This window comes from Erpetoichthys calabaricus, chromosome 3, assembly GCF_900747795.2.
Source record: "Erpetoichthys calabaricus chromosome 3, fErpCal1.3, whole genome shotgun sequence".
Taxonomy (NCBI): Eukaryota; Metazoa; Chordata; class Cladistia; order Polypteriformes; family Polypteridae; genus Erpetoichthys; species Erpetoichthys calabaricus.
The window spans coordinates 88,481,035-88,553,123 of NC_041396.2; the positions used below are offsets into that span (position 1 = coordinate 88,481,035).

At 38.7% G+C, this 72,089-nt stretch overlaps 2 protein-coding genes across 2 annotated transcripts in view; one reads left to right on the plus strand and one right to left on the minus strand.

Moving 5' to 3' along the window:
• Positions 1–11,759: 11,759 nt before the first annotated feature.
• Positions 11,760–35,368, minus strand: guca1b (guanylate cyclase activator 1B). Its single transcript, XM_028799130.2, has 4 exons — positions 34,633–35,368; positions 31,487–31,636; positions 20,967–21,078; positions 11,760–12,142 (listed from the first exon to the last, which is right to left on the minus strand). The coding sequence occupies exons 1-4, from the start codon at positions 34,831–34,833 to the stop codon at positions 12,015–12,017; spliced, it is 591 nt and encodes a 196-aa protein (XP_028654963.1). The 5' UTR covers positions 34,834–35,368; the 3' UTR covers positions 11,760–12,014.
• Positions 35,369–47,032: 11,664 nt separating this feature from the next.
• irf6 (interferon regulatory factor 6) overlaps positions 47,033–72,089 on the plus strand; it is a 28,964-nt gene continuing 3,907 nt past the window's right edge. The window contains exons 1-6 of the mRNA XM_028797076.2: positions 47,033–47,288; positions 53,425–53,601; positions 57,509–57,704; positions 59,165–59,248; positions 59,333–59,464; positions 70,428–70,820. Of these exons, the coding sequence (XP_028652909.2) occupies positions 53,425–53,601; positions 57,509–57,704; positions 59,165–59,248; positions 59,333–59,464; positions 70,428–70,820 (982 nt within the window). The 5' untranslated portion in view covers positions 47,033–47,288. The remainder of the gene's footprint in view (positions 47,289–53,424; positions 53,602–57,508; positions 57,705–59,164; positions 59,249–59,332; positions 59,465–70,427; positions 70,821–72,089) is intronic.

The following is a 72,089-nucleotide window of genomic DNA, read 5'->3' on the forward strand; positions in this document are numbered from 1 at the left end:
CTTTTTGGTTTCTCCTAGACAACAATGAGATCAGAAACAAATAAACTGGAGACATTGTCTTTTATCACACACTTCTCAAATTTTCCACCTGAGAAAAAAATACTCCGATATTCTCACAAGTGTCTCCTCTTGAGTTTCAGCAGAGATCTCAGCAAAGTCTCACAATGGGCTCAAATTTTCCAATTAGTGACATTTTGTTTGCGATATGTAATTATTTGCATTGTGTGCTCAGTAATATATGGTAATAAAACACTTTACTGTGATTACAAAACTCAAGTCCGTGCTTCTGAATAATACTATTAGTTGCTCTAATTTCTATTACTGTGGTACAATTAGATCATAGTCATTCTGGAAGAAACGGCAGGCAGTGTGTTTTAAAACTTTGAACTTCAAACCCTGAGGTTTTGGGTTTAAATTCCACTACTGACACTAAAGCAAGTCACTTCATCTGCCTCTGCTCCAATTGGAAAAACAAAAGAAATGTAACCAATTGTATCTCAAATGTAGTAAATTACCTTGGATTAAGGCCTCAGTCCAATAATAAATAAAAAATGGGGATTTGCAGTTGTATGTGAATAATTAATTAAAATCAGCCATTTCAAGCAGTTATAGCCATTATAAACACTACCAATGCCTTGGCTATATTAATTTAATTTATAATAAATTAATAATATCATAAATTAATGTAATGGTATCTTGATAATAAAGAGAATAAATTTCTATCAAAAACATAAACTTTTCTGGGTGACCTCAAACTTTTGAATGGTATCGTAAGTAAATGCAAAATAAAAATACAAGATAAAATATTGACATATGGTAGGGCTCAACATACAAAGACACAGCTTCCTTAGACAGTAGAGGCACTGCTGTACATTTTTGCATACAGCTTCTGCTTTTTAAATTAAGAGTCAGTAACAAAGCAAGGAAGCCACTAGAGGTCTAGAATACTGAGGGCAATTCAACAAACTTCACTTCCGATGGGTATGCCTATAACACTGGATGACAAATTTAGCTTCCTGAAAAAATGTTGGTGATTATGATAGACAGTGACATGCTGAACACAAGAATTGATCAGATTGACTGTATCATATAGGATTTCAGAGAAACACAAAAGAAACTTTAATTGAATTTAGTGTGTTTAATCATACGATGATGCTGATACATTCCATTAGCTTAATTCGGCTAAAACTGTTTTACTCCTGATTTTCATTTGTACTCAGTTTTAAGGCGTCTAATTCTTGTGTCTAACAACAGTCCACCAACAGTGATTGATTCCACTTGCCCGGATACTGCTTTTCCAAATTTGCAATGATCTGCTGAAAATTTTTCCCATGTTCCTCAATGACTGCACCAAGATTAGCAGGAAAAAAGTTTAAGAGTGATGTCACAGAAGGCTGGGATTCTTACCCAGCCAGGATGCCTGGAAGGACTGGGAGGTGGCATTTATATCCTCCGGGCCATGAGGGGGCAACTGCCCTGAATCAGGAGTGGACCACCGGAGAGGAGCAAAGAGGTTCCAACCTGTTGGGACCCGTGGCCACCGCCAGGGGACACCTCAAGCCTCATGAAACCCGGGAAAACATTTACTTTCACCACACCCGGGAAGTTGGAGGAAGATCCTTCCAGGGACACCCGGAGTGCTTCCAGTGCAAAGGGCAGCACTTCCGCCACACCAGGAAGTGCTGCCAGAAGAACGTCACAAGGCACCTGGAGCACATCCGGGTAGAAATAAAAGGGGCTGCCTCCCTACAATCTAGGAGCTGGAGTCGGGAGTAGGAGCAGGACAAAGCTCCCATAAGGAGAGGAAAGGCGGCCATAGACATTGCGTTTGAAGCCCGGAAGAGGGGTGATTGGTGCTGGGAGCACTGAGTGCTGTGTGGGACTTGATTTGTGCTTGAATAAACGTGTGCTTTTTATATACAGATGTGGTCTCCGTCTGGTGGTATCCGGGAAAGTCTCACAGTAAATATACAAAATGAATCTTTAGTGACATGTTGCGCTTCATGTTTTGTATGTTCGAACCTTGTCGTTAGCCAGTTGAACATAGTTAGTTGCTTTGAAGTTTCCAAGAAAATGTTCAACAACATTCTTGAATGTCTTCATTGCGATTTCCCCTGGCTGCACTAACAGATCTTCAGACCGCTTGTTGTTGATGACGTATTTGATATGTGGACTAAAAAAATGTCTTCCTTAACCTTGGCATCAGTTATTTGTGGAAACAACTGTCTCATATTTCCAAATCCTTCACCCTCCTTGTTCATTGCTTCATAATATTTTTTATTAGTCCAAACCTTATATGAAGAAGACGCAAAAATATCTTTGCTGGGTCACCATATGGTTTATGTGTGATATTTTTCCATCCTGGAATTAAATGTATACAGAGCAGCCAGTTCTTTTTAATGTAGTGGGACTTTTTAGCTCACTTTCCCATTAGCAAATGAAAAAACAGCATTTGGGAGATCCGAGCAGCTTTCCTGGCAGCAGTGCCAATACTTTAGATCACCATAGATCTTCAATTTTAAGAAGATGTTTATCATATGACAGGAAATCGCAAAAATATAGGCAATTGCAATAAAACAGTATGTGACAGGAAAATTTAGAAGTGATTTTTGTGTTCAGTAAGCCAAAACCCATACGATACACTTGAAAGTTTTCAGGAAGCAAAGTTTTCATTGTCCATTGCTTGTAGACCTGTTGAAAAAATGGATTTTGGGGGCTATACGATAACATTTAGTAAAAATGAATCAATCTACTAGACCAATGTTTCCCATCCTTTTTCCTGTGGTGGCACACTTTTTGTAACCAAACATATCCCAAGGCACACCACTGTTTTACTACACATTATATCTCAAACACATCCTCAACTGTCTGAAGGGGCGAGACTACTGGAGAAGCCAGAAAAAAAGCAGATCCGAGATGAGCGTTGGCAGACACGGCACACAGTGAGCAACTGCTTTGTCCCTTTGCCCTCCCCTCTCTGCCTCCGAGGCAACTTGTATGTCCACTATGCACTAGTCCTATTAGACTTGCTGGCAACCACACACCCAAGAAGATAGACACTAGCAGCCAGGAGACATATCCAAGGCGATCTAAGTGCTGTGAATGCAGCGTAGCGTTCTCCTGGTAGTCATATCGTCTTCAGACACCTCTTGGCCACCTAAGAAGGTTTGTCCCTCACTGGTTCAGACCCAGGTGTGCTACACTATTATTGCCACAGCACACCTGGGTAGCTCTTACAGGCACCACTGTGCCATGGTACACTAGTTGAAAAACATTGTACTAGACTTAGTAGAATATTTTTTATTGAGTTTTGATATCTGGGCTGAACACATTTCTATGTTTTTGGAATTCTGTGAATGTTGTAACCCTTAGGGGGAACATTGTATGACAGCTCATTAAATTAATATGAACCATGACCTTCATTCAACAAAGAACTGTAGTTTATTCCATTTTAGGACCACCACTACAACTCTAATCTGTAGGCCTCTCCAGGAGTAATATGTATGATAAACTAATGAAATATCATCAGTCACAACCATGACCACAGACACTAATTGACTTACCATTGAATGTGCCTAGAAGGAGATTTTGGTGTTCTTTTTAAAGATTGCTATTAAGGGATCATTAATGTCCATCATAACATAACTGACATGAGCTTATAGCGCTAAACAGTGTAACTCAAACTAAACCCTGTGATTGCTCCTCACTCAAAAACCTATCTCTCTATTCTAATATAAAAATCTTGGGAAGAGAGATGAGACGTGACTTTCTCAGAGAGACACTTTTACGTTCTGCGAGACAAGACTTTGTGCCAAGAGATTTAACCACGCCCGGGGCTAGAAATAAAAGACAAAGAGTAGATGACAAAGTAGAACGTTGTAAAGAATTCAATACACATCCAGAGCAGGTTAGAGATAATGGAAGTATGAAAATTTGAAAGTCTCAAAAAAATGATAGTAAAGATCACATTAGCGCAATCAAACAGAAATGATTACTCGGTGAAATAACAGAACAGCGAAAAGAGAGGCCTATCTGCAAGAATTAAAAGTTTTGTTGTTTGGTGAAAGTGAAATCCACATATGCGAGCGGCAGAGATGCGAAGTTGCTGGCGCGTAGTGCAGGCAGGAGGGTTTTGCGAGCAAAACGAGCAGAGGGCAAAGCCCCCTAGTGAGACACAAGAAAATGCCCAATAAATTATTGAATGCTAGGTCTTTATCTTTTGACAGATCTCCACCCTTTTACTGCCTGCAATTGTTTGAGTCACCAGAAAAAATACCAGACTATAATCTGTACATAAATATTTTCTCACATGGTATGTGGTTGTGTTTTTGTTGATTTTATTCTTTTGTAGTAACATCATATTCCTACTGCTTTACTCAGGTTTAATTCATCATTGGAATTGGGTTGACTCAAACACCAGCTGACCCTGTTCCAATCCAGATAGGTATTAGCAAAATCCCCAGCATTTAGTATATTATTTAATTTATCAATTGGTTTTCTACTTTACCTACTTATGCCTTTACCAAATTATTATCTCATTAAGAATGTAGAGAAAAGCCAAGCAAAATGACACCTTTTATTGGCTAACTAGAAAGATTACAATATGCAAGCTTTCGAGGCAACTCAGGCCCCTTCTTCAGGCAAGATGTAATCAATCATTACATCTTGCCTGAAGAAGGGGCCTGAGTTGCCTCGAAAGCTTGCATATTGTAATCTTTCTAGTTAGCCAATAAAAGGTGTCATTTTGCTTGGCTTTTCTCTACATTCATAATGGCTAACACGGTACAACACCCTAGTACTCTCATTAAGAATGTAATCCAAAGCCATTTTTTTATCAGAGTATTTTGGGGAGCCAGAGTCTTTCCTAACAGTCTATCACAGGGTCCAATGTCATAAACTCCCACACTTGACAAGCCAATTTGGTGACACCAAACAACTTAACCTGCTAAACCTTTTGGAATGTTTTATGGTGTGCAAAATATATACATCTTTTATAAAAAATAAATACAAAACAACATGCAGTAAAAAATTATTTTATGTTTGTTGTTAATACCAGCAACATAATGATCATTTTTGTTCTTCTTTTCCTGGCGAGGAGACAAGGCCTTATTATTCCCAGCAATTTCCTGCAGCTGCTCATATGAAAAAAAAACAGAAAAGAGATTTAATTCCCAGAGTGTGTCCTGGGTGTACCCCCCACTCATCTCCAAGTACACAATTCCTTTTATATCTTCAAGAATGACGTCTAGGAAGCATCATAACAACATGCCCAAACTCCCCCAATTGGCTCCACTCAATTCAGAGAAGCAGCAGTTCTGTTGTAAGCCCTTCCTGTGTTGCAAAACTCCTCTTGTAATCGAGTCAACACTCAGAGCTTGTGAGCTCATTGGTGAGGATGGAAATGAAAAATGACCAGCAAATTGACACTTTTTGTCTGTATACTTAGCTCCCACTCCCAGTACAACATTCATAAAACTGCTGCTGCTACACCAGTTCATTGGTCACTCACTACAATCACATCTACAGTCACTCCAAAGTACTTGAACCCCATCATTTGAAGAAGCTCCTTGCCACTCTCCTGATGAAAACAAGCTGCACTTTTCCAGAAGAGGAGCATGACCTTTGATCTGGAGGTGCTGATTCTCATCCCAAGTGAATCACACTGAATGTGAGGGTCTAGTGCAGTGACAGTTAGATGACAGGTGGGAGTGTTTCGGACCTGGGCATACTAGGCCTTAGCAATGGAACTTGTTTGATTTATTGCTTATTAGTATGTAAAATACTTGATACATGTGTTTCAATATTTAAATGTTACACAGTTTACTAATTTATTGTTATTGTTTTCAGGGCTAGTCTTAGGACGATTGAACCTAAAACCACTCACCACTCCAGAGCTGTCACCTCCAGTCTTGGAAAATAACAAAGAAACTACAGAAGGCATTACAAAATATATATTTAAAATATAAAACAATCCTATGTTTATTATAAATCATAAATGTAAAAATAAAAATGAAAAAGTGGATCAATGTTCTACAATCTGCTAACTAGAAGTGTATTAATATCACTTTTCATCCTTTGCTCACAAGAACTCTGATTGTGTGCTGTCTCCTTCTGACTTGTTTGTGTGTCAGCTTCTTTCATTTTATTGTATGGCGTTGAAAAACAGCCATGTTACTTGACACACAATTGTACTTCCCTTCTAGCTCTAAAATCAGATTCTTGTCTTCCTTGCACCAAGAGACACATCAGTCAACATGCTAGCAGATGTCAACTCCTTCAGGAAAAAAAAACTTACCAAGTCTATGAAGTTGGCAGATGGTAATATGCTGGTTGAAGAAAACAGAAGTACCAAAGACAATCCTTCCTTCTACATATTAGAACATTAGAACATTTTTGAAGAGGGCAAGCAGTTTAGCCTAGCAAAGCTTGGCTATTTCATGTTGACCATGCATGTAGATTTCAATTCAGACACAGAAAATGGGGGGTATACATGTTCCTAAGGATCAGTGGTCTTTAGGACTGACTCAGGATGGTGAGGGGGACTAAGTATCAGACCAGCTTGGCAAGAGTGATTGTGTTTGGGCTTAGAGCCTATAAGCCATCCACTACATGAAGGCCATAAACTGGCTAAACACGGCAACTGTGAGTTGAGTTGTACCTGAGTGCTTTCATTGGTAACTGGTCAAGAAGGGACAGGAAACTGAATTATATTGGTCTAAAATATAGCTGTTTATTATGGTTTTGAACCAGAGGCCATTCTGTACTACAATGCCCCATTAGTTTAAGAATGGTATAAAGCTGGTCACCTTGCCTTTATCTCTCTCACACCATCTAGACATGAAGAGGAGACCATGATGAAAACAACTGTATCTTAGCAGCCATATTGAGATAAGGCATATGGCCTGTTTCAATACTCCATTCATAGGCCATTTGGTAGCAAAGCAAAGTAGAATAAAGATAAGCAGAGAGACGCCTATGGGTGCAAGATGCACTGTTATTTAGGCTGTAAGGGTATCAATTGCCAATAGTTAAGTAGTATTCTACTACCTTCATTCGTATTTGGGCATTTTTAGCAATAATACCTAATTAAATGTGTAGCTTACCTCCTGCCTGTTTCTTTACTCTGTTTAATTGCCTGAGGTTACAGATGTAGAAGATAAGATTGGAGGAATTGCTAAAGTAGCTGATTACAGAGTGGTAAGTGTACGGGATTTAACACATTTTATTAAGGTCTACACAATAAAGAGCATAAATGGGGAAATAGAGTCGCCATAAGTTCCTATATGATACAAATACCCTCTAAGTGAGGTTTGCACATTTTCTTTGTGTATGTATGGCCGCACGTTTTGAAATTTGCCATTTTGAGTGCCACTGAGTTTCCAGTGTATCAGTTACCAACATTGTAGGGGAAGAGGGTCTTCTCCAAATTAGAATTGAGTAAATCTTATCTGAGGTAACTCTGTGCTTTGCAATATAATCTATAGAATGTGCTCAAATGAAAAAGTTACATTTAAACAAAATACTTTAAAAAGTTACAGAACAGAGGCAAGACATCATTAGTTTTGTTTTTAAAATTTTTAAATGAATTTAAACCAAAATATAAGGTAATATTTGAAGACATTGTTTTTAATATGAAGTAGTAGTATATACTCCCTATACTAAATTTAAATAGTCTTTAATGCCAGAGGCGCCACCAAAATGGGTGAAATTAGCCCCCACAACTTCTAATGGTGATCCTGACCGTATGCTAGCTGTAAAATAAATACTGTAGTTCATGAACTGAATTCATGAACTGAATGTAGCAGGAGTACCCAAGAAAGCCCACATAGACAGTGATCAGCCCCAGCAGCTAAATTAAGCTCAATACCCATTAAACTGTTTGAAAATAAGCAATAATAAATATTTTTAGTGTTATTGGTTAATTTTGAAGCACGACATGAGCAGAACCTAGTAATACAATGGTAAAAAAATAGGTCTATAACATGTCTTCCATCCTCACTTTAGGAGTACACCACATTTACAGTGTATAACTTTGATAAAAAAAATACACACAAGTAAGTTGAGGGAAACCAAGTCTAAATAAAGCTGAGTTTTTTATTTACAGTCATGAAATGATAGAAAATTCACTTTAGCCCAAACAATAGCAGGTAGTCTTACTTCTGAAGTTTTTTTTTTCTCTTTTGAATCATTAATTCTCCTTGCAATCCACTGTTAAATAGCACAGTAGTTCCAAAAAAATAACACATCCCATAAGTTGTGCTCATAATGTCCTCATCCTGGGGCAGGTCAGCGCCATATCATCCATCCAGGAAGGCTGACTTCAATCACATGACAAGGCTGTTGACCTCAAACTGGTGCTGCAAGCCTCCTGCCTAAAAAAACATTTCTGAGAAAGAAGCTCTCTCAATGGCAGCCTGTTCCCATGAAAACCAGGACGGCTGCTTTTTATGTCCTGTATGAATTAAAATCAACATTGTCTGACAATAATTCAGGGGAAAGTATGATATAATCATTAAAGAAGCAAAGGTAAGCAAAAAATTCAAAAACAAAACTGGCAAAATCTGTTTGCCCTGAAGCTGTCATTGGTGTCACCAGCAAGTCTGGGATAATGCAAGAATAATTACTGAGCCTGTAGAGCAGGAAGGGTTTACTTCAAGACAAGATCTCCAGTCATCTCAAAGCAGATGGCGTGTTGTTAAACTAAACCTGCCGGCTATTGGTAAATGATGGCAGAGGCAGATGCTATGCATGTGTATTTTTTTTTTTTAGTTTAGTTAACAGCTAAGTGAGCACACAGTACAATTAAAGGTTAAGTGACTCATTCAGGGTCACAAAAAAGGTGCAGATAAGACTGAGCCTATAATCTTGTGCTTTGCAGTCCAACACCTAAGGCACTATGCCAAATCATTTTAAAAACTTGAGAGTAGCAGCTGCAAAATTAAGCATTTTTCTTGTATAGATTTGGAAATTTGTCATATAAAACATCTTATATTGCATCTGTCCAACTATTTTTGTCCCACATAATCCATAAATTTTATATTTCATGTGCATAGTATATTGTATATTTAATACCTTATACTGTATTTATGTATATATATATATTGTGACATGTGGCCGGCCTTTCATCCTGGCCAATACCCCCAGGCCGCCAGGTGGAGCCCTTCTTGCAGCATGGAGGTGTTCGAATGCCAGCAGAGAATACTGGACAATGTAGTTTTTGTTCTCAGCCCTGTTGGATTCCTTGGGGCCCGCTACAGGACGCTGCAGGGAGGCACAGAGACTATTTGCCTTACGCCCAGGAAGTATGTCAGAGTCATGTGGACAAAGGGAACGATGTGCTTCCTGGGTGAAGAAAAGAAGGATTTTTTATCTGACCCGAAAGTGTTCCAGGTCACATGGACAGAGAGGGTGAAAAGCTTCCGGGTCAAGGACTATAAAAAGGACAGTGAAACACCAGAGCGTTGAGCTGAGCTGGGTGGAAGGGTGGCAACGTGTCTGGGAGTGGAGGATTGTGATTATTGTATTATTGATTATTGATTTATGAGTATTGTGGAGTGGAGGGTGCTTTGTGCACTGTTTATTGTTCAAATAAATTATATTTGGAGTTTTACCTGTTGTCTGGCGTATTGTCCGAGGGTTCAAGAGGACGACAGTGTCCTCTGTCTGTCACTATATATATATATATATATATATATATATATATATATATATATATATATATATATATATAATATATATATATATTAATCTATTTTGCACCCACATTACCTAGTTTTAGGGTGATCAGAGGGCACACCCCTATCTATACTTACTCAGTCACCAAGTTAGAGATGCCATTAACCTAAAGCACGCATTTTTGGGATTGAGCAAGAACAAAATGGAGTGCAACATGGACATGGGGTGAACGCATAAACTGAATGCAGTCTCCTAGAGCTGTGAGGCAGCAACACTAACCACTGCTCCATCATGCCTCCCACTATAAATTATAAAGCCTCCACAAGACACACTTTCAAAAATTAAGCAAGTGGCTAAAAGGATCAAGATAATCCGGGATGTTTGGCAGAATTCTTAAAATGAGTAATATTTTAATACCATGTTTTAATTATCTGGAAAGTAATGTTTTCTTATGTGCCTATTATTGTTGATTTTTGAAAACTTAAAACTATGTCAGTTCAAACTAAAACGTATTGTAATCTTTGCAGCAAGATTTATAGTGTTGCTCAGCTGCATTATTTTATTTATATGTATTTCAAATTTCAATCTGGCAGAACTTTGCTACATTTACCTGTCAAAACAGAGGAGATATTATTATGTTGCTTTTGATACAGCATCTTAGAAACAACACTGCAAAGATCTGAATTCCCTTAGGTCTGAATATAAGCAACCACCACACTAGCAAACCAACACAAAAGGCTCATAGTGTAAGCGTCTATATTTCAGAAAGAAGATTTACATGGGTAATTCAACGCAATCAGCACTTCTTCTCATTTAAGATATTTTTTGCACAAATCTACAAATGAACATCTTCTTAGCCTTGCAGAAGAATAAGATGGCTGACAGAGGCTGACAGAGTAGGAAATGTACTAGAGAGCAAGGCCACCAATAAAAACAGAAACTTAACAAGTACATTCAACACTTCTGAAGGAGATCCTTGGATCATTCCAGCTTTCTTTGAGAAGACATAAACAAACATGAACAAGCTGAACAAAATCTGGCAAACAATGACAACTTTTCACTATGGACTCTGGGAGAATGAGGATGTCTGTTTTGACAATGCAAATCCCAAGGGGTCTTTAGTGGTGTACAATCTATGGTTTTCAGGCCACACACCTCTAGATTACTGTAGAACTGGCAGCTTTATCTACTTTATGCTATGCAGATGACCACCTGCCTGCAGACCACCTAGACACTAATGAAAGCAATAATATTAGTTTTCATGGCATCTATTGTAGATACTTTCAGGAATTACCATTAAGTAAAGGCCAGGAGGTCATTCCGGTGTCCTGAATACATTTTTACAGAAACAAAAGGGAAGCCAACAATTTAACAATGTGCAAATAACTTTGTGGTCATCGTCAAGGACTCTAGCCATTCCGCCTCTTTTATAAAGCAGGAATCAATATCTTCATGCATTAACAGCATGGCTACTCAGCCACCAAACCTTTACATTTTCATTGTAACCAGTTTGTTAACTCTCGACAGCTAGAATCCCTTATCGTTTTTCTCTTTCTGCATTTTATTTGTGAGTTTAGAATTAACTAGAAGTATGAAGTTCAGCACAGCTCTCTATTAATGTTGTGACAGGTTAGCTTAGATGGATGCCTTTGCTATAGAGCAGATTCTTAAGTATTTTGTGATTCTTCTTCTAAATGGCAGCAGCTTTTATTGAACAGGATCATTTATGAGGGACAATCAATGTGCGGTTTCTCTTCAGGGCTTATTACATCCTTCATATTGGCTTCCTGGAAGTCCCTTATTTTAAAATTATATAGCCAGAGAGTATAGCATAAATTTCCAAGAGGCATAATAGAACGACAGTTCTTGAGGAGAATTCTTGTTTCCCTAAAAGCAAAGCCATTTGAAATGATTTGGAATCATTTGTATAAATTCAAAACTTAATTGATGCACAGTAATTTTGCATTTTTGGTTTCATATAATCAAGGAAAACTTTGCAAACATCCACCCATTCACTTTCAGAACATGCATATTTCATTACTGGATTGTGTGTTTCCTTCACTGTCCCTGCATTAAACAGTGAAAGGTAGGAACCACGCCTGAAAGGGATGCCAGTTGATATCTGTACAATCAAAAAGTGAATATAAAACCCAACCCCCATAAGACTGAGGAAAGAAATATTTCAAAATTGAAATGTACTAATATTGTATGTGCAAAACTAATAAATAACAGGCTAGATATTTTCATAAAGTCTTCAAAAAATATTCCAAAACAATATGTTCAACACGTAGCCTGTAACTTAAAGAAGTCCCTTAAGCATTTCCCCAAGGCAGCCTTTGTTAAAATAAAGCACTCTTCCTCCGTCGCTCTGAGATCCAAAAACCTGGATTAACATCCATCTGGAGCATTTTCATCACCCACTTGTCCCGGCGTGCGCCATCGATGAATTCATCCAGGGATAGTTGGCCTGTGGACAGAAAAGAGAGTGAAAAATTCAAGCCTGTCGTAACTCAGAGGATACTAAAGTGAATGCAGAAACCGTAATATTTAACAATAAGGACACGGATGGGGTTGTAAATTGAATGTTTATTACACATTTATATTATCCACTTATTAAGTTTTCAACCAGCTAAATTCAAAGGGTGTACCACTAAAATGCACAAGAACTGCACGTGCACATTATATGTAAGGAAAAGTCTTTGAAAATTATTATTTTAGTTTGAAGTCAGTCGTGGTTAAGGATCTTTGATCAAAACAAGGTTAGCAGATTATTATAGTCTGTTTATGCCTTTCTATGATATAATCAGCAATAGTATGACTCTGTGCTTGGTGTTGCAAAACAACATAAGTTAGCAATCTGTGCAGGGCTGTTAAAGTACAGGCTTACCAGACTGTATTGTACGAGCTTTTAACCTGCCAGATGAGCCTACCCAGCAATCTAACCCTAAATAGTAATGTAAAATTCACAAAGGAATAGGCTGATGCTGTTGCAAGCCCATTTACAGGTGCATCTCAATTAATTAGAATATCATCGAAAAGTTAATTTATTTCAGTAATTCAATTCAAAAAATGAAACTCATATATTATATAGATTCATTACGCACAGTGATATATTTCAAGCGTTTATTTCTTTTCATTTTGCTGATTATGGCTTATAGCTAATAAAAACCCAAAATTCAGTATCTCAGAAAATTAGAATATTGTGAGAAAGTTCAATATTGTAGACTCATGGTGTCCCACTTCACTCAGCTAATTAACCCAAAACACCCGCAAAGGTGTCCTGAGCCATTAAATGGTCTCTCAGTCCGGTTCAGTAGGCCACACAATCATGGGGAAGACTGCCGACTTGACAGTTGTCCAGAAGACAGTCATTGACACCCTCCACAAGGAGGGGAAGCCACAAAATGGCATTGCTAAAGAAACTGGCTGTTCACAGAGTGCTGTATCCAAGCATATTAATAGAAAGTTGAGTGGAAGGAAAAAATGAGGCAGAAAAAGGTGCACAACCAACAGGGATAACTGCAGCCTTGAGAGGATTGTGAAGCACAGCCCATTCAAGAATTTGGGGGAGATTCCCAAGGAGTGGACTGCTGCTGGAGTCAGTGCTTCAAGAGCCACCACACACCGACGTATCAGGGACATGGGCTACACTGTCGCAGCATTCTTTGTGTCAGGCAACTCCTGAACCAGAGACAACATCAGAAGCATTTTACCTGCTCAGGAGAAAACGGACTGGACTGTAGCTCAGTGGTCCAAAGTTCTCTTTTCAGATGAAAGTCAATTTTGCATTTCATTTGGAAATCAAGGTCCCAGAGTCTGGAGAAAGAGTGGAGAGGCACAGAATCCAAGTTGCTTGTGGTCCAGTGTGAAGTTTCCTCAGTCAGTGATGATTTGGGGAGCCATGTCATCTGCTGGTGTTGGTTCACTCTGTTTTATCACGTCCAAAGTCAGTGCAGCTGTCTAACAGGACATTTTAGAGTGCTTCATGCTTCCCTCTGTTGACAAACTTTATGGATATGCTGATTTCATTTTCCGGCAGTACTTGGCACCTGCTCACTCTTCCAAAAGTACCAATACCTGGTTTAATGACAATGGTATCACTGTGCTTGATTGGCCAGCAAACTCGCCTGACCCAAACCCCATAAAGAATCTATGGGGTATTGTCAAGAGGAAGATGAGAGACACCAGACAAAACAATGCAGACGAGCTGAAGGCAACTATCAAAGCATCCTGGGCCTCCATAACACCTCAGCAGTGCCACAGGCTGATCCCCTCCATGCCACACCACATTGATGCAGTAATTCATGCAAAAGGAGCCCAAACCAAGTATTGAGGGCATACATGGACATACTTTTCAGGAGGCCAACTTTTCTGTATTAAAAGTAATTTTTTTATTGGCCTTATGCAATATTCTAATTTTCTGAGATACTGAATTTTGAGTTTGCATTACCTGTAAGCCATAACCTGTGTAATAAATCTATATAATATAGGAGTTTCACTTTTTGAATCGAATTACTGAAATAAATTAACTTTTTGATGATATTCTAATTTATTGAGATGCACCTGTATACTGGACAATATACTGGCCATATTTGACGGGTGGTCATCAAAAACAGCCATAAAGAGCCTTCTGCTCTTTCAAAGTGCATGTATGCAATTAAGGAGTAAATTAAGGAAGAAGTAAATAGTCATGCACAGAAAATGAAAAAAATTAAAAAGGAGAGCAACAGCATATCCCATAAACAGACATGAAATTCTGCACTGGTGAGTTTCTCCAGATACTTTTTTTTCAGATCTGTGCTCTATACATTTACAGTCTTAACTTTAAATAAAGTGAATTTAATGTTCTGTAGTTTTAAATAATCATCATTCATTCATTCATTCATCATTGTAATACAGTAGGTGGGGTTCATGTTCGCCACATAAAAAGATTGAGATGCTAATATCCCTAATCCTCTAACAATGCAAACGCCCAAAAATATTTTAGCTAGTAATCTGTAGTGTTAATTAATGTTATATTGCTCACTACTAGACAATCTGAACCAACAATGGGGAAGAGACCTCTCTATCAATGTCTCAGGTAAAAAGTGTGTTGAGGACACTAGTACCCTTCTTAGTTTTATGTTTACTGTTCGAGAAAGCAGCCAAAAGTGTTCAACAAGAAAAAAAAGGTTATGGAACAGAAGCATGTAAATATCAAAACACCAACATAATCTCATTAGGAAAGGTATGTCCAGTGTCCACTGCAGTACTGATGCAGATTTAGTAAACATACTTCCTATGACATGTTTTTAAACATTCACCAATGCACATAAGCACTGTTTAAGCAGATGTCGAAAGATTTTTTTGTAATATTTTTTTAAATATTTTCTCTGTTTCTTGCACATGGCAGCTTAGACTGTCAGTGCCTGACCCACATAATAGACACTGCTCATTGTGTTATTGTAGCCTGCCACGGCATAAGTCATAGTGACTTCCACATTAGTGATGGTGGTTTGGTTATAGAGTACCATATGCATCAGTTCTCCTTTGAAGTAAAATCTCAAGCAGTTCAGATGAGATATAAAAAATGTCCATCACTTTAATGCAACCTTGGGTCTGCCAGTGACAGCACAGACTATATAGGGATGCTGTATTGACTGTACTTACCATCCCACTTGGTCCCTTTACCGGTGTTAAGTATTGAGTTTCATATGTATCCAGAACTTGCTTCGCACAGTATATAAAACTTGAAATGTGCCCATTTGGATGCAGTGAACTGTATCCACACAGCCACCCTTTGTAATACATAAGATTTTCTTTATTATTTATATCACAATAGGAACATACACCTTCTGCATATTTTTGACAATCGACTGATACACATCCCACAGTTTAAACCGTTTCAGTGCTGGGCAATTGGCCTCATCATAGTCATTGTTATTTAGTTAAATGCAGGTATTTCAAAAATGAGTGAAAAACAATACCCATTCATAACTTTGCTGGAAATGGGTGTCTGCAACACCCAGTTTGTGGACCAGTTCTATTTTTTGACTGGTTTCCCACAATACTCTGCAGTATCAGGAGACTAAAAAACACCTACATATCATCTATGGTGACAAGCTGCCAGCAACTATAACATGCAAATAGTTTTTATTCTGACTTTTACAACACATTTCATTTCAACAACTGTTTTCTCCACCAGACTATCATTGACAAATTGTAAATAGTCCAGATAATCATGATCAACAGACATCTTTAGACTGGGGTTACCTGTAAATTGGCAATGAGGAGGTTCAGGATTATCAGCAGTAGTATGAAGATAACACCCAACAAGAACATCACTGAAATTTGGCAGGTCAGAATCTACTGAACAGGTGTCAGTTTCACTGTTTGTTACAACGTCTGATGACCAATTCACAACATCATTACTATTGCTTGATTCAAGCAATGATTCAGTTTCAGTTTATTCCATAATTGACTTTATGGCTTTTTGTTTGCTATTATGTTTTTAGATTGAAGTCTTTGTCCCACTCATGAATCTTGATGACTTACCATAGTGTTATCATAAAGTGGTAGAACGCATAGAAGTATTCAGGCTTTTTTGCATTATAATGTTATTTCATCAACTAGATGGCAGCAGAATACTGTCCCAAGAGTTGTTTGGTCTTAATACTGTAAAGTGGATCATTACACCTTCTCTGAGTGTGACTTGGGTTAAATCGTATTAACATAAAAAGATAAGAACAAGTCATGCTTGGGGTTGATTTTAAGGAGGTTAAATGTGCCCAAGGATTTTTGTGGGCATTAGGAAGTAAAAAAACAGGAGATGATTTATGAGTCAAAAACATGGTTAGAAACTAGAATAGGTGAAAGGCAGAAAGATAAATTAACTACCAAAGGGGAAGACAAACTCATATGTTAGAAAAACAGTGATTAAGTCAAAACTGAAAAGAAACCTAATGCTAGGGCCTATTTGAAAAAAAAAAAGCTATTGCTAAGGTTAACCTGTTTGGAATATCAACCAAGTGGTGTTGACCATACTGTGCACTGCTATATTTATACCAGAATTACTGTTGATATCGCCAACGCACATGTTTTGAATACAAAAATGAGAAAATCATAATGCACAGTCAAAGCGGCATCAAGTAAATAAAAAAAAAAGATGCTAACCAAAATCAGCACCCTTAGGACAATAACTAAAGTGAACACTCAGGTCACAAATCAATTCTCCATGTATAACAACCCCAAACCAGACAAAAACAGCTTGACATGGAGCATTCATGTCACCTCCTGATTTCCATGCACGATCCTATGGACCTTACCCTTTCCAATGTACAAGTCAGCCCACTCTGGAACCCCTTTTAATAGAATCAAGAAAGTTTTGAATTTCATATTCATGCTGACCCTCAACCAATACAGACAGAGAAGCCATTGAAGTAATAAACAAATCTGCTCAAATGTACAGGCTTAAGTTATGGTGGATGGAAGGAGGAATGTACCCAAAAAAGAGCTAGCAAAGTCAAACGATGGGTAACAGGACCCACAAGTTTAATGACAGAATAGGGACCGATGTGCAACACACCAAGTTTAAGGGGCGTCACTTTCAAGCAGGAGTCTTAAGTAGTAAGCTCCATCTTCTGCTCAACCTTAGAAGCAGGATAGGGTGTTTCCCTCCCATCTACACAGTACTTGGCAGAAGCTTCAGCTTTTAAGTGCTTCTGAACCCCAAACCAGAATTACAAAAGATTGGCTACCACAGAATAGGTCAAACCACAATTCAAAATAGGGGACATGAAACCATACTTGCTCTCAAATGGGGAGATTTTCAGAAAATAATTATAAAATGTATTCTGAGATAAATCTGTCAGAAGTAACATATGATACTAATTGGACTGAAAGGAGTTGATCGCACACTTAACAAATTTCACTCAGTTTTGATTTGCTCTCTCAGATAACCCATAACCTGTAGTAAGTTTGACCTGAATGCCTATCTTTGAGCAAAAACTTTACTGGAACTTAGAAATAAACTGGGGGTTTGGGCTGGTCACAGTAACATAGGATGGGACTTAGTAGCTAAAACTACTGATGAATAAAACTGTCAAACAGCTTTTTGGTACAGGGAAGAGGCTTGTGGGGAACAAAATGAGAAGTTTTCAAAAAGAAATCTATAACCCCTTAAATAGTTGTGTGACCTTCAGACAGAGGTAAGTTTATAATAAAATCCACTGTAATATCCTCCCATGGCTGGGATGGTGAGGGAATAGGCTGTAAAAATTCTAACCGAATCCCAGAATGTTATTTTTAGATTGGTTGCACATATCAAAGGCTCTCATAGAGTCTCTAAGGCCCCTAATCATATTTGGTCACCAAAAGCATTGTTTGAAAAATTCTAAACATTCAGTGATACTAGGACAACCTGCTTCAGCAGGCATAAATGTGTTTCCTTCAGGAGTAGTAGAGGAGGGGGAAGAAGACAAGGAGACTGAAGGAGTCTTGAAGGAAATTATGAAATCTAAACAGAACTGCCCCTATGATTGTTTTCAGGTTGATTATATTTTCAGGGTCAGAGGTAACATCATAGGTTCAGACATTCTAGATAGGCCATTAGCTTTTAAATTGCCTTCACCAGAACAGTGAGTGATGGGTTAAAAAGCAGTTAAAAGAGAGATTCACCAAGCTTGATGAGCATCTAATCACTTAGCCAGTACACTAACTGTTTTTGACCAGTATTAATGACAAATGCCAACTTGATAGGCATCATCACTGGCCAGCTGGCTAGTTCTGCTGAGATGAGCATAACATTTTAGAAAAAGGAGTGATGTAACTAATTTGTATCAGGAAAATCCTGAGCAAAATGGCCCCAACTCCTAGATTATATGCATCCACTTCTACTTAAAAAGGTAGAGCCATATTGGCGCTGAGTGGGTATTATCTCTCTATTATAACAGGAAATCCTGGGACGAGACTTTCTCAGAAATAATTTCAACTCCCATATAAGATAATTTCAGGTCCCGTGAGACGAGACTTTTTGCCAAGAGATTTTGACAAGTCCCGCACTCCTCTTAAACATTTACAACCACGCCCACGGTCCAATCACTTCTCATTCGTGTGACTGCTATTGTCAGACACAGTCCCTGCACTCTCAGCTCCAAGAGGGGTCGGAAATAAAAGACAAAGAGTAGAAGACAAAGTAGAACATCGTAAAGAGGTTCAAAAACGTTGGCACGATACACGAGCAGAGCAGGTTAGAGATTATGAAAGTACCAAAATTTGAAAGTCTCAAAAAACTGATAGTAAAGATCACATTAGTGCTAACAAACGGAAATTATTACTAGGTCAAATAACGGTGAAAAGAGATTGAATATCTGGACATAGGTGATATGACAGAACTATGTAGAAATTGTTTGGCTTTAAACTTTAAGTCGGAGACTTGTAGATCGTCTAATTCATGTTGGGGAAAAGTAGAGTTTCTTCCAAATGAATAGGCCTATCCGCGAGAATTTAAAGATTTGTTGTTTGGTGAAAGTGAAATCTATATACGCGAGTTCAGAGATGCGAAGTGGCTGGTGCATAGTGCAGGCCGGGGGATTGGCAAGCGAAGTGAGCAGGGGGCAAAGCCCCCTAGTATGTTATTAATAATGACCAGAGATAGTATTAAATGCTGCATTCCACTCAAAACCCTCCTAAATATGGATTAGGTTGTGCACACTTTGAAACATCAAATTTAATAAATACATATGTTACAGCCAGTGATTTGATCAAGAAAAGAAGAAAATAATGGCAGGAAGCAATTCTTTTTAAATGAGATTTTATTTATTTCTTGATTGTAAATTCATGAGCATAAGCTTCTGATTTTTTTAGATACAAAGAAAAAGCCTGCTCCAATTGAAATATGAGATGGGTGTCAGGGTCTGCTATTTTTAATATTTTTGCATCTTGCCTAGGGATTATTTATGTAAACGTTTGCCTCTATTGAGGTTTTTTTACCTCAAGGAATCTATTAGTTTAATATTATCTGAAGTAATATTTCTGGTTTTAATTTTCATTTGGGCCATTTTTCACCACCATTTTAATGATGCTATTGTTGATTCCTGCTGCCAGGACTGTCCAGGAATGGGTGTATCCTCAGCAGTTGTGGCCCTGTCAATCATGACACGATGGGATAACAGATCATCTAAAGCTATACTTCCTTATCCGACTACACAGATTCCAAAACCCTTCAAACCTTTTGAAAACTGCTCTTTATTTTGTTTCTCTGCATTTTAAACTTTCTGCAGTCCTTCTGACTTTGATTTTGTCATGCAATTCTTGATTTTAGTGACTGATAGTTATTTTCCTGGTTCTGACCCTCACTTCATTTTTTTGACTTTGTCTTTTTCTTCTGGTCGCCCACTAAAATTCTGTGCCTGCTGGGCATAAATTGGGTGAATATAATCTTTGGCAAGATTTGTAATGCACATCTGAGGAAATAAATCCAATTCCATTAAAAAATAAGATAAAAGAAGAAAGTACTGGACTTACAGTGTTGTCATGGTTATCACAAAGGGGTGCCTATTAAGCAATTGTTCTCCATCCACTATTGCCCCAAATAGGGATATAAAAAGCAGATGCCTTTTCCTGACATTAAAACTGCAAAATAAGTAAATAATACTGTATGTGTTGATCAGAAAGGTGTAACTAGAGGGAAATACGTAGAAGATGTGGCCAAGGAAGGTTGAATGGTTGAAGAGATTCTTCACATGTATGTTATAATCCCAGTAAATTTTAGAACGACTGAATTGGGAGTGATATATGCAGTGTACTGTGCTGAACAGAATTATACCATGTCTCGAACAGGCTGAGGTAGAAAGTATGATGACTAGATAGATAGATAGATAGATAGATAGATAGATAGATAGATAGATAGATAGATAGATAGATAGATAGATAGATAGATAGATAGATAGATAGATAGATAGATAGATAGATAGATAGATAGATACTTTATTAATCCCAAGGGGAAATTCACATACTCCAGCAGCAGCATACTGATACAAAAAACAATATTAAATTAAAGAGTAATAAAAATGCAGGTAAAAACAGACAATAACTTTGAATAATGTTAACGTCTACCCTAGGGGTAGAATTGAAGAGACTAAGGCTTTCAATTGCCTGAATATCTAATTGTAAATTCCTGATTCCAGTACAATCTCAGATTACCTTCATTTTTTAATTGAATATGACTGCCAACTTTGTAATTGCTGAATCCTATCTTGCATCTGTGTTTTTCATTCATTACAGTATATATGAATACAAGAAATTGAGCTTACCATCACCATTTTCATCCACAAGCTGAAATATCCTGTCGACTACCTGGTCTGGAGTCAAAAGGTGGCAATCATCTGTGTCAGCATGACAAGCCTTCTTCAGACGATATATGGACTAGAACAGAACAGAAAAATCTGGTAGGAATACAATGTGTGCAACACATCACCGGCTTTTCTAAAACTAGATAGAGAAGCTTTTATCTGTGGCACCTCTGCACAAGAACCACCTTTTTCCACCCTCTCAAATATATGCAGTTTTTAATATCTGGAAAACATTTGGGATTAAATCACTTAGAGATCTGTACATAGACAACGTCTTTGCATCCTACGAACAATTAAATTCCAAATGTAACTTTCCGGCAACACATTTCTTTCACTACCTTCAAATTTGAAACGGTGTTAAACAGAACCTGCCCAATTTTCCTCACCTCCCACATGCCTCTATGCTGGAAAAAATACTGATCAGTCTTGAGGACTCAGACAGCTTTTCTGTAATATATAATACCATTTTACAGTCCATCCCTTTCAAAGATCCAAGAGGACAGTGAGAAAAGGATCTCTCACTCGGCATATCAGAAAAGGAGTGGAAGGTAGCAATGCAGAGAATTCACTCGAGCTCCATATGTGCAAAGCATACAATTATTCAATTCAAAATTATATATCAAGCACATCTGTCTCATTTAAAATTGTGTAAAATGTTTCCAGGGCAAGATCCAACCTGCGAATACTGCAATCAAGTTCCAGCCTCACTGGGAAATTGACACGTTTAATTTGTAAAATAGAGTTGTCCTGATTCAAGATAGTACCATTAGTTTGTGTCACACAGTCACTGTTATGGGCTGTGACTGCTTTATACTTCACACATCAGGCAAATTTTAGATGCTTCACAAGAACAAAATGATTATGTGGGAGTGAAAGCAAAGAAGAGTACACATTGTGCACCAAGTTTTTTTTTTTTTGTTCTTGCATACTTAAAGACTACTGTATGTGATCTTTCTGCAAAGAATAGACAAGTGATATTTGACAAAACTTAGTGCCTGCAGTGGGCACTCAAAAGGACTGGTCAATATAGCATTAGAAACAGCCATAATCCCTTCTTTTGGCTAGCAAATACACTTTGCTATGGAAGTCCTAACAGACCAATAGACGGTGTGTGCAGCTAAAACACATCATGATACAGCCAGCCTCTATATTACATAAACTGTGCACTGTAAGGCATGGGTTTAACAAACAGAGCAATAATTTCACTAAATCCTTGCATTGCAATAACCAGTGGCTTGAGCTATGCTGCTCTGCACCATTGATGGAACTGGAGAGTTCACAAATATCCTCCTAACCAGAAATAGGTGAACTATAAGCAAATTGAAAGCAGTGATCAGCTTCGCCCTGACCAGCTCAATCTGGTCTTAGGTATGCAGACTTGTGTCTACTTCTCGTTGATAATACAGCATCATCAAACCCACCTTATCCAGTTCAAAGTCATGCAGGCTGGCAGCATCAGGAGCAAGACAGAAGCCAACCAGTCCATTGCAAGACCAAGGCACAAACACATTCACACTGAGATAGTTTTAGAATCATCAATTACCCAAACACACATCTTTTGAGATATGGGCAGAAATTCAGAATATGCAGAGGGAAACCCACACATAAATGGAGAAAATGAGTGAAGTCCAAACAGACAGCAATTGTGTGCAAGCCATGAATCAAGGATTTAGACTCTGTGAGGTAGTAAAATTAGTTCACTACACCAGTATGATGTACTTGCTTGGAGATATCCTTAACAATTTTGTGATGTGCCAGCCACTGGAGGAGCTTTCTTGTATTTGGTCTCTACAAAAGGATGTTACTGCATAAATAAAAATAGCTGTTTGCAGTGGAATCCCATTCTTGGGAAGTTGGTATTTGGAAGTTGGGCAAATATACAGGAACAGGAACTTTAATAACAAACTTTAGTATAACAATGTCTGGTGATTCACATTGTATTTTTATTGTGTACACTAAAACATTATTAGAATCAAACAGTCATAAAGGAATCAGGACTTCAAGAGATCTATCCCACTCTTGCCTGTTGTCAGGCTGGAATTGCACCCTACCTACTTTCTTCACTTAACTGATGGTATGTTCACATGGCAACTCTGCGTGACTTTTTTGCACTGCACCCAATCAGGCAACATTGGCAGCCACCAGGAAATTACCATCACACACCATTCTCATGCCTAACCTCTGATTTAATAAAAAGTCTGCACCACAGTCCAAATCAATGGTTTCAGTTTCTGGGAAGTGATCTGAAGAATAAGATCACAAGTACAAGTTACTGAATTGAGGTTCCTGCTTGATGCACTCTTCATGAATGGATGAGGTCATCGGCAATACAGGAAAACCCAGAAATAAAACTGCTGCTTCTCTGTATCAAGGGAAGCCAATTGAGGTGGCTTGAATATGTAGTAAAATGCCCCTTGGCGCCTCCATTGGAGATGATCTTCTACAAGATATGTCCAGCTGGGGAAAGGCTAGATAGATGGAAATGAGGGATTATATCTCTCAGATGGAGTATCTAGAAAATCCCCAGAAGGTGTTGGAAGAACATATTTATGAAATGATGGCCTTGGCCATCCAGCACAGTATTTCTACCATGACTTTCTCCAGTATAGGATGAGTAAAAATGATGATTATGATTAATTTCGAGAGGGGTGGCAAGGTAATTAGTGCTGCTGCCTCATAGCAACAGAATCCCAGGACCTTCTAGTTTGAAATTTGCATATTCTTCCAGTGTCTGTGTGGGTTTTCATCCAAAAATTTAAATGGCAGGTTGACTAGTACCCTAAATTGACCCTGTGAATGAGTGTGGCTTTTGTGTGTGCCTTGTGAGTTCAATATCGCCAAATAACCTTGAGTCAGATAACAGCAGCAGACAAATATCATAGATGTATAGAAGGAAATTCAGTGTCCTTTAAATATGTATAAATATGCTTTTCATTTTCCCTACTTACAGTAAAATCCTCTTATTCTGAATCTGATGGGACCTCACTACAATCCAGACTGGTGAAAGTCCAGATTAACCAGAAGCTGTCTTTTACTTTCCAGGTTTTATTGAAAGGTTTTGATTACTTTCCATTTTTTTTCCAATCACAGAAACAGTTTTCTACCCCTAATTCGAGAGTGATCTTCCCCCTTATCAATGCGAAAAACTGTGCTCACTTTTATCCATTGACACTGTAACACTTTTTTTCTTTTGTTGCCACCTTCTGTTAAGCCAAACTGCCAAAAATAAACAAATACAGTAAATGAAAAACACAAGTACAAAAAGCTGAAATGAACTTCCTCTGCTGGGTGGCTGGATTCTTCGTTAGAGATAGGGTGAGGAGCACAGACATCCAGGAGAGGCTCGGAGTAGAGCCACTGACTCTCAACATCAAGAAAACAAAATATAGGTGGTTCAGGCACATCTGATCCAGACGTCTCCAGGATGCCTCCCAATGGAGGTTTCACTGGCAGACGAGCTGGGAGGAGACCTGGGAGAAGAACCAGGGCTTGCTGGGAGGATTATATCTCTTAGATGACCTGGGAATGCCTTGGAATCCCACAGTATGAGTTGGCAAGTGTAGCTGGAGAAAGGAAGGCATAGGCTTCACTGCTAAGACTGTTGTCCCTGTGACCAAGTCTTGTGGTGAAAAATGAATGAATGAATGAATGAAATCGGATTCAGGAGGAACAGTGTAGTTTTCGTCCTGGTCGTGGAACAGTGGACCAGCTCTATACCCTTAGCAGGGTCCTGGAGGGTGCATGGGAGTTTGCCCAACCAGTCTACATGTGTTTTGTGGACTTGGAAAAGGCATTCGACCGTGTCCCTCGGGGAATCCTGTGGGGGGGACTCCGAGAGTATGGCGTACCGGCCCCCCTGATAAGGGCTGTTCGGTCCCTGTACGATCGGTGCCAGAGCTTGGTCCGCATTGCCGGCAGTAAGTCGAACCCATTTCCAGTGAGAGTTGGACTCCGCCAGGGCTGCCCTTTGTCACCGATTCTGTTCATAACTTTTATGGACAGAATTTCTAGGCACAGCAAGGGCATTGAGGGGGTCCGGTTTGGTGGGCTCAGGATTGGGTCACTGCTTTTTGCAGATGATGTTGTCCTGTATGCTTCATCAGGCCGTGATCTTCAGCTCTCTCTGGATCGGTTTCGCAGCCGAGTGTGAAGCGGCTGGGATGAGAATCAGCACCTCCAAATCCGAGACCATGGTCCTCAGCCGGAAAAGGTGGAGTGCCCTCTCAGGGTTGGTAGCGAGATCCTGCCCCAAGTGGAGGAGTTCAAGTATCTCGGGGTCTTGTTCACGAGTGAGGGAAGAATGGAGCGTGAGATCGACAGGCGGATCGGTGCGGCATCCGCAGTAATGCGGGCGTTGCATCGGTCTGTCGTGGTGAAAAAGGAGCTGAGACGCAAGACGAAGCTCTCAATTTACCAGTCGATCTATGTTCCTACCCTCACCTATGGTCATGAACTATGGGTATTGACTGAAAGAACAAGATCGCGAATACAAGCGGCTGAAATGAGTTTCCTCCGCAGGGTGTCTGGGCTTTCCCTTAAAGATAGGGTGAGAAGCTCAGTCATCCGGGAGGGGCTCAGAGTAGAGCCGCTGCTCCTCTGCATCGAGAGGAGTCAGATGAGGTGGCTCGGGCATCTGATCAGGATGCCTCCTGGACGCCTCCCTGGTGAGGTGTTCCGGGCACGTCCAACCGGGAGGAGGCCCCGGGGAAGACCCAGGACACGCTGGAGGGACTATGTCTCCCGGCTGGCCTGGGAACACCTCGGGATTCTCCCGGAAGAGCTAGAAGAAGTGGCTGGGGAGAGGGAAGTCTGGGCATCTCTGCTCAAGCTGCTGCCCCCGCGACCCGATCTCAGATAAGCGGGAGACAATGGATGGATGGATGGATGGATGAATGAAATCAAAACACTACAGTAAAAAAAGAACTGAGGTAAGGTGTACATGTGGACAATGCTAGTGGAAACTGTCAACTGTATACAATAGCTGAGTGACTGATTTGTGTTGTTGAAGAGGAGGAAAGGGCCTAGTGAGGGACTCGTTTCCAAGAATGCATCTTTCATCTCCCTCTGCATCACTGATCATGTACTACAGTGCACCACAACATTCATTTTTATCCAGCGTAAAATTACATATAAAAATATACATGGACTAGTTGTAGTTGTGAATTTCCCCTTGGGATTAATAAAGTATCTATCTATCTATCTATCTATCTATCTATCTATCTATCTATCTATCTATCTATCTATCTATCTATCTATCTATCTATCTATCTATCTATCTATCTATCTATCTATCTATCTATCTATCTATCTATCCCCTTTATTCCTGTTCTTCTTGTTTACAATTAAGTTGTTAATATAAACTTAGTTAGGTGAGCTCATACTTGAAAATATACCATATGATTTGTTGAAAACAGCTCATAAGTCAGTTATTTTTTGAATTCCTTCCATTTATATTTTTTCATTAGAATTCTTCCCATTATGGAAAATCCAATCAGGAGTCTGGATTAACAAGGTTTTGCTGTAGGCCAGAAACACAGCAACAATGACTAAACACTTTTTTAGCACATGTTGTTCTGAAAGATGATCCTGTTATCATCACAGCTTTACATAGGGAAAGTAATGTGCTGGACGCATCATGTTTTATTGAATTGGTTATGTGCGATGCATGATGATTACTGATGTCTTTATATTGTATTTTATATTGTATTCTATTGTTTAATTCTTTATTTACTTACTTCTTGTAGCCTGAGAAGATTTTTTTGTAACTGCACTCCCTGTATATGTTGGATGACTTACAAGTCATCAGGTTCAAATGGCAAATTTACAATGTTTTTGAAGAATTGAATAAAGACATTTCTACATAAAGCTTTCAGTTTCAGAAAACTTGTGTAATCAGACAATTAGACTTGAAAGTGCCGGAAGTGAGCAGTGTCAAAAATGGGTTTTCCAACGCTTTTGGGGCAAGAGGGAGGTAATAGAGTTTCCTGCTAGTATCATGATAGTATTGTACCACAGCTGAAATGTCTAATGGCCAGTCACCACTAAAGAAGGCTTATAACAATGGTTTTGACTTTTGAAAGCACATGGGGAGAAAACTCCATACACCACAGGTCCTGTTCTGATTTAAATATCAGGCAAGCTTGGCTCCACAAGACTTGTAAGAATCCTCAAGGGGTGATGAGATCATTTTCCAGACATCAACAAAAATAAAGCAGAAATACTTGAGGCTAATACCTACTGTATTTCAAACCATTTAGAACCAATACGCTTTTAAATCATTTAAGAACAGTAGAGGATTTTGTGTGTTTTTAAAGGCTGCTGCACAAAAAAAAAGATGTGTTTTTGGTTAAATTGGTGCACTAAACTGACTCAGTGTGAGTATGTGCAATGCCATGCCCTGTGATAGAATGACACCCCATCCTGGATTAATTTTTCTTTGCCATTGTCCTACAACTGGCACCCTGTACCCTGAAGCAGAAAACTATTCACTAAATATACAGTATGTCTAGATTGATAATCATTAAAGAATTCTCAATGAGGCCCAGGAATTGCTCACAGTATAGCACAGAAAGGTACAGTGGTGAACCTGACATCTGAATTTAGCAATTCTTCCAAAGATTGTAGAAAAATGGTATCACCTCCAATATTATGTTGCAAATAAAGATGACCAGAAGAGCACTGATCACTTTTTAAAAAGAATTTTTTACTAGCCAGACTCTATCCAGAATGCCTCCATATCTACTGAATAGCAGCTGTATAGTTACACTATACAGTTACTAGGCAATCTTATGCAGAAAAGAATCTTTTAGTTGAGCTAGACTACTTGAAACCAAATGTATTTGTTTAAAGTTGGGCAGAGACAGAACAAATTTTTGGCCTATGTACAACTATCTTCTCCAATGGATTCTAATTTGCCTTTTCAGCATAAATGCATACATTTTACCATTATGCTGTTGTAAGAACATTAAAACAAATTTGCCCAACAAAGCTCATATCCACCAGATTTCTCCAAAATAATATCAAATCATCAAGCGTCTATGGTTCTGTGTGTGAACAATAACTTTCTAATGTATGTGCAAAATCTAATCTTAATCAGTTTTTAATCTGTGTCGAAGATAAAATTTGAAGTTAGACTAAGCTGATGAACTTAATTTAATGTAATAACTGGAACCCATCATATAAATTCATTTCATAATTAAAAACACTCAAATATGTCTTCACTAAAACAGAAAAGGCTCATCTTCTTTTCTTCAGTCTCTCCTCATAGCTCACACCTCACAGTCCTGGGATCAACCCAGTTGCTCTTCTCTGGGCTTTCTTTAATGCTGCTATGTTATTTATGTAAAATGGAGACCAAAATGCTCTCCAAATGAGGCCTCACTTATGTATTGTAACTTAAGCATAACCTTCCTTGACATGTACTCTAGATATTGTGCTGTATAACCTAATATCCTATTAGACATCCTAAAGTCTCTATGTAGATAGTGACAAGTCTACTATGACTCCTTTTATCTTTTCATAAGTTATACTTTCAAGTTTCAGTGCTCCCATCATGTATTCAGCTCTTATATTTTGATTTGTGTAATACTTTACATTCAATTTAATTTGATACTGTATAGGCATGCTAAAAACAATTAATCTGGACAGTTCATCTTTATGTTGCCTTTCTTTATGGCCAAGGGCAACTTTATGTTGCCTATTCAAGGGTATAATTAAAAGAAAGTATCAAAACTGGACGTTTACTCACAGAAAAACAAAGAGCGGTATCATTCTCTGTGATTGTGTGAAGAATGAATATTCTCCACATATTCATGTAGTTAACTTTAGGTCCATAAGCTTCCCTGCAACATTCTCGCATATGTTTCTAGGTTAATTGTCTAACTATTGGCTTATTATGACTGAGTCGGTATTAAACTATCCATCCATCCAACTATCCAGTAAAAGAAAGAAATCAGCTCTGGATGACAGTCTATTGTGAAGTGGTTAATAATATAATATAATATAATATAATATAATATAATATAATATAATATAATATAATATAATATAATATAATATAATATAGGGTGGCTCAGTGTTGCAGTGGCAGCACCTCTGCCTCGCAGTAAGTAGGTCAGGGTTCGTGTCTGGGGCATCCTTGCGTGGAGTTTGTATGTTTGTATGGTTGTTTGTATGGTTTCTTTCGGGCGCTCCAGTTACCTCTCATTGTCCAAAGACATGCAAGTTAGATGAACTGGTGATGCTAAATTGGCCCTTTTGTGTGTTTGGTGTGTGTGTGTTCACCCTGCAATGGACTGGTGACCTTGCCTTGAAAATTATGGTGACTGAGATAAGCTCCAGTCACCCCACACCAACCATAATCATGGTCTGGATTGAGCAAGTTAGATAATGACGTGACATAAAATAATACAATATAATATTTAAGGCAGTAGCAGATGGTGTGCCAGCCTCACTGTTGCAGCATTGTGGGTTAAAAACCTGTGCCTGGTCTTTGTCTGTGGGAAATTTAAAGGTTCTCCCAGTGCCCACAGAGATTTTTCTCTGGGTATTCTAGTTTTCCTCCCACATCTTCAAATGTGTGTGTGTCAGTTACAAACTGGCATTGTGTGAATGTGTCCTGCAATAAACTAGCACTCTGTTCAGGTGCTAGGGGGTTTCCTTGCCTTATGCTTTGTGCTGAAGGGATAGGCTCAAGCCCTCCATGACCCTGAGCTGTAGTTTGACAATGTTATGATAGATAGATAGATAGATAGATAGATAGATAGATAGATAGATAGATAGATAGATAGATAGATAGATAGATAGATAGATAGATAGATAGATAGATAGATAGATAGATAGATAGATAGATAGATAGATAGATAGATAGATAGATAGATAGATAGATAGATAGATAGATAGATAGATAGATAGATAGATAGATAGATAGATAGAGAGCAATTTTCTAGACACTAAGCTTTAAACAAACAGTACGGTAGCCACCAATGTGCAGCATCCACTTGGATGATGAGACAGCAGCATTTTTTGCACCAGTACTCTCACCACAAATTAGCTATTAGGTGGTGAAGATGTTATGTTATGTTATGTTATTTAATTCATATCCCCTTAATTCAGGATCGTGGAGGTTGGAGGCCATTGCTATGATATTATATTATGTGACTTAACAAGAGATAGCACAACATATTCAACCTGCTTAATCCAATTCTGGGTTTCAGGGAGCTGAGGCCTATTCTAACAGCATTGAATACAAGACATGATCCATTACAGGATGGGCTGCCAGTTCATTGTAGTGTATTATAACATACCCCCAACTCAAATCTGCTTAATCCAATTAAGAGTTGCATGGGGGTCAGAGTCTATCCCAGCATCATCGTTCAGTCAGTCGGCATGATACAGCCCTGAGGTACTATTTTCAAACCTTAGTGGTAAAGATAAAAGATACCTGTCATACGTTAGATCAATAATCATGCAGAGCTAAGAAGCTATATGAGGTAAGTGGTTTCTACCTTGACAACAGATGTTTTAAAGGCAAGATGCACAAAGTGTGGACAGCAGGCAAACATTAGATCCTGTAACCACAGGAACTTTCTTTGCTATGAACTTCATCCATCCATTATCCAACCCGCTATATCCCAACTACAGGGTCACGAGGGTCTGCTGGAGCCAATAACAGCCAACACAGAGAGGAAGGCAGGAAACAAACCCCGGGCAGGGCACCAGCCCACCACAGTGCTATGAACTTCTTCTTGGAAACTGATTACATACCACCATTTCTTTCTGCACACTAATGTTCCTTTGCTAGACCACATTAAAATTAAGGTAAATTGATTTCTGGAGAATAAAAATCTAATGGTGACTGTGTATGCTTCATAAAGCGATGCATATTTATATTGCACACTTATTGATAAGGAATTCCACCACAGTAATCTATGAAGCTTCATGTAGCATTGTTGTTTATTATTGAGATTTTTCAAAGTGTGATGTACTACAGTTGATTTGGAGAATTGGTCACATGGCCATTAAAAAATGGATATGATGTCCTGTAATACTTGTGCTAGTTGTCAGATTTCAGACTCACTTGTCAGGTAGCCTAAAGAATACCTTTTTTATTTCTACATCATCCTCTACATCCACTTATCTTATCTGTCAACTTGTCAACTACATTAATTCCTGGGTCAGGACTTTGCTGGTTTATCAAAGCTTTGATCTCATTCACAGAGATTACTGGCTCCCTGCTTCCATATCTTTTCTGCCTTACTGCATGAGAAGAAGGTCGAGTGGACAATTAGATTAAGTGTCACTTTCTATTCCTGACAATTAGATTACGTTACTTTTCTATTTCTGTTGACTGTGTGGCCTTGGAGCTAATTTACCTTAATGGAAAAGAAGTTAAACACTATATCCTTACTAAGAATTTGTTATCATTTTGTGGTGTGTTCAATAGCCAGAGATATTGGCCAGTTGCAGATCATTATACAAACCTCCACAATCTCCAGCAGTTCTGTCTTGTCGATACAGCCATTGCCATCCTTGTCGTACATCTTAAAAGTCCACCTTAGCTTGTGCTCCAGCTTGCCTCTTAACACAAGGTTGAGAGCTGCTACATATTCCAAGAAGTCTATTGTATTATCCTGGAAAGCCAGAAACAAATAAACAAATAAGATGTAATTAAAGAATAACTGGTTATCTCAACTGCCAGTAAAGGAATTTCATATCATTCAATATCTTAAGTAATTCAAAAAGCTGGGAACACAGCTGTACAGAGTAAACTATGATCTGCAGCCCAGGGTTGCTCTAAATATTTTTACAAATTTGATGGTATGTTGAATTTAGGTGATCAAATCATTTATTTCAAAGTAAATGTTTCCAGTTGTTTCTTCAACACAATTTTTAAAAATATTTTGTTTCAGCAACTTAACCAGGCTCATGCTTCTTAATATAATACAATAAATACAATGTATTTTTGTATAGCCCAAAATCATACAGGAAGTGCCGCAATGGGCTTTAACAGGCCCTACCTCTTGACAGCCCCCCAGCCTTGACTCTCTATGAAGACAAGGAAAAACTCCCCAAAAAAAAACCTTGTAGGGAAAAAATAAAAGAAACCTTGGGAAAGGCAGTTCAAAGAGAGACCCCTTTCCAGGTAGGTTGGGCGTGCAGTGGGTGTCAAAAGAAGGGGGTCAATACAATACAATACAATAAACAGAACAGAACAAATCCTCAATACAGTATAAAAATAAAAATTTTAGAAGTACGGAGCAAAATTTAACAGTAGATGAAATCACATAATAAGATTTGGATCATTTTTAATCATGTCAGCTTCAAGTATGGTGGACTTAAACTTTGGCTAGAGCTATTCTAAGGTTCTAAATGAATATTCTGCTACCAAAAACCTTCAAACACACTTCCAGCCAGGTGATTTTGCTAGAAAATATGAAGTTGTTAATAAATTTTCATATTGAATGTTTTTGAATTGACTGTGACCAAGATTAACAGCATTTATGGAAAATGGATGGAATAGTATTTATTAGGTTCAGATATGGCTCAGGCTTTGCACTGTAAACCAAAACGTTGCTAAATCAATTTCTTCTTCTAGTATAATATAATATAATATAATATAATATAATATAATATAATATAATATAATATAATATAATATAATATCCAGTGGGGGGAATTGTCATGCAGTGGAAGTGCTGCTGCCTTGCAACAAGAAGCCCAGGGTTCATGTCCCTGGTCCTTTGTCTCATGGCGTTTACATGTTCTCCCCATGTCCGCATGGGTTTCTTCTGGATGCTCTGGTTTCCTCCCACAGTCCAAAGACATGCAGGTTAGGTGAAGTGGCTAAGCTAAATTGGCATGTGTGTATATTCGCCCAGTGATAGCCTTGCATCTTATGCTTGCTAGGATAGGCTCCAGCTTCCTTGCAATCCTGTTCAGGATAAAATGGGTTTGGAAGATGGATGAATGAAAAGTACATCAATTGTTAAACAATTGTTAAGTAGGATTCCGGGAGGAGGGGTTGAGTCTATCCTAGCAACATCAGACATAAGATAAACTTAACCCTGGACAAGATACTAATCTAGTTAAGCAATATAATAAAATGTAATATAATATAGTATATTCTGAGGTTTGATTGTATTAATGATTTGATGGAGTACTGTGTGATCAAAGAATTAAAGCAAAGGTTAAATAAGGTTTCTAAAACAGTGGTAAGACCAGCAATGATGTACCTGTATAGAGCTGAGGCATGGGCAGTAAAAAGAATGCAGAAGAAGTAGTTAGATGTGCAGAAATGAGAATGTTGAGATGAATGTGTGGAGTTACAATAAAGGACAGAATAAGAAATGAGGCAATCAGAGGTACAATAATAGTGGGAGAGATATCTAGATATGGACTTGTGATGAGGAGATAATGAATACGTGGGCAAAAGAGTGATGGGAATGGAAGTGCACGGGAAGAGAAAGCAAGGGAAGCCAAGCGGAGGTGGATGGATAAAGTAAAAGAAGATCTGAAGGAAAATAGTTTGACTGGTAAAGACGTGCGGGACTGAGCTGTATGCTGAAGGTTGATCAGGCACATCGACCCCACATAGAAGTGGGCAAAGATAAAGAGGAAGAAGAAGAAGAAGAAGATTGTGGGGTATGATGGTGGAAGATGATAGTTCTTGCTACTGCCTCTCATATCCAGCATCCAAGTTTTAAATGCGATATTTCAATGATCTCCCAGGGCCTGTGTGTTATTTCTCCAGATTCTCCAGTTTTCCTCCAACATCTCAAAGAATGTGTCTAGTCAATTGAAGATCTGAAGTTGGTCTCTTGGGTGCGATATCTGAGTGGGCTCTGCAGTGTACTATCACCTTGTCTAGGAACCTTACCCCCAATACTGGTCAAGGGAGTTTGAAAATGTTACTGCACATTTCAACCCTGTTGCTATGAAAGTGAATCTTACGTAAATTATAACATTGAATATTCTAATGACAGATAATGTGAGAAAGACCATAATAAAAATTTGGATTGGTAGTGATTATCCTACCAATTAACTGACTTTCAGCTGATTCCCTAAAATAAAGGCAATGAGTATTAGCCCCCAACAACATAAACCACATAATTATTAAGCCTAATTGTACAAGTAAAAAAATATCTGAAAGAAAATGTTGATGAAGAACAGAACATAAAGCCACACACCCTAGTGGTCCCCAATACTTGAAAATATAACCAAACAAATTATTTTTACAGTTAACATACTGTGACATACATTAAATAACTTAGAATAATAAATCTCAGTAATCAGAAATAAATGAGTCAAAGGCAGCCAAAGGGCAGTCCAGAGCATAGTCGAAAGCCTTCACCCATCCTACTAATGGCAGCAGTTGTACTCGTAGATCTTTTATACTTCCCCACCTTTTTTTGTTGAGATTCAGTCAGCTCTGTGGCTGAAAACTACACCGGGGAAGGCCTGAAAAAATGTTAAAGCAACTGGGCCATTTGCACATTTTTAGAACTCAGAAATCTAAGTAGACCAAAGGAGAGTTAGTCCGGTTATGTTTAGCTCTTCTACCTCAGTGATCTGATATTTGTGTCTTATTGCCTATCTACTTTAAAAAGCAATGCAATCAAGCTCTTACCCCATTTTTGTCGAAGGCACGGAACATGTTCTCTATATATTCTGATAGCTCCTGGTTCTCTGACACCCCAAAGAAGCCTTTGAATTCATGCATGAAGAGGGTCCCACTGGGACATTCAACCACAAACTTCTTGTACCACTCTTGTAGCTCAGCAACATCAATCTCCACCTTGTTGTTTTCTTCACTCAGGAGCTGACCCATGGTCAGACAACAAAATGCCACTCTCCAGTTTTGGGATTTTTGCTACTTCTCTGCCTGTTTAAGTGCCTACTTTGTTAAAGGTAAGGCTTTTTTTCTCCACACTGCTTGAAAAGGAAAATATTACTCACATTCTTGCTTTCTTTCATAGAAGCACCACATCTATTTTAAAATTATTACTCTTTATCTAGACACAAACTTTACAAGCCTACTCTTATCACTCATCTTCTGCAGACTACCACCTATCTGTTTTTGTTAGACTGATGCCAGGGATTTGATACGTCAGCTGTTATCAGAGTCACTTAGCTGACAATAAGATCATTAGGAGATTCCCTGAGCTGCGTCATGGAGACCTTTACATTCTCCTCGATGTCTCTCTCCCCCGCCACCTGCACCAAGTTCAAGACTCACCTCTTCTGATGCCAATGACCCTCTGGCGAGAATCCAGCTCGCTGACATTGCCTTTCTCAGAACAGAACCTTTAAAACCATTAGCCGTGGCTTTCCTATCACTGCATCCTTAATCTTAGGAAACCAAGTGTGGGGGGCTTCCCCTTGCAAGTTCATGTGCGGCCCTTTGTGATACTGACCTGTTTGATCCATTTCTGTGCTTGTCTCAGAAAGGGTGCATTGCATGTCAGAAACTTTCCACTGTCAACATCAATGTGTCTTACTGTTTCACTTATAACCTATGAGCCACTTTCTGAGGTAGCTTCATTCTTAGAAGTCTATTCTCATCGATTGAATCCCATCTTAATTTTTGACTGCTTCATTGTTAATGTACTGTAGATGATTGTGCCCATTTAATCTTGACCACGATTAGAATATAGTTGTTTCATCTTGCATTTATATAAATGTCCTTGTGTCAGATCTGATCATAATTTTCAGGTAAAGGAAGAAGATAGATAAACATTCTAAATGTGATATCTACTCATCTAATATTAAGACTGCTTAATCCAGTGTTTGGCCTTGGATCTACAGCCTATTCCAGGAACACTAGGTGAAAGATGGTATTGTTAGTTAATATTGTGATGATATTTTACAGGTTAGGGGAGTCAAGATCTACAGAGGTGAAAAGAAGAAAATGCGTACATCTTACAAGTGTGAAAGTGGCATATTTTAATCAGAATGATTTTGAATGGACATCTCCCACTTTTGAAATTTGGATGACAATGTGCAGCCTGGAAGGCCAGGGTGAGACACAGTGGTTATGAAAAAATTGTTCCTATATTCAACACATTGCATTCAACACATTCCAGGAATCAAAATCTAGTATTAGCCTCCCAAGAATGGTACCTTGTGATCCATCCTAACAGAAAAACACATTTATGTGCCAGTACCACTCTCTGGCACCAAGTTAAACAGGAAAACATTAAAATCCTTAAGTACATTTTATTTAATAGTAAACATTACCATCTTACCTTACAAATCCAGGAGTTTTACTCCTAACTCTTTAACCATGTATATTGGCCTATTCTTTTATTTATTTTATTTTTTTTAATGACACTATGGTTTGCTCTCTTATGCTGAAGACATGCCATTTGATTTACTGGCCCAGTTAAGCAATTAAGGGTGTGGGCATAATTGTGCTTGTTTTTGAACTGGTGCTTCCATCCCATCCAGGGTGCCTTGTGATCCCATGCTGCCCAAATGGTCACTTAATCCATTGCATGGCACGGTGGACCAAGTGACTTCAGACAATGGGTGGGCAAATGATTTGTATTTCTGGCTGAGATGTTCTGCCAAAGCCTCGTGGGTAAGTAAAAGGTGAGCAATGCATGACTAATTCAGCTAATAGCTGACCCTGGAAAGGTGCTTACATGTATGTTTATTATTGAACCAACACGTCATCTCCTCAAGCCAGCCCACAATCATGGGACCCCACTTTTCAATTCCCAGACTCTGCACATATGTCTGAGCAATGTTACCAATGGGATACAACAACCCATACCCTAAAATACCAGAATGCCTTGGGTGAAATTTAAGGGGTGGCCAAGGCAGCCTGATGCCCTCAGCTGATGCACTATATTACTAACATAAATCTCCAATAAAGGGTAGGTATGTTTTCCTCAAAAGTTGTTTTAAAGCTTCAGCTACAGTCATGTAAATAGGTTAATAATCAATGAAAATGATAATTAAATTGATCCTACCCCAAGCAACTCTCTCTTGCACATCGCTTATCCTTAAAATAAACAGAGAAACATATCACTTCAATGATGGATTAGTTTACTGTTTAGAATGAGAGAGGTCACTTCAGCAAACATATCCTTAATATTTAGTCTGAGCTATTAAAACAGCAGCACAGTCACGCACATGTGTCCGTCTACCCGCAGCTCATGTCTCAAAGTGCTGCGTGTACAAACAGCAGTATGGCAGTCTGAGCAAACATCGGAAAAAATATTCAATAAACAAAACTGTCTCTTTGGAAAAGTAAATAAAAAATTAAAATTAAATAATGCTCCACTATCAAAAAAGTTAACTCAATTCTAGAATGCACAAGAATGTTACACGATGTGTGCACTTTATAACTTGTTTAAAATATAACAGAAGTTCTGCACTTATTTTGGTACAATTACAATAAGTGGACAAACTACAAAAAAGTTAACAGTTTCTGTTATTTAAATAGAGTTAACAGTACTCAAATACTTTTTCATAATTATAAAGTTTTAAACATGTGAATGTACGTGAGATATACTGTAACGTCAACATTATTAACACCTACCATATTTGACTTGGGATACAATGTAAATATGTAGCAGTATGGCTGTGACTCTAAAAATATTTTTTTTATTTTTGGTCTGACTCCTCCCCCATGATCCCCACCCTCAGGATATGGCCCGTCTTAAACTAGATACACTTCAACTAATTTGGGTAAAATTTGTTAGGCTTGGGCCCTTTAATTGAAATGGTAGGCTTTTTAAAGTTGAAAGAACATCTGGTTTTGGACAGAGTGCTTTTCATAAAACAGATCTACTTGTTAGTTTCTATTAAGGTTAACTTATTTTTATTTAGAGATAATTATATAAGGTTAAACGCTACACAACTATTAATGACAGAGAGACACAAAACAGATAAATCACTGCTGACCCACATGGATGGCCTCTTGCTGAATCCTGGACTTATCTTCCACATTGATCCCCTAATCTTCTCTCATCCACCTAAATATAGACCGATATAACAAGGCAATAAATATCTCAGTAAGCTTTGACACCTAGATAGAGACAAAGTCTGCTAGGAAGCCATTGAGCTAATTGGCCAGACAGAGCTATGAAGGTGATCAAAAGCTGAGATTGGATTTCAAACAAGCTTTTTTTTCCAAGAAGGTTCGATTATTTCTACATAATCTTTTTGTTTAGCCACACCTTCTCTTTCTCTTCTAACCCATTTTATTAGTAAAAAGAAACCACAGCCTACTCTATTGATAAAAAGCTCAAGGCACCAGCAATGAAAAAAACTGAAGCCCACATGAAAGGGAACAAAAATACTTACATATCCACAGTCACAACAGGAGATACAAGCCAACCTGACAATATACTTTTGTTGTTTGTGACAAGGTTGACGTTTTTGGAGAATAAAAATATAGACAAATGGTGCACACGGAAACTCCATGTAGAAGTCAATGCAGTTGGAAACTAAACCAGGATCTTATGTGCTGTTGAGGTAGCAAGTGTAGTCTTTACTACCCAATCTTTATTTTATATTACACCAATATGCAACTCTGTCACAAACTAATATACAATTACAGTCTAAAACCCACTTAAACCAATTCAGGAATGTAGCCTATCAGCTGCACTGGGCAGAAAGCAGGAAACAACTCTGGACGAGCAGAGTTGAGGTCCGCTCATGAATACACTCACACTCCCATGGCACCAATCAACCTAACCTTCTAGTAGGGATGTGCAGAGCGGCCATTTATCTTACTTAAATAATTAATAAAAATATTGACAGTAGATAATTATATTAAAGTTGTGCTTTTGGGGTATCCATATGGTACTGATGCAGTTGATTTTATTCATTATAATGCATGGTTTAAATATATTTTTAGTTACAAACACTGTGTTTTGTATTTAAATGAACTGTACAGTTTTTTTTTATTTAAACAGTAACAATCACTCCACTACAGTAACTTATAGAATATGCTGAAGTATAAGGTACTGTTTTCCATTTAAATGAACAATGTGATTTGTTATTTAAACAGAGCAAATTTACATTTAAACAAATACTTTGCCAAAATCAGTAACCTGTAAATCATATGCAACAAATAAATAAAAGGCTGCAAGTTTTCAATACTTACAAACATAAATCGTGAATATTGTGCCCTGTGTGAGGTTGATGATAGGGTGAATCTGAATTGACTGTATTGTATTGAATTGCTGTGCCAACACACAGCCTCTTTAAGATTTTCTGGCTCTACGTTATCCTTTGATTTGAAATCAACATATGTACAAACTGTACTTGTTAACTTTGGCAGTGTCTTTTTTCCATGACAGTTGTGACCAAAGCACTGAACTATGCCTAAGAACAGAAACTGTGCAATCATCGCTCAGGAGAATGATATCTAAAACTCATTTCTGGAGCTTTGGAGAGCTAGCGGAGTGCATGGTCCTGATTCGAGTAGAGTCAGTGGTACCTCTAGATTGTTTAATAATGTTTTTATACATTTATTCTTTAAATACTTATTAATTTAAGCAGGTTCACAAAACAGAGAAACTTTTTATGTGACTTATGAATTTACTGTTTCAAATTTATCTTGAGGAGGTTATGTCAAGTTGTATAATTTTTATATTTTTTCTTACACTTGTTCGACAGCCACTGCTGATGGTAAAAAAGTGAAATACCTGCAGTCATGCGTACTGAAGCAAGGTAAATGAAATAGGGTGGGGTCAAAGGCAGGCTGGGCTGGATGACAGAGTATTACCATATAAAAAAAGGTATAATGTTAAATGTGTATTTATTTATTCAGCTTGCTAATTATGACATACTGTACTTTATTTGTTTTAATGCAGTAGTAATAATATTATTCATTAATCTCTAAACAAATTAGGTGCCATTCCTTACAGTACCATAATGCAGGAGGGGGTCTTGTTATATGGTGACTGTGACTTCTGCTTCCAACCCATCCCATGCTTGCCTCTGTACCTGCATGGCACCTTCATTCACAGCAGCTCACTTCTCATGCTTCTTCAAGTGGAAAGTGTTATTATGTTTATGTTCGTAAAATTAAAAAATAAGAACAACTTAACTTGTGTAGGAACTAGAGAAACAGTGTGGTAATAATAGGTAATACAAAGAAGAGAAACAGAATAGAGGGACAGGAACAGTTTATAGTTGCTGCCATATATTAGATCCTACCAGGTTTTGAAAAAATTCTGCACAGATCCTCTACGTGAGAATTAGATTTTTTCCAATTTAAAATACTATAAAACATAAGTTACCCACTGACTTAAAAGAGGAGAGTTATGATTCTTCCAGTTGAGCAAGATAAGTCTCCACGTCAATAGTGTAGTAAAGGCAATTACAGTTTGTTTGTCCTTCTCTACTTTAAGCCCATCTGGGAGTACACCAAACACAGCTGTTTATGGATTAGGAGGGATTGTGACACCAAGGCTGTCTGAAAGACATTTAAAAATTTTTGTCCAGAATGATGTTAGTTTGGTGAAGGCCCAAAACATGTGACCCAGTGAGGCTGGAACTTGATTACAGCGTTCGCAGGTTAGATCTTGCCCTGGAAACATTTTGGACAATTTTAAACGAGACAGATGTGCTCAATATATAATTTTATATTTATAATACATAGAGTACTACAGTGTTGCATGCATGGATGAATGAGATCAATATTTGCTTTTTTCAGCAACATTAACTTTGTTAAACCTGTTTTTCTGTCTGTTTTTTTTAGTTTGTCAATACACCACATTTTGAATGAATTATGAACAATTTCATTATTCTTAGACTTAGGGTACAGGGCAGTGAAGAAGAAACTTTTTGAGTATAACGCTAAATATCTTTTGGCAATTTATACTTTGCACCGAGTTTTCTGATCAAAAATCTGAAGGAAGACAGACAGCCCATCAGTCGTTTACTCACTCACTCACTTTCACACTTAATAGGAAGTTTTTCAGTACTTTGTTTAACTTTGAATTTTGAACTCTATTAATAGTTAACTTTGTACTGTGCAATTACTCTATGCATGTACAGTATTATTGTTTGTCTTTGTAAGTCAACTTGGAAAAGCATTTGCAAAATAAAGAAAATAAAAATAATGATGATGAATGTTTGGCATGATGGTGCAGTGGTTAGCTGTGCAGATTTGACCCCTATGTCTGGTCATTGTAAATGTAGAGTTTGCATGTTTTCCCTTATCTTCATGACTTTTTGTTCAGGTATTCCAGTTTTCCTTCCACATTTCCAATGACTTCTGGGTTAGGTTAATTGTCCGTCTCAAATTGGCTCTGCACGAGTGCGGCAGTGCAAGTGTGAGTGGGCATTGTTATGGACTAGTGCTCTGTCCAGAGTTGTTTAATTTTGTGCAGTCAATGCTACTAAGGTAGCCCGCTTCCCAAGAACTGAATGAATTATGTTTGAAAATGTTATGCTATAATAATAATAATAACCCCAACTAAATAGAAAGCTGCAAATTAGTGCTATCCATAAGGCCATTTAAGCATGACATCAAATAATGAAATTATTTGCACATTTTTATTTTGTTCCATGTTTAAAGAGATGTAACATATATAATCGCTAAGATCTCCAGCCTTTACTATGCAAATAGCCTCAGAGGCAACCCATAATATTATATAATTAGTACATATGACTAATTAAATAATCTATAGATAACTATGGATTATATTAATTCTCAGTTTATCAAAGAACATTGAAACTCCTTTGTTAGCCATGAGAATCACTGGTTGGTCAAAGATAAGATTATGTACCTTGAAATGAGAAATTGGAAGCATCTGCATAATAAATGTAAATATTTTTTATTGGTAATGGTCAATGAAGGTTTAAGTATTTATTTTATGGTGTTTTCAACACTTTCATCTTCTTTTTACACATATAACACTGTCATTGATTTATTGCAGTGTGCTATATCAACTTTATTTTCAAATAAACATTAACACACGGGTAAGGCAGTTGACTGGCATCCTGTCTAGGGTTGGTTTCTGCCTTGTGCCTAATGCTGCTAGGATAGGCACTTCTACTATTACAACTCTTAATCAGATTCTTAGCATTCTTCTTCCATTTCTCTGTTAACTTCAGTTTATGTAAAATTTCAAGAAAATATACCCCTAGGTCAGTATGGTGGACCCACAATTAAGGATCAGAAAATGTTTTCATAAAATATACAAGACTACAGTGGTTTTGTGTGAGACTCTAAAACTAGGGTCTGTTACTGGCAATCCTGGAAAGATCAGTTGGGCAAACCTGGAGTTGCATCATAGTGCAAAGGAGACAGAAAAGGGAAAACAGATTTATGAGGAGTAAGCATGTAAAGTTAATGCTAACACAAGGGACTGTGAGGACCCATGTTCAATCAACATCATTGATCACTCTAAACCCCAAGACCATATTGCTTAAGTGGAAAAGTCTGCAAACACTTCCTTTATATTACACCAGTGTATTGCCTATGGGCAGTGCCCATTAAAGAATGGTCCGTCCATTGATTATCATGCAAGCTAATCGAGGTCACAGAGGCTGCCAGCATTTGGTATAAGTGATGATGTTATAGCAATAAAGTGCTATATGAAATAGTGTATTTGATTGTAATGCGCTTTGAGGGTGACAATTAAAGCTAAATGTAAATATTTATAAGATGTATATCTCTCTATTATAAAAAAAAATCTTGCGATGATACAAGACTTTTTTCCTGCGACGAGACGTAATCTTTTGAAGAGAGATCTTTTCACAGAGACAGAGAGACACTTTCACATCCTGCGAGACGATCAAGTTACATCATATTTACAACCTTTGGAAGCAAGTCCCGTGATACACATGCAGAGCAAGTAAAGATAATAGAAGTAGGAAAATTCGAAAGTCTCAAAAAAATGAGATGCAAAGAGTGCACTAGGGCAAACAAATGGAAAATACTACTCGGTGAAATAATGGAACAACGAAAAGAGATCGAAAAGTGTTTGAGGATGTCTGGGGAGAAGAGAGACAAGGCAGTGAGACAAAAGTACAGTTGCTGTACAGGCTTTTAAATATTCGAAAATGATCACACAGCACACCAGCAGCAGCAAGCCAGATTGAGCAAAGAGGAGGTAAAAAAAAAAAAAAAAAAATTAATTTGTTTCCCATTGTATCACTGTCTAAGAGGGGTTTCGGAGGAGAGGCCGCATCTCCTTGGGGGGTTGGTGAGTGAAGCAAGCAGGGGGTGAAGCCCCCTAGTATTTATTAATATCTAAATGTTTTCAGAGACATCATCCCTTGTTCTTAACACAAAACTCTGACACCAAAAGCTCAAGCCAGGGACCCTTGCTGTAACAGGTTATTCCAGGGCACACTAATATTTAGGCATCAACCTAACATGTACGTATATTTTTGAGATGGGATAGGACACACATACGAACAATGGCAGAGCAACATGGCTTGTAAACAAAACTAGATCCAAGGGGCCATGAGGCAATAATGTTGATTGCTACACAGCCATGTCCCCTTCTGAAATAGTAATATAATTAAGTTGCTTTACAGTAATCAAAATGAAAATTATGAGCTAATTTGGAAAAAAAGTGTAGGTGCCTTTAAAAACTGGTCATATAAAATAATCATCAAAGGGCAAACACATAAACAGACAAGGTCCAAAATGACTTGAGAGGTACAATTCTTTATGTTTTAGAGAATAAAGCATGGGCATGTCAAGTGATTTGCTTAGAGTCACACAGTGTGTGGATGGCTAAGACTTGTCTGGCGATAGCAAGTGTAAAACACAACAATTACACCACACTTAATAATATAAACAAAACATACATTTTAATTACTTGCTTGTCCCGCTCAGTTTGCTGCATTGCATATCATGTTTTAATTTTGAATGAATGTGGGTATGTAAGAGGCCCAGTGGCCTGTACAGGGATGGTTCCTGCCTGGTTGTCAGGTTATGTTCTAGCTCACTGTCTCTTTCTATTGAAATAAGATAGGCAAGTGGTATAGGAATTAATGCTTCTGCTTACAGATCCAGAGCCTTGGATTTGAATCCTGTCTTGGCCTGTGTGACTTTTCATGTTCTCCATTTGTCTGTGTGACTTCCCCTCCATTTTTGTTCTCCCACAATACAGACACGCACGTTAAGCTAACTGGTCACTCTAAATTGGCCCATTACGAGTGTTTGTAGGTATTTGTGACAGCAGGTCCTATAATAGGAATGATGCCTCATGCAGGTGATGCTTTCTGCTTTACACATAATGCCATCAGGATAGGCTCCAGCAATTCTGAATTTGATTAAGCAGGTTTAAAATAATAGGATTCATGGATTCAGACAACAGATAGATGGATGGATGGATTGGTTGTGAATGAACGGATGCAGAGTCTTTTTGAAGTTTAATTCATTTCTGCTTGATGAACAACATAAAATGTTTTTTAAGAAAGTTTCTATATGAAATAAAAACAAATTATTCTGTAGACAAAAAAATACAGTTATTCATTATTCACACATAAGGTAGTGTAGCACTTGTATTAAATTATAGATGTACACTAACTTCTAATATTGTGCCAACTGTCCTGGCACAGGACTATCAAACGTCCTATATAAAATAAAAATGTAGGCTGTAAAATAAATAATATAACATGAAATAAAGACTGGGTGATCTGATGGTTGTACATTTTTAATGAATACTGTTAGGGTTTTAAACTTCTGTTGGCATTAACTTGGAATGTGTTGGCACAGTGCCCACTGTAGGCCAGTCTTCTTCTCACAAATCCCAGTCCTCACCTAACAATATGGAAGGGAATTGCATAAATTAATAATAAAGTGTTTATTAGTGTCTGCAGCAGAAGCCAAGACACAGCAAAGCTTCCTGTGAAAAATAGCAGCCTGCTAGATTTGCTGTACATTTTGAAAGAGCTGCACAATTTACGCAGATCTAGATGACACAACATGATGAAGCAGTATACAGTCATGTTGTCAGAGAGCAATAATTTCCCTGTAGTAGAGCCTAAATTGCTCACAATGCCCTGTGGCAGTTTCAGGGTGTGGTGATGTGTAATTCCCCTAACCCAGCTGTGAATAGGCTCTATTCAGCAAGAGGAAACCAGACACATTCTACAAATTCACAAAAGTACGTTGCTTTTTTTTCTGGATGTCACTCAATGCTTTTTCATTGTCCAAATCCAGGACTGAACCTTTCATTTTCAGATCATCATTCTCATGCTGAGTCTATTAAACTACTATAAATAAACAATACAGTTATGAAGATCACTACAAATATAAAATGTAGGGGCTTCACACTTGAAAAATGGAATGACAAAGTAGATTGTGACACCTGTGAGTATGCCTCAGTCAACCAAAATTTGTTTTAGGTCTTACCTGTCATATTGAGCATTTCCTACGAAAGCACTTAATGCAACAATATAACAGCTCAAAGAAATAACACAATGCTTGCACTTTCTACGTCAAGTTTCCATGTACTTCCTGTATCCTTATGGGTTCTTCCAGATTTCAAAAGGCATTTATATTAGGTTAACAGGCAACTCATTTGCATCCAGTACTGTCAGGTTAAACTCCCACAGCCATTACTCTGAATTGGATTAAACAAGATTGATAATGAATAAATGAGTAGATGATTACAATGAATGCATTAATCAAAGCCAATATATACGAAAGCCAATAGTAGAGTTGTGCTTTGTTTTCTATGGTGCCTTTCACATGGGATAGAACTTGAAAGAATTTTCACAAATGATTTAGAATCAAAGAATGTAGGAATACATAATCAGAAGAGAATGCATTGAGCTGTGCAAAAAGTTAAAAGAACAAGTACAGACAGCAGGCAGATCCAGGGCAGAAACTAAAATTAAACAAGATTAGGAATTTTAAAATTTGAAAAAAATAATAGATGTAGTTTTAAATGTACATACAAATGTTCTAGCATGGGTACCTGGTGCTGTTCAGCATGGAAAAAACTTCAGGAGCGGTCACTAAAGAAACTTTAGCCACAAAGCCAAATTTCATTGTCCAAACCTGACAAATATAAAAAAATGCTGTCTAGGGGCACTTCCCTAAAAAAAAGTTGCGGGCATACTCACTTAATAAAGTTTCCCAAGAGGAAATTGTTTGGAGTGAAAAATGACCTGTGGTCTTCTTTTGTACAAGTTAAGAAATCTGTGCAAAAATTTGCAGAGATAGGTTCAATTGTGTGGATTTGACACTGGACAAACAAACACACATTCACATTTCTGCTTTGGACTATTACACACTTACCTTGCAGCTTTAACCAATGTGACTTAAAAGATCACTACTCCGTAGAATTTTCTTGTTTTTAACTTTTGAAGCCCAGGCAGGTTACGCAAGTTGGAGGCAGAAACTGAACTGGCAGACTTCTTGTTTTGAAATCCAACACCTAGACCTTAGGCCACAATTAATAATATAAAAAATAAAAATTGTGATTGCTTAATTGTTCTGTTCTGTTTGCTGTATTTTGTCATTTTTTAGTGTTAACGTGGGTGTGTGCAAGATGTCTTGTGGCCTGATCAGAATGAATTTCCGCCTTTAGCTTGATGTTGTCAGAATATGCTTTGACTCACTGCTGTCCTTAACTGAAAAATATATGGGTTCAGATAAGTGGCATAGTGGTTAATGCTGTTGTCCCACAGCTCCAGGAACCTGGGTTTGAATGCCAGCCTTAGTACAGTCTGTGTGGAGTTTTCATGTTCATCATATAGTCGCTTGGCTATTCAACCAATTTCTCCATTATTTTTTTCAACCTCCAAAAGACATGTAAGTTAGGATCATTTTAAACTTTTCAACTGGTAGTCCTGCTGGTTAAGGTCTACTGACTTTGCCACTACACCACATCGCTTGAGACTTCTTTAGCACTACTTACACTGGTATCAAAATACTGTTACTAATTTTATATATCACTTTGCATTTTCTCCTCAACTTAGTCACAATCCAATCATTTATTTTCATTTCTGCGCCGGCTTTCAACGGTTCCTCCTTTTTGCACACCCTCCAGTGAGCTGTCTGTAAATTTCCCGGATTCTCCAAAGGTGTGTCCTGCGCTCGTGACGTCATCAGAATACCTGGCCAGCCAGCATACGCCGCTGGTTGAAAACATTGAGAAGAACTCAGCAGTTGTTTGGTAGTTTTGCTGCTAAAGGTGAACGCATATTTGCGGAACGTGGCTGGAGTATTTTGCTGAATTAGACTAATACCGTCAAAACGAGTCAGTAGGTACACAGAAGCGGACTTCGGGAACGAAAGGCGACGAGGGTCCGAAATTATCACGAGAAGCTTCCTGTTTTCGAACTAAGGTAACACCAACATCGAGAGACGAACAGGCTCAAGTTGGGTGGGGAAGTTTCTGTATTTTTACGTTTGGACTCAGAGCAGAGGTACCTGAAGCTCTCAAGAATGACGTCGGTGGCTGTATCGCGGATCCCGGGGGCATTTAAACATTAGCCACTCATTCAAACTGTCACCGGGTGGAATGGACGGAAACGCACAGTTTCCAACGTCGGCACCCATATTTAACTCGGGTTCAGAAAATTTTTGTTTAATTGGCAAGAAAATGTGATGATATGACCTTTGAAAGAAACATCGAAGGACGAAAAGCATGACAAAATCGCCGAGGTGTCACTGGGGTCATTGGTTGCCCTTCGGGTTTGACGAAGCAGAGCTCACCTCGGTGTAGGTAGTTGGTGCGCTCGGCCGTTCCACTGAAGTTTATAAGATTATTTTAATGGTTAAGTAACTCTAATAATCTAACTAAAGTCAGACTAGTCGGAATGCCTACCGAAACTCGGCAACAACCTAAGCTCTAACCGGCAGGCTTGATTGTGAGCAGGATAACGTATAACGTACAGGGGCGGGGCCGTGACTGCGCCATAGCAGGTCCTCAAGTTTCATGCTAATAAAAATGGTAGGGTGAACAGATGTTAATACAGTCATTGTGTTTGTTTTTGAGTATTACAATATTTATTACAATATTTATAGTGTTTCTCTGTGTCTGACTGCTGCTGTCTCTCTTTATCCCGTGCCATCTGAATCTTGGTGTGGTTCTGTTGATTAAAGTGCTGCTAGGAGTTTCGGTCAACTTTACCGTTTCCACAGATGCTTTTATGCTTTTGAATTTTGTTAAGTTAGCGAACCAAATTGTTGATTGGTTATACAAAGAACTGTAGTAGTGTGAGAAGGTTGAAACGCATATTTTTCGGCATAGTGTGACCTTGTACTTTGTATGGCGGTTTCATTATTGGCACGCACCATCAGCACATTAGAGTTTCAGTAAGGTATCAAAGTAAGTCGGAATCCGGTAAGAATCGAGTAGCAATCAGAAGCACGAATGCAGAATGTGGTTCTGGGAAAGGATTTGATAAGGTGAATCGTGAAGCAGTTGCCTAGGTTGTGCTTCTGACAGTTAATGGAGGAAGATCAGTTTTAGAAAGCAGGCATAATGATTAGGCTGTCAGCATTCACTTGCATCTTAAAAAAGACAGACCCAGCGGAAGGGACAGAGTTAGCGAATTCCTGATAGCTGATGTAACTTGCCGGTACTCCAACTGTAGAAATATGAAAGTATGACTATTTCTGTACCTGTAAAATTATCCTTGATCATATGCTGTCTTTGTACATGTGCTATATAAATTGTGAATGTATTTGGTGTCTTGAGTATATAATCTTTGATTGCATCTCATCTTCTTACACGCTTTTCATGTGTTGTGCGTTTAAATGAGCATTATTTTGGTGGCGTTAAAACTTAATAGTCCATAAAGACTGGCTTGGAGTTATGATTATATAGTATTATGATAAAGATTATAAACAATTGTATTTGATAAATTAATATTAAAATAATATAATTAAAGGTCATTGTAATTTATCATTTATCTTCTTCTTCCGGGCGCTCCAGTTAGGGGTTGCCACAGCGGATCATCTTCTTCCATATCTTTCTGTCCTTTGCATCTTGTTCTGTTACACCCGACCTGGGGCTCGACTTATCCATTATGGAAATTTGTATTGTTATCCGCATATTGATTTGGCAAAATATTTACACCGGATGCCCTTCCTGACGTAACCCTCCCCATTTACCCGGGCTTGGGACCGGCACGAAGAAACACACTGTGCATCCCCTGGGTTTTTGTGATTTATCATTTAACTCCTGTAAACAATTAACATGCACTGTTTAACAAGACTAGTCAAGTAGCCTCCTTAGCTTATTTTTGGAAAAATAAGTCAAAAATGTTGATTTTTTTTTTTTAATAAGCAATTTTACTATTGTAAAAGAAAAATGCAACAAGTGAAATATCAACATAATTACTGTAGTAAAGGAATGTCTAGTGTACACTGTTGCAAATTTAGTACACGTTTGTTTTGTGATATGTTTTGAAACCGTCGCCAACACATAGCCCAATTTCGTAGTCAGGACAGTACATGCGTGTCTCTTTACACACATATTTGCTTGCACACGAAATGGTAGAATGTCACTGCCTGATCCACACGATCAAATCCCCCTTGTGTACGTGTAGATTACCACAGCACAAGGCTTAGTGGCTTCCACATTTCCCCTGACATGAACTACAGTTGCTGCACTGTGAACAGGGCTTAGTGGGCTAATGTCTTTCGTGTCTTTCTGCTTCATCTCAATCATTTTGCCTTTTTTCCATGCTGCTACTTGCAACCAACTACATCTTTATGCAACTGATTTCAAGAGGCATACCACGTTGGTTTGGTCATATAGTCCTGTATACATCAGTTTCACTATCTGTGTCGATGTCTGATGGTCAAATCATATCGTCTTCACTGTCACTTTTGATTTAACTGATGCTTTAGTTTCAGTATGATCTAAAACTGGCTTTTTGACTTCCTGTTTACATACCATTGTGTTTTGGTTGAAGGCTCCACCCCACTTATGAATATTGATAAGTTGCCATAGAGTAGCAAAATGCATAGGAATATTTATGATTTTTTGGGTGCGTGACAGAATACTGTCTTGAACGTTATTCGGGATTAACACTGTGAAAGCAGATCATTGCCATCACTCAGTCTGACTTGAAAATAACTGTAATTGCATAGAACTCTGAGCCCAAATAATGCTCAGGGTTAACACCAATGAGGTTAAAACAAATCCTAATTGTTGTTTTATGGTAATCGTTTACTGTTGAAGTGGAAATGTAAAGCCACAGAAGAATCAAAAGACATTTAGGAAGTGACTTCTGTAAATATTTGAATTTGAAATTTGCAGTGATCGTCCCTTCCAGGGTTAGTTCCTCCATTCTACTAGAAGATGCTGGAATAGTCTTTGGCCCCCAAAACCTAAAATAAATAAGCAGTTGCCTTTGTATACACTACTGGACAAAAGTTTTAGAATGACCAAGCAATTCAAGTCCAGTGAATAACCTGATAATGATACAAAGGTAAGCAGTAAACAGCCAGAGATTAAAAAAAAAAAAAAATTTTAATCAGGGTGGCGCAGTGGTAGCGCTGCTGCCTCGAAGTTTGGGAGATCCGGGTTCGCTTCCCGGGTCCTCCCTGCGTGGAGTTTGCATGTTCTCCCATGTTTGCGTGGGTTTCCTCCGGGCACTCCGGTTTCCTCCCACAGTCCAAAGACATGCAGGTTAGGTGGATTGGCGATTCTAAATTGGCCCTTGTGTGTGCTTGGTGTGTGGGTGTATTTGTGTGTGTCCTGCAGTGGGTTGGCACCCTGCCCAGGATTGGTTCCTGCCTTGTGCCCTGTGTTGGCTGGGATTGGCTCCAGCAGACCCCCGTGACCCTGTGTTCGGATTCAGCGGGTTGGAAAATGGATGGATGGAAATTTTAATCACACAAGCTGCTGATTCTCAGAAACTTGTCTTCTGATTCTGGCTTTAGTTCTGCCAGGCCTGTTCATATCAAATGGGGAATATTCCTGTGAAGTCCCTTACAAGTGAGAGAATTCATAAATAAGTGTATTACCTGATTTGTTTTTTTAAGTCATTATAACACCATAAGTTCTTATCTCCTTTTTTTAAGATACAGTTATATAAAATAAAAGAATGTATAAGGGAATACAAACAAACAGAGGCTCAGGGTCTTTAAATTGAAAATCAGTTTGTGACAGGGGGCAGAGTGGTATACATTCTATACACCTGTAATTGCATGGAACTCATCACTCTAGCCCCTGTACCCTACTGAGACCCAAACAAAAGCATAAATATGACAGGATAGTTTATATATGCATATTTTATAGAGGTCTGTAACCATAGTGGTTTTGTTCATTGTCTGTTCTTTGCAGCATAATTTCATAACTGTTTCAAACTGGAATTATTTTCACATTTTAAGTCCTGTACAGCCATCCTTCCACTATCCATTTTCCATCCTATTTAATCAATTTCTTGGTTGTGGTGAACTGTAGCCAATCCCAGCAGCACTGAGCACAAGGCTGAAAGCAGCTCTAAATCAGATGACAGAATATGGTTGGGTGCACCCACAATTTTTCAGAAGGAGCCAATTTAAACTCAGCAGCTAACATAATTTGCACATTATTGGGATGTGAGTAAAATACCCATGAAGACATGTGACAAGTATACATGTTCCTCATTGATAGAGTCTGGTTTAAAGTCCAGTTCACAATTATTTAGAGACTTCTAGGTAAATGGTATTGAGTAAAATATTTTCAAATCTCTTATCACTCAACTTGTTCAAGTGTTCACCTGTAGAAAATGGAATCTGCTTGTACCAGTGGTCAGTCAAGTGTAGTCTGGGTCTTTTGAAAATGTGTCCACATTCTGTGCTCTAATAGATGTGTTATTATTCATGTTTTTTTACAGTCTGTCTCAGCATTTCTGTGTTGTTATCGTAGTACTGTATATCAGTATTGAACTACTGTATTCAGTGCTGAAGGTCAAAGGTCATACTCTCATTACTGTTGTGTACGTTAGTTTATTACAATAGAAAAAAAAATATCCCAGGTTATATCTTGAGTTAGAAAATTTTCAGTTTACCTTTTTTCAAAAGCAGTTCTTATAAGTAGTGTTTTTTTTCTCTCTCAAAGATTTTTTTTTTCCTACACTTACTTGAAGTATTTTTTTTTTTACCCTTGAGGGGACTAATTTTTCGCTAATGGTTTTTGGTGCATTCTGTTATTCAAACACCCTTTTTCAGGTTTCACCCATGACACTGAATTGATTAAACAAGCTAGAAAATGTCATGTCATATCATACTTGCAAGAAATCAACTTTAAGCTTTTATTTTCTTCTTTTACTTGTAAAGAGCATATTTTGTGAGCAGGGTGGCACAGTGCAACAGCTCACAGTCATAGATTCAGCTTGATGACTGTCTCTTTGGAGTTTGTTTATTTTATGCATTTGCTCTGGTTACTTTGGTTCCCTGCTACTTCCTTAAAGATGAGGTTGTATTGTTGACTGGCATCTAGTAATATGAGTAAGTGAGTGAGTCCAGCAATTAACTGGAAATTCATACTGGGCTGTTTTCTACTGTGGAATACCAGGGAGCTCCAGCCACCCTGAAACAGACGGGTGGAGACACAAATGTTGCACAGCACACGTTAACTTTACCCAGTGGGAAATACTTTCTCCCCATATCCCACTTGTACAGCACGATACCAACAACAAAGCACAGTCCTTTCGCCTTCAAATCTCCTCACAGGCTTTGTACGCTTTCTCCTGACTCAGGCCATTGAGTAGTGGCAACTGCCCCCTTTTATAGGACACACAGAAGGACTCCAGGTGGCCACCGACCTTCTTCCAGCAGCATTTCATGGTGTGATGGAAGTGCTGCCAGACAGGGCGCAGTAAACATCCAGGCACCCCTGGCGGTGACCACGGGCCCCAGCAAGGTTGAGCTTCAATGCTTCAAATCCGTGGCCCCACTGCAAGCCAAGGGGGCTGCCCTGTATTGTCCAGGGGAGACAGTATCTGGAATAAGCCCTCTCCCCCGGTCCTTTTGTGCCAAAGGTGTCCCCGGCGGTTCACCACACTACATTGTGCCTAATGCAGCTTTTATAAACTTCACTACCCATCAACGCTGAATTGGAATCAGAGACTTAAAAAAACTTTGGAAGTTTTTTTTGGTGTTTTGGATTTTGGTGGCCATGTTTCTTTCTACTGAAATAGAAAAGCAAACAACTTTCCTGCTATTGTGTGTTCAAGAGTAACATTCCATATTTTATTTTCACCACACGTCTTTTCCATAGAATGTAGTATCTTGAATCATAGTTTATCTCTGATCAATTTCACAAAATTGCAAAGTAAATCAAACCCCTCACACAGTTTTCTGTAACCTTTGACTTTTTCTTGAAGTGTTTATATATGAGTAGAGACTTTGAATTCACCACTTTTGTCTATTATGCATTATTAAGAAATGCTTTAGTACAAGCAGATCAATGGGCTTAGTTTTTGCAGTTATGTAAAGATTACTTCAAAATGGGTTCTTGCTTTTTCTTTTCTGCTTCAGATGATGGCTATTCATCCACGGAGAGTCCGTCTGAAACCATGGCTAGTGGCACAAGTTGACAGCAATGCTTTCCCTGGACTTGTATGGATTGATAGAGAAGCAAAACGTTTTCAGATCCCTTGGAAGCATGCAACCCGACACAGTCCACCACAGGAGGAGGAGAACACCATCTTCAAGGTGGGGAATCAGAATTAGACTATATGGTACATTGTTACAGTTACCATAAATATTTGGCTGCTAGAGCAAGTTGAAGTTTACTGTGTAATAAACAGTAAATGTTCTCCTACAACATGAGTTCAAATACATATGGTATTTGATATTTCTATCAAAGCTTGCCTTTTTGCTTTCTCCCAGTGTTTTGAAAATGTTAGTCCTGTTGATGATAACTCACAATCTAATTGACAATTGTGTAGCTCCTTTTCACTCTTGAGATGATTTGGCTATGACATACCATACTGTATAATTTGAATTTGGATTACGTGGTATAACATTCCATGACTTTCTGTTAAATTTGACAAGAGCATCCCAGTACATCCACGGACTAAAGGCTATATACAGGTATTCTTCTCACCAGGCTAAGGGGATTATGTCTCTTTAGCTTTGAACAGAAAAGGGCTACATGAGGATTTGGTCCAAGTCTTCTAAATTCTTAAAAGTATGAATGAAATTGACACAGCAGAAACCTTTCAACAGTAAATGATGAGCTCAAGAACATTGGAAGAAATTCATGGGATGTGCTTTCAAGACTGAAAGCAATCAGCATTTTTCTAAACAGAGGAGTTACGAGAGTGTTGAATAAATAAATGATTTATTTATTTATCTATTTATTTATTTATGTATGTATGTAGTGGTGATCCGATCCTCGGCTACAGAAGCTGGCTCTTGGGACGTGAAATGTCACCTCTCTGAAGGGGAAGGAGCCTGAGCTTGTGCACAAGGTTGAGAGGTTCCGGCTAGATATAGTCGGGCTCACCTCGACGCACAGCTTGGACTCTGGAACCAATCTCCTTGAGAGGGGCTGGACTCTGTACCACTCTGGAGTTGCCCCCGGTGAGAAGCGCCGAGCGGGTGTGGGCATACTTATTGCCCCCCGACTTGGAGCCTGTACATTGGGGTTTACCCCGGTGGACGAGAGGGTAGCCTCCCTCCGCATTCCGGTGGGGAGACGGGTCCTAACTGTTGTTTGTGCATATGCATCGAACAGCAGTTCGGAGTACCCACCCTTTTTGGAGTCCCTTGAGGGGGTGCTAGAGGGCATACCTTCTGGGGACTCCCTCGTACTGCTGGGAGACTTCAATGCTCACGTGGGCAATGACAGTGAGACCTGGAAGGGCGTGATTGGGAGGAATGCCCCCCCCTGATCTGAACCCGAGTGGTGTTTTGTTATTGTCTTCTGTGCTCGTCACGGATTGTCCATAACGAACACCATGTTTCAAGCATAGGGGTGTTCATATGTGCACTTGGCACCAGGACACCCTAGGCCTCAGTTCGATGATCAACTTTGTGGTCGTGTCGTCAGGACTTGCGGCCACATGTCTTGGACACTCAGGTGAAGAGAGGGGCAGAGCTGTCAACTGATCACCACCTGGTGGTGAGTTGGCTTCGATGGTGGGGGAAGATGCCGGTCAGGCCTGGTAGGCCCCAAACGTGTTGTGAGGGTCTGCTGGGAACGTCTGGCAGAGCCCCCTGTCAGAAGTAGCTTCAACTCCCACCTCTGGCAGAACTTCGACCATGTCCCGAGGGAGGTGGGGGACATTGAGTCTGAATGGGCCATGTTCCGTGCCTCTATTGTTGAGGCGGCTGACCGGAGCTGTGGCCGTAAGGTGGTTGGTGCCTGTCGTGGCGGCAATCCCCGAACCCGTTGGTGGACACCAGCGGTAAGGGATACTGTCAAGCTGAAGAAGGAGTCCCTACTGGTCCCTTTTGTCCTGTGGGACTCTGGAGGCAGCTAATAGGTACCGGCAGGCCAAGCAGAATGCAGCTTCGGTGGTTGCTGAGGCAAAAACTCTGGCATGGGAGGAGTTTGGGGAGGCCATGGAGAATGACTTTCGGACGGCTTTGAGGAGATTCTGGTCCACCGTCTGGCGTCTCAGGAGGGGGGAAGCAGTGCAGTGTCAACACTGTATATGGTGGGGATGGTGTGCTGCTGACCTCGACTCGGGATGTTGTGGGTCGGTGGGGGGAGTACTTTGAAGACCTCCTCAATCCCACTAACATGCCTTCCAATGAGGAAGCAGAGCCTGGGGACTTGGAGGTGGGCTCCCCCATTTCTCGGACTGAGGTCACCGAGGTGGTCAAAAAACTCCTTGGTGGCAGGGGCCCGGGGGTGGATGAGATACGCCCGAGTTCCTCAAGGCTCTGGATGTTGTAGGGCTGTCTTGCTTGACACGTCTCTGCAATATCGCATGGACATCAGGGACAGTGCCTCTGGATTGGCAGACCGGGGTGGTGGTCCCCCTCTTTAAGAAAGGGGGACCGGAGGGTGTGTTCCAACTACAGAGGGATCACACTCCTCAGCCTCCCTGGAAAAGTCTATTTGGGGGGTTCTGGAGAGGAGGGTCCGTCGGATAGTTGAACCTCGGATTCAGTAGGAACAGTGTGGTTTTCGTCCTGGTTGCGGAACAGTGGACCAGCTCTACACCCTTAGCAGAGTTCTGGAGGGTGCATGGGAGTTCGCCCATCCAGTCTACATGTGTTTTGTGGACTTGGAAAAGGCGTTCGACCGTGTCCCTCGGGGAATCCTGTGGGGGGTGCTCCGGGAGTATGGGGTACCGGACCCCCTGATAAGGGGCTGTTCGGTCCCTGTACGATCGGTGTCAGAGCTTGGTCTGCATTGCCGGCAGTAAGTCGAACCCGTTTCCAGTGAGAGTTGGACTCCGCCAGGGCTGCCCTTTGTCACCGATTCTGTTCATAACTTTTATGGACAGAATTTCTAGGCGCAGCCAGGGTGTTGAGGAGGTCCAGTTTGGTGGACTCAGGATTGGGTCACTGCTTTTTTTTTTTGTTTTTTTTTTTTTTTTTTTTTTTTTTTTTTTTTTTTTTTTTTTTTTTTTTTTTTTTTTTTTTTTTTTTTTTTTTTTTTCAGATGATGTTGTCCTGTTTGCTTCATCAGGCCGTGATCTTCAGCTGTCTCTGGATCGGTTTGCAGCCGAGTGTGAAGCGGCTGGGATGGGAATCAGCACCTCCAAATCCGAGACCATGGTCCTCACCCGGAAAAGGGTGGAGTGCCCTCTCAGGGTTGGGAGCGAGATCCTGCCTCAAGTGGAGGAGTTCAAGTATCTTGGGGTCTTGTTCACGAATGAGGGAAGAATGGAGCGTGAGATCGACAGGCGGATCAGTGCGGCATCCGCAGTGATGCGGGCTCTGCATCGGCCTGTCGTGGTGAAAAGGAGCTGAGCCGTAAGGCAAAGCTCTCAATTTACTAGTCGATCTATGTTCCTACCCTCACCTATGGTCATGAGCTATGGGTAGTGACCGAATATATTCGCAATCTCGTTCTTTCGGCTGAAATGAGTTTCCTCCGCAGGGTGTCTGGCTCTCCCTTAAAGATAGGGTGAGAAGTTCAGTCACCCGGGGGGGGGCTCAGAGTAGAGCCGCTGCTCCTCCTCATCGAGAGGAGTCAGATGAGGTGGCTCGGGCATCTGATCAGGATGCCTCCTGGACGCCTCCCTGGTGAGGTGTTCCGGGCACGTCCAACCGGGAGGAGGCCCCGGGGAAGACCCAGGACACGCTGGAGGGACTATGTCTCCCGGCTGGCCTGGGAATGCCTCGGGATTCTCCCGGAAGAGCTAGAGGAGGTGGCCGGGGAGAGGGAGGTCTGGGTATCTCTGCTCAAGCTGCTGCCCCCGCGACCCGACCTCGGATAAGCGGGAAGAGGATGGATGGATGGATGTAGTGGTGATGCAGATGGCTTTTAAAAATTAACTATTAGGACAGCTAACCAAATATACTTGGTGGGCATGAAATAATCTGTTAATCTTTCCATTACTTTCAGGATTTGATGGCATATTTTCAAACAATAGATCTCACCATTTTTATCATTTTTATTAGATACATTGTAAACAATTTATGTTTACACCTGTAGGCATGGGCTGTGGAAACTGGCAAGTTCCAAGAAGGTGTTGACGAGCCTGATCCAGCTAAGTGGAAAGCCCAGCTTCGCTGCGCCTTGAATAAAAGTCGCGAGTTTAAACTGATATATGATGGAACTAAGGAGGTACCCATGAATCCAGTGAAAATCTATGATGTCTGCGAAATCCCACAGCCTATCAGCAATCCTGGTAAATTAGACCTTTCCTTTGGTGCCAAAATGAGATTGCATTTAAAAGCTTAGAATGGTCTTCTTCTAACTGCTTGTGTTTTTTGTTTTTTCTTTTTTAATTAGGAAACTTTGATAATAATAATAATAATACATTTTATTTGTATAGCACCTTTCCCATGCTCAAGGCACTTACAGAATAAATAAAGAACGGCAGAATATACAGTATATAGCATTGTACAAACTAGATAAATAAATAAAGAAGATTAAGACAGTAAATTCTGAAAAAGAAACAGACAACATAATTGATGGTCTAGCACACACATACAGGTTACATTAGCATCTTGACAGAGAAGTAAACTGAGAGAAAGGTAATAAAGTCAAGTAGAGCTAAAAGCCTTCCTGAACAGATGAGTTTTGAGTTGTTTTTTAAAAGAATTCATGAGTCAGCTGACCTGATTAATTTTGGTAGGTCATTCCAGAGTCTGGGGCGCTATACAGCTGAAGGCCCCTGTCACCCATGGAGTGTAGATTAGTGAGGGGCACAACAAGATTACCAGAATCAGAGGACCTTAGTGGGCGGCAGGCACATAGTGATGGAGGAGGTCACTGATGTAGTTTGGTGCGAGGTTATTTAAAGCTTTGCAGGTTATTAGTAGGATTTTATATTCGATTCTGTAGGACACAGGGAGCCAGTGATAGATAGTAACTTTCCATCTCTTGGCACAGAAAAGGGCTACATGAGGATTTGATCCAAATCTTCTAAATTCTCAAAAGTATTAGAGAATTGAGAAGATGTGTGTGTTGTTCATAATGGCCATCAGCTTTGTATTTTTTTTTCTCCTCCAGTACCAAATCTAGCAGGTCAAGCGTTCAGCCCATAACTGAGCCTGCCCCTGTAATTAGTTTGTTTATTCAGTAGGCCTCTCTTGAAGTGATGTTACCAGGCCCAGCACACCACAGTGAAGAAAAATTGCATTGGCCACCAAAGAGTTGTAGAAAATGTAAAGAATGTCACTATCCAAATTAAAGTAGCACAGTCTTCTAAGAAAAATAGTCCTGTGCCCTTTGTTATATAGTCCATATATGTTACGATGATTCCCCCATTATCTCCAAAAAGCACAAAACAAATTCAATCACAGTGAGGTTTCTTTCTGCACTATAAGGAGGGGATCCAAGAGTAATCAGCAGTTACTTGAATGTAAAGTAAGTGATGAATGAGACTTTGATAGAGCCTCAATATGAGATTTGCTATATAAGTGCATATATCCAAAGTCCTTTGAGTAGAAGTCAATCTATTGCATATAATCTCAATTTACAGGTTGCTGCAATATTGAAAATATTGATCCTAGATTGTTGACATAAGTGAAAATATTAACTGTTGGTTACTGCAACAATTGTAGATATTAATCCCTTTAGACAGATTTGAAATGCTCAAGTTTCAAAAAGCTGATACATCAACACTGTTCATTACATTGGTAGGATCTACAGGCTCTGCACCATGGGAAGATAATGATCTGGAAGAAGAAGATGATGATTTGTCTGGGGCATTAAGGAACATTGCAGGTTTGTTATTTTTGTAGAAGCCAACATAATTTTTAAAAATGCTGTATATCAGTCATATATTAAAGCCTTACTCATTCTCTTCAGGGTCTCCCTTAGACCCAGCCAGTGTTGGCAGCAGTTGTCCTTCCAGAGAGGACGAGCCTGTTAGTATGGAAGAACATTCACCCCTAGATGGTATATTCCCGTCACCTGAGATGTGGATCAGCTCCTTGCCAAGTAAGTTCATAGCCTGTTGGGTATGTAGAATAACAGGTAGACATAAAGGCTTCACTGTCGTTACAAATACAAGTACTTGCATTTTACTGTACATTTCCAGTGAGTTATCCTTGTGTATTGTTTGACTTGTTTATATATTAAGCTTATTTTTATTAGCTTTAATGAAATGATCTATTGAAAATTCATTCATTCACTGGAAACTTGGCAGAAAGCTTGATTTGTGGCTATGCAATTAAAGATCATTAATTCCTTATAAAAAAGCAACAACAACAGAAAAAGTAAATCCATCCATCCATTTTCCAACCCGCTGAATCCGAACACAGGGTCACGGGGGTCTGCTGGAGCCAATCCCAGCCAACACAGGGTACAAGGCAGGAACCAATCCCGGGCAGTGTGCCAACCCACCGCAGGACACACACAAACACAACCACACACCAAGCACACACTAGGGCCAAGAAAAAGTAAATAAATAAATGAATTAAAACCACACTAAATCTTTGTGAGACAACTGTAGTAGAAGGCAGGAGATGATGTGTGAATTATAGTACAAAATGTAATGTTGCTTCAAGGGCTGGCATGATACAGGAAAATGTTTCCTAAAAAAGGGAAACCTTGCACCAAACAGTATATAACTTTGCAGTGCTATAGGATATAACATGTAAACTTGGTATAATAATAGCTGATAGATTGGGGTACAAAGGACAATTGATTCCAGAAATGTGCATCATAAATTGTCTTGGTTGTGTACTATAAAATCCAATTTTTTGGGGGACGAAATCCCTAAAGTGCCACTTATTTTTTATGTAGTTGATTTTGGTATAAACAAAGGTTTTTAAATACAAATACTTCCTTTGAAAAATTTGGAATGTTGTACTCTCTACTCTTCAGCCATTTGCAGCTCCTTTATTACATAAGCAGAATAAAAGCCGTTAATTTTTAGGCATGTAATTTAGGAGTAATAATGCCAAAAACCTCTTGGTGGGTATAAGGGTTAAAAGTAAAGATTGACAGTTTTCTTTTGCTGAACCATATGTTTTTTGCATCTAAATTTCCCTTTGGATTAATAAAGTTTATCTAATCCAATGTAATCTTTTCTCTATTCTAAAATGAACAAAACCAAAGAGAGGAAGAGGAATGAGAAAAAAAAGTGCAACTAACACATAGAAATGTTATAAAGTTGGAGAGGAGGAGTAGCTCACTGAAGTGCAGTTTTACACAGTTGGGAGCAGGCAGGTAATGCTCTGGAAATCAACCATGGTTTCCAGAATTCATGGCATAGTGCCTCATTTAGAAATGAATACAGTATGACACATTCTATTAAGTTCATCCATCCATCTTTTTCCCCAAACATTAGTATTATGTTTCAGGATTATGGGGCAGATTTGACATTTATAGTGTATGAATTAAATGCAGCAACATACAGTGGAACTGCAAAATGTTTTATTGGGAAAAGTCACACAGCCTCCTTTTGACAAATTAAAATCACCTGTAAAATAAAATATGAAAACATTGACAATTTAAAGAATAACCTAAAAGTTTAATAATTCAGTGCCTTTTCAAATGGATTGACTTGCAATTGAAAAATAGCAGAAGTTCAAAATTGCCAGAGAGAACAATAGATAAGCAGAGCAGAACACCACCTCCAGTGCATTACCACGGGTTTGTTTGTCACTTTGTGACTTATGCTGTGAGATAATCTCTGGTTCCCAGTGATCTTGAATTGGATTATGCAGGTTGAGAATGCAGGTATGATTCATACACTGGATAAATGATTTGGGCGTTCCAGCATACAGGGTTGAGGCTGAATCAGAACTCATTGCTTATGTTTGTATATAAAAGCATACCATCCTAATTTCACATTTAAACTGCTGAATTGATTAATTTAGAATATTCAAGTGCAAATAGTGACACTATTAAAAAGTGAAGGACTTTTCTAGAAGACACGATGGCCATTACCCAAGATTAAAAGAGAATTAAACTGCATTTAAGTATTGTAAGTAACATTACTGCAACTTAATTTTGCCTGGCAGCAGTGCATTTAGGTTCTTATTGCAACAAGCCAGATCTGAAGCTGATCACAAGTGTTTGCTTTTTAAAGTGTGGTTGGTTTTCCTTTTGCTCTCATAGCCCACCGATTTATAATTAACTTGCAGTGTAAAGTTCAGCAATGACAGGGGCACTTAGCCCAGGGTAGCACATTCACTCTATGAATTACTGGTTAATATTTTTCTATACTTTTTTTTTCCTCCCCAAAGGAGACCTGTAGTAGCAACTAGACTTTTTGTTTTTATTTTTTATCGTTTTTATGGTTCCACTGAGCACACAGAATTGCTCATTAACATACCTGCAGTTAAATCTTAAATCTATTAAAAACACATAAAAGCAGTGTAGAGCCTTTATTTAAAGCTTAGAAGATATGAATACAAAATCTGAAACAGTATAATAAAGAGCAAAGAGTATAATCTTAAGATATATTAATGTTTAAAGTTCCATCTTTTACATGCAAAACCAGGGAGGAGTGAATTTTGTGGATTTCAAATATTATCTAGTAATGCCGTAAAGTAGCGGATGGGTCGTTGGTTAATTGCATTTTACAGACACAAATACACATTTGTATCCACACTTACTCACAGTTGGGCTGTCTTAGTATCCACAATTAATCTAACTAGCAACCTTGCTTTTGATTAGGTCAGAGGAACACCCATGCAGACATGGAGAAAATGTGCAAACCTTTTTCAGAGCAAAACTTCACAAAGTATTTTACAAATTAAAGAAGAGTACAAGTAATAAGATATAAATAACAAGATCATTAACAATATCAGAAATAGGAAGGAAATGAATTTGGCAGAGATGACTGTATAGTAGAAGCTCTGCAGTGGAGACAGAAGATTCATATTAGGGAATACTGTATAGTTGAAATACTGGCCTCTTAATTGTGTGTGTGGAGTTGGCATAATTTCACTGTGTCTGTGTGGAATTTTTTTTTCCCCCTAAGTACTTTGGTTTTCTTCCAACAACCTAAAAAATGTGCGTGGTTGATTAACTGTTGACTCCAAACTGGCCCAACAAGTGTGTTAGCTCTAAACTGCATTAAGAAGATTTTCTACATGAAATAGAAAAAGCAATTACAGATATTGCAAGTATAAATACACCAGAGAAAATGTGAGTTTTTTTTATTTGTGATGTGAATGTGTCTGTAAGTAGAGATTTTTGAGTAAGCTTGTGTTCTATGTAATATCTCGATTCATGTGACCCAAAACTTTTGTAACATGTTAGTCCAAACAGCATTAAGGCATAACACTTGGTAAGTGATAAAAACTAACAAAGGTAAAAAAAAAAAACTTGATAAACCTTTTTTAAACTGTTCCAGAAAAGACTTCCCATATTACTGATAATTCTGTTTCTCTGATTGTCCCCAACCCCACCACTTAATGCTAGTTATTAATGCTGTAGTTGTCATCTGATTGCTTATACATTATTGTGAAGTTTTTCAGTCTAGCCCCCAGCCTGGGTCATAAACATAGCCTGTCCCATCTCTGCCCCACTTTCTTGCATTAACAATTCAGCCTTACTATTGACTGTTCTAAACGGCTAAGTGGATTATAAATATCAACAAGAGCACTATCACTTACGTACTGGAATGTCAGGAATGAAGTTACTCTGAGTGGACATTCATCTGTTTTCCCAAATCCACTTAATCCATTACAAGGCAATTACACCCAAAGGCTATCCTGGAGAAGAAAGGGATTATAAGACCTGAGAAATTGAGCACAGAAATGAAGAAAACATGCAAACTCCTCATAGGTAATGACAGAGTTTTGAATCAACCCCAGCTCCCTGAGGTAGCATCCCTAAATCCATTTAATGGACAGTAGGTCATAAAAATTAAAATTACTGCTGGTCTCTGACAGACGGAGATTTGTGTTCTGTCCATTTTAGCATGACAGCCCACATAACATCTTAACCATATGTGATCAGTATTTGACAAACAACAATGAGACAGCCTTATTTTTCTAGATTTCTCTTTGACTCACTATTGAGTGTTGATTATAGTTGATCTCCAAATGTACGCAAAATTGGTTTAGATTAGTCAGTTTGACTCCAGTGGGTGAGGTTATTTCTAGGCCTTATCCTGGAATCACTTGAGTAGTTAATATGTGCTCTGTTTAAATGGTAAATGCATAGAGGCATCTAGTGGCCCAGGTGGTAACTTCACCCCTTTGGAAAAAATTAGTCTTGGAAAACAGCTTCCACGCAACCTTCTTTCTTGCAGGATGGCTTCTCTGCCTTGGTCTCAAAGTACTGCACCAGAATCCTTCCAGTCTTCCATGGTTTCATTTTCTCTGTTACTGAGGGATCTGTAAACATTAGATATGTTTCCAAACCTTTTGTATGCTTGAATGATACTGCAATCTGCCTCATGTGGTGCCACCTTCTCTTAGTCTTTGGAGTGTTCCTGTAAGAGTCTTTTTTTTTCATGGTTTCCGGATCTATTAGCCTTTGTCAGTCCATAACAGTATATAGCAAATATTTTCCTGTTCCACTCTTTGGCCCCTGACATACTCTTCCCCAGCCCTGTGCCATAATAGTATTAACCATATCAGATGTCAATGTCAATTTATTTATATATCACATTTAAAACATCATAGGAATGCTGTGGCCAAAGTGCTTTACAATAATAGAATAAAAGAAAAACAAACAAATAACAAATAGAAATAAAAAATATATGAACATAAATAAAATAAATAATAAATAGAAGTGATGTTATATAATCACAATGAGGAAATCATCAGTATTACTGAAGGTCACGGAATGCAAGTGAATAGAAATGAGTCTTTAATCTTGTTTTAAACAGTTCAATTGTAGACGACTCCTTTCTATGATGAGGTAAAGAGTTCCACAGGCGAGGAGCAGCAGCTGCAAAAGCCCTGTCCCCCTTGATTTTACACTTGGTACGAGGGACAACAAGAGACAACTGACCAGAAGATCTAAGCACTCTGGATGGCTGGTGTAAAACACACAATTCAGATAAATAGGCAGGAGCAAGCCCATGTAAAGATTTAAAAACTAGCAACAAGATTTTAAAATCAATTCAAAAACTGACAGGTAGCCAGTGTAAAGAGGCTAAAATAGGAGAAACAGAGTCATACTTTCTTGCCCCAACCAGAAAGTGAGCGGCAGCATTCTGGACCAACTGTAACCTGTGTATCAGGGATTTGCTAATCCCAGAATACAGCGAGTTGCAGTAATCAAGGTGAGAAAAAATAAAAGCATGAGTAGCTTTCTCAAGATCTCTAGAAGATAAAAAAAGACTTGATCTTACCTAATAGACGAAGCTGGAAAAAGCAGCTCTTGACTACAGAATTTACTTGTTTCTCAAAAGAGAAGTTACTGTCAAAGATAATACCAAGTTTGCGGACTTGAGGTTTGCAAAAGACAGAGAAAGAGCCGAGAAGTCCAAGACCAATTTGGGCTTTAGCTGATGGACCCACTATAAGCACCTCTGTTTTATTTTGATTCAGATCAAGAAAATTATTAGCCATCCAGGATCTTAGTTCAGAAAGACAGTTGTGGAGTTGATTTATTGCAGAGTTGCAGACAGGAATATAAACCTGTGTATCATCTGCATAGCAGTGAAAAGAAATGTTAAATTTCCTAAAAGTGATGAGCAAGTACCAATATTAATAAGAAAACCTTACCAGATACTTATAATTCATTATGTCAAGGTTCTTTTTTCTTTTTTTTAGTCTTCTTTAATTTTGTCAATGACACAGGTATGTTCCAGATTTATTGTAGATACGAAGGGATTAATAGGGCTTTTCATCTCTCTCCCAAACTAGAATTTATTAAACTAGCAGCACTGAAGAAGTGACATTGCCAGCAGCCTTAACTTTTAAGAACATTTACTTTTTTTTGGCCCTCTGCTGGTGAAAAACATTTTGCAATGCAAGCATGTGAAATACACAACAGTAGTGATGTTTCTGTATTAAGGATCAGTGGGTTACAGCCCACCACATGTGCAAAATAAGATATAAGCTTTCTGCGGTAATTTTGACTTGTTAAAATGTTTACAACAACCCCCCAACTTTTCATCTTAAGAATTTCTTATCAGTTTTACATCATATACTCAATTACATTTACGTCAAAAAAAATGTTTTTTGTATTCTTAGCATTAAAATGAGGGCTGGCATTTTTAAATTAATTTAAAGCTTTTCCATGTCAGGCTATGTTATGTACTCTGTGATTCCCAGTGAGACTACATTTAAATATGAGGGCTAGTGTGTGAGAGGACAGGAGTGTGAGTGCTTTAATACAGAGGGCAACACTATGTACTGTACTATTAAAGCTCAGATTGGTTTTGATGTAATTTATTTTATATATCACAATTTCTACTGATGAGATCAGAGATTTGTATATACAGGGTGTCCAAAAAGTCACTATATACTTTTAATAAATTCCTAAAAATTACACAAGAAACTGAGTTTATTAATATTTCTTGCATCAGCAAAGGAGTCGTTGCAGTTTTACTTGCTAGGCTTGTCATCACGTTGCAACATCTTGAAATCTAATTATATACCTCCACATGAGCGCCTCCATTTTCGACAACCTTCAGCCACCTTTGGATGCAAGCCTCTCCAACGTTTTGCAGCATCTCTTCCCTGACCTCACTGCAGTCCATGCGGATTCTTTCCTCAAGCTGTGACATGTTACGAGGCTTAGTGGCATACACCTTGCTTTTGATATAGCCCCACAAAAAAAAATCACAAGGAGTAAGGTCAGGGGGGCGCGGCGCCCATTCTAGGGGACCCCTTCGACCGATCCATCGGTCAGGAAACTTGATGTTCAGGAAATCTCTGACTAACCTGGCAAAGTGGGGAGGTGCGCCATGGTTAAGGGAATGGTACGCTTACAAAAACTGCAAAGGCTAAGTTGTCATATGCTGATGGCTTAAGTCTGTCGAATGATACCTGGAACAAAATAGAAAAAAGGAAGTGTATAGTGACTTTTGGGACACCATGTATAATAGCTTAGAGTAAAGCGATAAATGGGGAAAAAAAATTAAACACTTGTACAGATCCCATAATTAGGGAATTACACTGAAAATTAAGAACTAAAGTAATATGCTTCTTTGGGTTGCTTTAAAACTAGGCAAAACTACAACTGCTTTAAAATATGATTACTGATTATCTAATCATCATGTTCCCCTGCATCTTCAAGATAGACCGGGGAAGTCAGTCCCATTTTAAAATCTAGACACATCAGTTGGGGGTCCTTTACAGGTATTTCCAAAAAGCAGACTGCATGTTTTTAGTGCACATGCTGCCTTCTTGTTCCTTTTAGTAAACATCTTTCAGTGTGTCTCTCTGCATAGATCTGAATGCAAAACCAAACATGCAACTGTTGACTCATAAGACCAAAAAAAAAAGTCAAATGGCCTTGTTGCTTTTATTTTTATAGCTTGCTATAATACATTTTCTTTCTCAGTTTTGCATTACAAAAAATACAAGCTGTAAAGTAGTAAAAACTATTTGTATTTACTAAATGCTCAGGAGATTCACTTGCAGAAGGTCAACCTCATATGCAGCGTCTATCAGGTAATAGACAGTTTTCACTTTTCTCCCATGTCTGCATGGAGTTTTCCTCGTCTCAGACATGTGAATGTCAGGTTATTTGATTACACAAAATTGAGTTAAATTTTGGTGTGTGTGTGTGTTGTTAATGGATTGTCACTCATCTTTACCAAATGTTAGTAAATGTAAATAATAGCAAAGATTTACAAGAAAATAATTTGAACCTTGATATATTTATAGGCAAAGTTCTATATAGTCTCGCTACATGCAAGAGTAGTAAATTCTACCTGCAAATATCTTGTGTGCCTTATCAAGATTTTTTTTTTGTTAAATCTTAATCTGTTTTTTTTAAATAAACAATTTTTAGTAAAACAATAAAAAGATCACATAAATTATATTAGAATGATGTGGGAGGGCTGTGGTTTGAACCTAGTGATAACATAAATATTACATTTGCTGAAAAATCAAGAGGAGTCAGCTGAGGTGGTTTGGGCATATAGTTTGGACAGCTATGGGGATATGCCAGCTGTATCTTTTTTCTGGTTTGAGAGCTCATGGGAATTCTCTAGGAGGGAATCAATGAAAAAGCTGATATGGCCAGGTTATTTTCATCTCTCACGCTCTACATATTGACCCTCACCATAACAATGTCAGTTCTGTGGAATTTGATTTGGTGAAGGTCATGCGTACAGTGACTTCACTGACAGTAATACAGATAATACATCAAAGCAAATGTACCTGAGCTGGTTATTAGATACAGTATATGGAGAGTGAAAAGAAGCTGGGCAAGGTGTGATGGGTTGGAAAAGATCTTAATTGTTTTATGGGATCTGTCTGCAAAAGCAGTGAATCTATTTTAGGGACATTGTGACCACTGTTTTAGAAATGGAGTAAACCATTCTATATAGATATTTCTTATTCTTAGCAGAGGCAGGTTATCATATAAAACTGTGGAAGAAGGTTAAAGCATTTTCGATAACAGACTTCTAGTAAATGCCATTTGCTTCTTGTGACACTCCAGAAATCTTTGGCCATGATCCCAAGTCATGTCATTTGAAATTCTTAAGGCAATAAAATGCAGAAATTGTTAAGTTTGACAGGCTCTCTATCTTGGTGTTGTCCTTCACCACCTGTTTCCAGTCAGAAGAAATCCAGTAGGCAAATGCACCAGGACAGATTGATACTCATGTTTACCACTTTGTCAAAAAGGTTGAGTATATTTAAGGAATAGTATATTGACCTGTTCAGTGACACTTTATGTTCAAGAATGTCACGAAGCCTCATAGGCAAATTAGTAGGATTTCAAAAACATGTTAGTGAGGATGCTCATTGTGAGTCATTTAAACACTTTAATGCAGCATAAACCGGATGTCCTTGGAAAAAGTGCTAAAATGGCCATCTTAGAAAAAAAAAAGTTTCAAACTTCTGTATACTTAACTGAGAGATTACAAATATCAATAGCAAACTAACTAACAAAAAATTTAACTATCCACACAGAGGCAAGATACAGTATTTCCCTACTCTTCTGTGAGCTGAGAAGCCACCTTACCTCATAGTATATAATGTTGTATTCCCAGACCCTCCTAATCCAGTACAGGGTTGTGGGACCCAGACCCTAACCTGGGAGAAACTAAATTAGACGTCAGTCCATATTTTACATCATATTCATAAATAATAATGGGTGGGTAAAGGCAAACACCCAAATATTTCTGTTCCCTCTGCCTCTTCATCTTGTTTGCACATTAGACATACATTCAAGTCCATTTAGTTTTTCTGGGATTAAGGGGTTATCTGCAGATGCATTGTGTTTTACTTCATTTTCTGTAAGTAACTGAAGGCCTTGCTTAACACCTCTGCTGCCCAATGTGCTTATTTAATTTTTCCCAAGTTCTTCCTCTATCAGTCCTTCTTACTGCATGCTGAAACTCAGATTTCCTGGATGTAAAGTGAAGTTCATTGGACATAATTAGAAAATTTGTGAAGATAAGTCTGCCAAGTGGAATACTTAAAGAAAACCTATGGCCAAACTGAAGGAAACTGTAAATCTAATGCTCTTCTGTTTGGCATTGTTTCTCACAGCTCTTGGTAGTCCGTAGTAATTATTTTTGAAAGATCATACTGCCCCAGTCCTACCATTTCATCATTTTCAGTTCCATTGCACCTACAAGAAGTAACATACAAATTTCTTCCATTTAATTTTTGCTAATTCATTAACCTAGTAGTTGAAGTTGGAATTAGCATAAAGTAAGTAAATGTCTATTATTTTTTTTTAAAGGTACATGTAAAAAAGGATTTACAGATTTAATAGAATGTTCTTCCTTTTACACAATTTGGTTCTGGACATTTCATGACATATACATACATTTTAGTCTCTGCTATAAAAACTTGTTAGCTCCTTGTTTTGCTTTAATTGTTCCTGATTATTGTTATAGGGTGAGTTTAATCCTACACTTTTTCACTGTGCACTAGTGAGTAAAGTACTTGAATTTAAAACTACTTTACTGGTTTGATCATTATCAGTAGGTGTCCCTAAGCAAATCTCATAACCTACTTGTGAAATGTTGAGCCTCAGTTTGTACAAATTTGAGATCACAGTGCAAAGGCAATATATAAAATAATGCTGATTTGATTTGGGGGCTCTGAGGAGCCTGGTAGTAGCACTGCCTCCTTACAGTAAAGAGACCAGTGTTCACACCTTGGGTCCTCACTGCATGGAGTTTGCAGTGCTTCCCATGTCCAGTTTTCTCCTATAGTACAAAGACATGCAGATTAGGTGTACTGGTGATACTAGACCTATGGGTTTGGGGTGTGTGTCTGTGTAATCACAAGTTCACTCTACAATGGAGTGGCTCTCTGTCCAGGGAATGTTCCTGGCTTGTGTCCCTTGCTTTCTGGGATAGGGTCCAGCTTTCCTGCGACCCTTCTTAGGATAAAGCAGGTTTGGACAATGAATGGATAGATGGCTGTTAATGATAAGTTGTTCATATGTAATATGTATGTATGTAATATAAAAACTGGTAAAATTGATTACAGTCATTGTTGACATTCATGTGTTTTAGAAGAATGTTAAGTGTGATTTTAGGGGGAAAAAGACATAAGAGACTATAATGGAGCGCAAAAAGTGCAAACTGATGTCCTGATCCCGAATTCATTCAGACGGCTGAACAATTAACCTTAATAAATTTGAAGAAGAAGAAAAAAAAATGTTCTCTTACACTGTATTGTCATGCATCTTTTATCAGGCATTATAGAGAATTTATTTTTAAAATATATCTGCTTATGTCGTTTTTTTATTATCTTAAGCAATATTTTGTCAATACATTATATTTACTAATTTCTGAATAATCCAAATTTTATAAAATAATGAAATGTCTTCCAACTTTCCTATACAGTGACTGACCTAGAGGTCCACTTCCAATACAGAGGCAAAGAAGCATGCCCCCCTCTCACTGTGAGTAACCCTCAAGGCTGTCGCCTCTTCTATGGGGACCTGGGTCCCATGATAAATCAAGAAGAACTGTTTGGGCCAGTTAGTCTGGAGCAGCTTCGCTTCCCTTCCACGGAACACATCACAAATGACAAGCAGAGGCTCTTCACCAACCGTTTACTCGATGTCATGGACCGAGGGCTAATCTTAGAAGTTAGTGGGCTTGATATCTATGCCATCCGCCTCTGCCAGTGCAAAGTCTACTGGTCTGGGCCCTGTGCCCCCAACTCCAACTCACCAAATCTCATTGAGAGGCAGAGGAAAGTCAAGCTGTTCTGCCTGGAGTCCTTCCTTAGTAGTAAGATGTTATGTATTTGTACTTCTGTTCATAGTGTGGGTCCTAATTTTATTAAGTTTATCCAGTGTTTAATTGATAGTAAATATAAAGCATTTGCTGTTAGCAGTTTGAATAGTTATCTTTGACAGTAATATCTGTTTAGCAGAGATCTAAGTGATTTATGCAGAAAAATATAATTAGTATGGATATTGCAGCAAAGAAGTAATTCTTGCAGAAATGCAATTTGTGTCCATATTTACCAAGCACCTCATAGATATATGGATGCAAGTCTTTCAGTGTAATTGTTTTGCTGTGAGTATAAATTACTGTACATGAAATAGAAGAGATTAGAGCAATATTCTGACTTGGTACTCTGACACCTGCCATGATTGCATCAATGGTCTGAATGGGGCCAGAATGAAGCCCTACATGGCTCCTGGCATACAGTGCATCTGGAAAGTATTCACAGCGCATCACTTTTTCCACATTTTGTTATGTTACAGCCTTATTCCAAAATGGATTAAATTCATTTTTTTCCTCAGAATTGTAAACACAACACCCCATAATGACAACGTGAAAAAAGTTTACTTGAGGTTTTTGCAAATTTATTAAAAATAAAAAAATTGAGAAAGCACATGTACATAAGTATTCACAGCCTTTGCCATGAAGCTCAAAATTAAGCTCAGGTGCATCCTGTTTCCCCTGATCATCCTTGAGAAGTGTCTGCAGCTTAATTGGAGTCCACCTGTGGTAAATTCAGTTGGTTGGACATGATTTGGAAAGGCACACACCTGTCTATGTAAGGTCCTACAGTTGACAGTTCATGTCAGAGCACAAACCAAGCATGAAGTCAAAGGAATTTTCTGTAGACCTCCGAGACAGGATTGTCTCGAGGCACAAATCTGAGGAAGGTTGTAGAAAAATTTCTGCTGCTTTGAAGGTCCCAATGAGCACAGTGGCCTCCATCATCCGTAAGTAGAAGAAGTTCAAAACCACCAGGACTCTTCCTAGAACTGGCTGGCCATCTAAACTGAGCGATCTGGGAAGAAGGGCCTTAGTCAGGGAGGTGACCAAGAATCCGATGATCACGTTGTCAGAGCTCCAGAGGTCATCTGTGGAGAGAGGAGAACCTTCCAGAAGGACAACCATCTCTACAGCAATCCACCAATCAGGCCTGTATGGTACAGTGGCCAGACGGAAGCCACTCCGTAGTAAAAGGTACATGGCAACCCGCCTGGAGTTTGCCAAAAGGCACCTGAAGGACTCTCAGACCATGAAAAAGAAAATTCT

Excerpts from the sequence above, each read along its gene's own strand:
- guca1b (XM_028799130.2), bottom strand. The coding sequence starts at position 34,833 with ATGGGTCAGCTCCTGAGTGAAGAAAACAACAAGGTGGAGATTGATGTT. Across the intron at positions 31,637-34,632 it reads GTGCCTTCGACAAAAATGGG|GATAATACAATAGACTTCTT; the intron begins GTAAGAGCTTGA and ends CTGGCTTTCCAG. Across the intron at positions 21,079-31,486 it reads AACTGCTGGAGATTGTGGAG|TCCATATATCGTCTGAAGAA; the intron begins GTTTGTATAATG and ends GTTCTGTTCTAG.